The sequence below is a fragment of the Prinia subflava genome, chromosome 16, assembly GCF_021018805.1.
Source record: "Prinia subflava isolate CZ2003 ecotype Zambia chromosome 16, Cam_Psub_1.2, whole genome shotgun sequence".
Taxonomy (NCBI): domain Eukaryota; kingdom Metazoa; phylum Chordata; class Aves; order Passeriformes; family Cisticolidae; genus Prinia; species Prinia subflava.
The window spans coordinates 6,736,841-6,808,929 of record NC_086262.1 but is presented as its reverse complement, the minus strand read 5'-3'; the positions used below and the strand labels follow the sequence as shown (position 1 = coordinate 6,808,929).

General features: G+C 38.4%; 1 protein-coding gene across 1 annotated transcript; it reads left to right on the top strand.

The window, feature by feature from the left end:
• The first annotated feature begins 12,547 nt into the window (after window positions 1-12,547).
• Window positions 12,548-48,110, top strand: GABRA1 (gamma-aminobutyric acid type A receptor subunit alpha1). The gene is made up of 9 exons (XM_063413463.1): window positions 12,548-12,635; window positions 16,312-16,424; window positions 26,035-26,102; window positions 30,155-30,375; window positions 31,950-32,032; window positions 36,473-36,616; window positions 40,707-40,859; window positions 43,402-43,604; window positions 47,802-48,110. Exons 1-9 carry the CDS (start codon window positions 12,562-12,564, stop codon window positions 48,108-48,110), a joined length of 1,368 nt encoding a protein of 455 aa, XP_063269533.1. The 5' UTR covers window positions 12,548-12,561.
• Window positions 48,111-72,089: the final 23,979 nt, after the last annotated feature.

The following is a 72,089-nucleotide window of genomic DNA, read 5'->3' as shown; positions in this document are numbered from 1 at the left end:
TTTAAAGATTATAGTTTTCATTGGTTTAAGACACCTTCCTCCACAGCAGTAAACCTACGTGAACACAAGTTGAAGGGAGCTTGCCTGTTGTGCATTTCTGTGAAGTGCCAGTGCCCATCACTTCCCTGGAAAAACTCCCTTATGTGGTTATAATAATGGAAGAATGCAGCCTATTTTCTAGAAAATTTAAAGAATTTTGTTCTTTAAATTTTGTTCTGTAGTGGTTTGTTTCCTTTATTTTCTGAATTTTAATACAAGTTGAATAGAATTACCTGAAATGCCTGCTCAGTTCTGAATCCTTGCTATTGCTTCATAGTTTTACTACCTACTGTAACAGCTTCCAAACTACAGCATAAAAAACCCTTCCAAGTTATTCCTACTGTATGAGTGACAAAAGAGCATCTGATATTTAATTCTCACTACAATTGCCATCAAACAAGAACGCCTTATAGTCAAGAAGTATTTGCTTCTTACTCATTATCAGGACAGCTCTGTCTGCATCTTTGCCTTTTTGTGTCCAATTCTTTAACAGAAAGTTTTGTGAGGATTGGACATCTCACAAACATATTTCACATTTCTCTACAGTACCTTCAGACTCCTCTCATTGAATTTCAGCTGCAATGGTTGCTATACAGTAGGTGAACAGACACAACCTGATAAGGACTTCCTTGTTACATTGGCTGACTCTTGCCCTCTGAAAGCTTCAACTTTCCAATTTCTTCCTCCTGTAAAAAACTAATGAGGTGCCTTCTGTGCTGCTCCATATTGTCACTCATTCCTCATTGCAGTGGTCTTTAAAAAGTTTTTCTATCAAAGAATTTGCTTTAAGGGTGTTAGCTTGGTATACTGAAATAAATGCATTCATTCACCTTAATTATAAAAACCGTCTCTTTATAACTCACTAAAAATCTATTTGGGTAAAAAATACTCTAAGTTATAATCCTATTTTGGCACACATTTTTCCAAACAGATTTTTTTTCCTTTCATTGTTGAGAGCAGTATTGTTCACTATATAACAGCAGTTATATTTAGTTTACATACTTTTTCTAATTTTGTATAGTATTTTGAATAAATCAAAACTTACAAAAGAAATAAAAGAGGCTGAGAGCTGTAAAACCATATAACCTGTGTTTCTTCACTAAAGACCTCTCAAAACGAGGCTTCTAATCTTGTGCTTTTGGCACTTGCTATTTTATACTGACCTTGTACTAGTAAATTTTTTCCCTAAGTTCACCCACATACAGTAAATAGTCTAGAAGGTACAATTAAAGGAATTTTATTCATAACCCTCCCATGCCATATTACACATGGAAATGCCCACCTGAGCTTTGTGTCAATCCAAGACTGTTTTTCACCAAGTGTTTGCTTTGATTAGGTTTCAAATGTATGAAAAGGAGTTGGTGAGGCGTCTCCTGTTTGCAGCATTTTGCTCTACAAAATCTTGTGGAGGTCAAGAAACATTTTAACGAAATGTTTTACTAATGACAGCGTCATTAGCAGATTTTTTTTGAGAATAGGTTCTTGTACACTAATTTGCTGAGGAGTGAACTTTGCTGTACTTTTTTCTCAGTTTGAATTGTTTAATTAACTCAGTCACAGTATTGAAAAGGCTAGTGCTTCCTATATAAATATTAAAATAGACATTAATGGCTTTCATTTTCTTTTCTTGCAGTAGTTTTTCATTTTAGTGATTTCTCAGACAGTGAGAGAAACCATCTCATCATTGATAAAAAGTTCTGTCAATGGATTGGAGGGGAGATGGCTCTCAAAGCAAAATCCTACACTGAACATCAGAGGAACCTTTTTAAAATGTCGAGTTTCTATTTAAAAAGACATGGGAATATACAGCAGGCAGTCTTGGTGAATTCAGTGTCACTGCTAACAGGCTTAAGAATGGGTATTTGCATAGCATTTGTTGACCAGTTCTACAGAGATATTTATTTTCAGGTGCTGAAGCTGCTGGGGGGGTTGTTTTATTCAAAAAACTGAAGTATTTTCTTTATATTTCTAATGAGATCAATGAAAGATGAGGAAATCCAAACACCTCCATCCTCACAACCCTCACTAGAACTTAGTGAAACAGCTCACAGGGGGATGGCATTCCAAATCACAGAAATCATTTTTAATTAGGTACATAAATGTTGATAGAGAAAAAGCTAGGTAATTTCCCAGCTTTCAAAGATTGCTTTATATTTTATTCCTGATAATACTCTGTACTGTTGAAGCTTAAGGTTCTTTATTCTGCTGTTGGATATATAGCCAGGTCCTCATTTCCTACTGACACCATGACTGGAGATCTCAATTCTGGCTCCTTCCAGTCACCCCACCTGACTCCACATGGTGCTCTCCACAATCCTGCTGGGACAGAGGGAACTGTTAGCCCAAATATTCCTCAAATTTTGATTTCTTTGCTCTTGATTGGCAGCATAAAAAGACAAGAGGCTCAACAACCCTTTTCAGAGAGCCAGTACTGACCTAGGAGGCCCTGCTTCTATGCAGAAACATTTCCTAATTGTCATAAGCAACAGTTTGAATTCTAAACCAAAACCAAGTTAACATTGGGACATGGAATCTCAAAAGAGGTAAAAATGCACACCAATATCCCTGCAAAAACTTGGTAAATATTAGAGTTTATATGACAGCAGCAAGTAAAGACTCTGGATGCTGAATATGGCTCCATAGGAACTTGGCTGCCATTTCATTGCTGATATCAGCTCCCAGTTTGTTTGAACAGGGTGGTGGGCAGGGACCAGATAAAACTGTGACAACCCAACTGAACTCAGCCTGGCTGGGCCAGTTACACGTCCTGGGCAGCCAATCCTTACACCTACAAGAGTTGATAGTATTCAACGATTAAAAAATACTGGTTGCTTTCAAAAATATCACTTGGATCATCCTGGATTACCAGAGCCCTTCAGAAATTGTATTGGTAGAGCCCTCCCTTAGAATAAAGGGCAGAATTAGATTATAAACCAGTTGCAATTCCAACTAATATTTACATTCATAAATAATGTCCAAAAAATATTGATTTTCAATTGTTTGGGGTTTTGACTCTACAGCCCAGTGATTATTTTGTCTGCTTCTGGATGAAAAACAATCATTTCCTAGTATAAGCATCCATGCAAACTATGGCAAGTGCAGATTTGATGTTGCAAAGCTTGGCATATAAATATAACAACTGTGAGGTATTTTTCTGCGAGTTAAATAGATGGAATAGGAATTGTAGCTGAATCACTGTAGTTCAATGAACAAGAAAAAAAATTAAAAGTTCATCAAACAGCTCTCTAGCTAACATTAAAATTTCAGTTCTGCCTGACACCAGGGGCTCTGCAAGGAAATTCAAAGCATATAAATCATTATTTATTATGTAACAGCAAAAAACAAGCAACAAAAACCTGAAAATAAATCAGGAGAAACCCACCTTAGAAGGCAAATGAGTAAAAACAAGGAGCCCTGGGCAGAAGAAAAGTTTCCATCTACCATACTCTGCTCCTCTATTGCCTGGAAATGTCTGCCACTAACACCTGGAGAGTCAATTTTCCAGCACAGCTGTTCTGTGATAATTACACAGGTTTTGCCCATGTAATTTCAGTAGGTATAAAGCTAAACATAAATAATTTTAAAACAGGAGCAAAATGAAGAAGAGTTCTCTTTTGGATAAGGACTATAAAAGAGATAAATGCAAAAGCTAAGCTAAAAATCATATAATTACATCCCTTTGTTACTGATTGCCCCAGTGTATTCCCCCTCTCCATTTGCTATCCCTCACTACACTTGGATTTTTAGCACTAAGCAGGTCATGCAAAAATTAAATTTGAGAATGTGAATATCACTTAAATATTCATGTGGCAGTTTCTGCAGCAGCCTTGGCCCTCCAGAACGGGGCTGTGTGTCCAGGGGAGCTCTGGCAGTGCAGTTGTGCAGGCAGAGCTGCATGCAGGGACAGCAGCAGCCAGGACACATCTGGTGCTCCCAGCTGGAGGAGACATCACCTGAAAAATCTCCCTGTCCCCATCTCCAGGAAGGGAGGAGGAACTGGAGTAGGAGGAATGGGTGAGTCAAACCCTGTGCCTCTAACTGGGGTGGGATTCAGTACTGGCAAGGCAAGGTGGGCATTACCTTTGATTCACAGACCTCTGTGCCTTCAAAACTGTATTTGCAGGAAGGTTCCAGCTTAGCACTGCACCCACTGAAATCTGCAGGCTTTGGGGCTAACTGAGCTTCACACCTTGCACTCTTAGTCCACAAAAAGGCACCAAGAGAGGAGAGAAAGTGAATGTGTCTAAGGCCACCTGAGAAGTCAGCAGGGTATTTGGCTTCCAAAGCAGCAGAACAGGAAAATTCAGCCTAGAGGGACTCATTTAAATTTAGGAATACTTATGATCCATGGCCTTAAGTAGATTCTGAAATGTTTTCCTGAAAAAGGATGGATTTAAACAGGTTTTAAGCATTAATCTGAATATAGCTTGAATTATTCTGACTCCACACCTTTTAGTTCAATGAAACACAAGTATTTATAGAAGGACAGGTGAATTTTTTCTTAATGATTTTTGTTAGATTTTAAAAATATATTATATTGTTTCTTATTTCTGTAAGTATTTCTTTCAGTTTACTCCTATTACTTTCATAGTCACTACTTTTCCTTATCCTCAAATAACCAGTATCAAGGGCTTAGAGTACACTTAACATTGTATGGTTTGATATTTTTTTTTAAGGAAAGTAGTGTAGACCTTCAAGAATTTTGAGTAATCTAGAACTTCTTTCATAGATATTTGTCTTATCCAGCTTTAGGAAAAAATCATCATTGCAGATCAATATTACTAGTTAAGAAAATATGAAGATACAGATGAGTTCATTGGTCCATAGGAACATGGACTGTCATTAATATATCAAACTGCAAGTCATCATTGTAAGACCTGAGTCCTAACAAATATTTTCTTCCATCTGCAGAGCAGGAAGAACAGCAAGCAACAAAATGATTTGCTCATTTTTGAAGTCTAACTGATTGACACACCACGATGCCAGGAGTCCACAGCTTTCTTTCTGTGGGGAGAGTGCCTTGTTGTTCAGGACAGCTGACCTTGCACTGTGAAAGCTCCAGGAGACTGCAGAACTCCGGCCAAGGCTTCAGCTCAGCAGCAGCAGGGAGAGTGCAGGAGATAACCCCACATGGGCTTGTGTTCCACTGCAGATAAATCCAGCTGCTGGAGGAAAAGCCTCCTGACAAAGATCTCATCAACGATCACCACTGGATTTACAAAGTCTTCTGTAATCCCCAGAAGTTCCTAGTTGTGACCTTTGTTCTTCTTTTTTGGTGGTTTTTGTAAATTCCACAATGGGTTTATTTAGAACATAGATTAATATCCCATTCTTCCTTTCTGACATCAGACAAGAAATCCTATTATTATTTCGGAAAGAATTTCTAACTTTTGGCTTTACAAAGTTTTACAAAGTTTAAACTTTGTGGTGATGTTTGGCAACAGCATGGCAAGGCATAATTAATTGTTGCCTCTGTGGATTAGAAAATCTGAGAAACTTGTCAGTTACTGGGTTTTCTGTTTGAAATACTGTACTTAAAGACTTTAAAACTCAAGAGACAATCATCCTCTCTAAGTTTCTGGGCATCAGCTATTTTATATCTTTATTTCATTTTTAATAGATAATGGGTTCAAAGAAGTGCTACTTCCAATTTTCAACACAGTTCTAGAAAGAACAGTCACATGTCTTTGATGGACATTGTAAGTGAGACTGACTCTTTGAAAATAGTTCAACTTGTTTTCATGAATATTCTCAGTTGCATTCCCCTGAAAGTTTCTACTATTTTTTCTCTATCTACTAATTTTTTGAAGAGAAAAGAGACGATGAATAAAACTGATTTTAAAATGAAAGAGGCATAAAGAGAGTGAACTTTTTTATATATCATCACTTGCCTTTTACAAAAATCCACCACTAAGTGACAAGTATATGTCTTATTTTCTTTACTATTTATGTAAATTAAAAGGGGAAAAAAAGTTAAGCCACTGAATTTTGTTATGTCGACTAAAGGGTTAACAACTGTGCTTTGATATATTACTGAAACACATTAAATTAGAAATCAAATCGGAGTCATATATTTTACAAAATATTTCCATTTAATCACACGAGCAGGACTTGTAAATAACAGAGCTCAAAGCTTTGGAGCAGATGGTCTTTCTGTTTTAATTCTTCATCTGATCTGCTGTATGCCAGTAAATCTCTGAGTTTCATTTGCTTTATTCAAATCCCTTGGCTATTCAGGACACATTGTGTCAAAGCATTCTGCTGTGGAATTTCAGTTGATTTCTATATTCCCAAAGAAAAATAAAACATATGTGTATTTTCCCTATACAAAGAAAAATATGATAAAAACCACAAGATTGAAAAAATATATTCTTTCCAGGTGACCTATTTAAATACTATATATATGTATATGTATATATACCAAAGGAATAGGCCAAACTTCAAAAAGTACTTACTAGAAATTTAAAAGCAAAAACTGAAAATCTTCCTCTATGTCAGTTTTAATTCATCATTTAATAAATACATTTTACCAAATTAGGATTCAATTGGTTTAACTTCACTGCTACTAATCACTTGCACTAACATCAGGGTTCAAAGCATTGCACAGAGCTGTGTCAGGCTCGATTTGGCTGACCGTTTATATTTAATATTATTGTTTTCAAAAGATACAGTTCTACATTCCCGTGTTACATGAAAGACAAACTCTTTTTGAAAACTTTATGGAGTCATAAAGCTGGCTTGAACAAAACATGTCTGCCTGACATTTTCCTCTTCCAAATGTGACTGTAAAACTGCAGAGATGCACATCACCCAGTGCTGAGTTACCTGCAGACATATGTTCAAAGGCATCTTTCCTTTCTCATTTGAACAATTTGTTCAAGAATGAAATCATATGACCCTAGGACCCACTGGTACTATGCACATTCCTATATATAGCTTGAGATTGTCAAAGACATTCTCTTAAGTTAGATGCCCGAAATCCACAGATGGACTTATTTGATAAATGCATTACCCTTAGTCGTATTTGGATTAGGTCAGTGGAATTCAGATGGAAAAGGGAAAAAGTAAGAAGTGCAAGACACTTAGCTTTTTTCCTCCAGAAGTGCATTTTTGCTGGTAAATCAATTTGTATTTTCTTTTATATTTTTAAAGCGGTTGTTTTGATAACACAATCCATCATGAAACAACCTATTTGTTTGATTACATCCAAATATTTTTAGCGTTTACTACGGAATGACATGATAACTGCGATAACAGCTTTTGAAAGGAAAAGATAAAATCTGGGTTACATGTGAGCACTGATGGACAGGAATCTCAGCCATGTCCTACTTTCTGAGCAGATGCGAATTAGAGAGAGAATGAGCAACTTCCAATTTTAGGTCAATATTTTCACCCAGTGAGAACTCAGGAAAACATATAATCCTTTGGCACACAGCAATTTTGTCCACGGAGGCAAAAAGGCAAAGAACATCATGTGTAACCCTTGACACTTTAGTAAACTAAAACCAGTTGCCATTGTTTATATACTAATTAAAATAAGTCAAGAAAACTCTAGGGTGTAAGGCTGTGTCTCATGGGCTCTGAAACTGCTTCAGCTTTCCAGTTGCTCAGTTTTAGAGCACAGAGGTACATGAATCCCTGTCCATTCAATCACCCACTGTTCAGCCCATCTTTCTGTCCAGCTACCTATCACAGACACACACAAAGTGCAAATATACTTACAACCTCTTTGTTCATGAGTAATGGAGGAGAAAACGAAATATCAAAGCTATATTGAATATTTAGTTTTGCAAACATATAATATTAACCTAGAAAAAATAGTTGAAGGTCATTTTAAGAATGTAATTAATGCCTGAAGGACAGGGGAAGGAATTTTAGTGGTTTTACAGCCACAAAATATCCCTATACTTTAATAAAAATCCATTGTGTTGTTCTTGTAAATTCAGGTGAGGACCTCAGTTTACTTGTTGCTTAAGCAAAACTCTCTTGTGCTTCAGTGGAAGAACAAAAACAGTAAATTGTGTTAGCTAAGAGCAAATGAAGGTGAAAACATTGCATATTTGAAAAAAATCCCTCTAGCCACTAAGTCTGTGTCTGTGCAATAGTGATTTGAAAAGTCACTACTTATAATTTCACTGGGAAGTGGGTAGGTTTTCCTGTTCCCTAGTTTTCTTGCACTGCTAACAGCCTTGAATCAAAATGAGATGAGCTATATTGGAAATGCCAAGGAACTAAGCAAAAAGTCCATTGCAAGCCCTTAAAATAACCTGTGGCTATTCAGTGCTGATCACAATGACTGGATAACGTGGTGCACTAGGAGACTTGGATAAACAAAATTTCAGTTTTCCTTGTGCTTAGGGAAATCATTGCAGTGTTTAGACTGCTATATCAGGCACTTATCCAAAATGATTGCCACCTTGGAAGTTACTGCCAGCCTCAGCTATGAATGTCATTGGTTTCTTGGGTCAAATCAAAACCTTCTTGTGCTGTTACACAGACAAACAGACCATGCATTTCATGAGGGCGCACAGAATGTGCAATATTTCATTTAAAAATCTGGATAAAGCTTTCAACAGATAGCTTAACTGTAGTATAAGATATACAGGTTATCTCTGACAAGATAGATGGATTTTGATCTCCCTTGGGGTGGCATCACAGGAGGGAAGAGAGACTGAATCAGTGATGGCGTTGAGAGGAGAAGAGGGAAAGCAGACAGTGTTTCAAATCCAGTAGGTGCATATGATGCAAGGATTTTTTTTTTCACCCCACCTACTACAAATGCTGGCAGTGCTTCGTAAGGAAGAGATACTGCTGGGGAAGGAGTTCGTTTTGTGTTTGCAGTAACCAGAGTGAGGCCAGCTGACCCCGCTGTGCTGGTGGCAGCAGTGCCTGTGTCCCTGCAGAGGGCTGGAGCTGGCGCTGGAGCCAAAGGCGCGGTGCCTGTGCCGGGCAGGTGCGCTGCCCTCGGCGCCTCTCCCTCCGCACCTGATGCATCCAACTTTCATCCAACATCCCTCCGCACTGGCGCTGGAGCCCGCCGGGCTCGCCCAGCTCGCTGCCGTGTGAGGGAGGAGGTGTGCCCGGGGTTAAAGTGACGCTCCTGTGGGGCAGGACCCGGTCCCAGCGGGTGGGGCAGGGCAGGGCCGGGCAGGGCAGGGCAGGGCAGGGCCGCCCCCGCCGCGGGGCCGAGCCGGGAGCTCCGCGCTCCGCCGGGGCTGGCAATGTCCCGGCTGCGGTGCCCGGCGGGCCCGAGGGACAGCGGGGCAGCGGGACAGCGGGACAGCAAGACAGTGGGACAGCGGGACAGCGGGACAGCGGGACAGCGGGACAGCGGGCAGGGGCTGGCAGCCCCCGAGCACAGCCCTGGGCGAGCCCCGCTCCGCGCCGGGCAAACGTGGTACCTGCCGACTGAAGGAGTGTGCGAGCGGGGGAGAGCCGCCAGCTCCTGGAGCTGATTTCCTGCGGGTCTCGCTCAAAATGCGTGTTTACCTGCGTTTAATTAGCATTGCACAGCATCTCTGTGCCCGTCTGGTTACTGCCGGCAGGTCCCTATAGGTGCGCACGGTCTATAGGCACACGCGTAGTGCTGCAGCCTCTACACCCCTGGGCAGCCTTCATTCATATTTAAGCCGCGACTAAACATTCGATCGAAGGTTGAACGCTAACGCAGATCGGTTATATTTTTAATGTACGACCCTTAAAATAGACTGTTTTGTAAACTGCAAGTGTCTAAAGATGCTCAGCGCAGCCTCCCCCGGCCGCGCAGCCTCCCCCCCAGTAATAATAATGCTGCAGATTGTAGAAGGATTTGAGTCTGCAGCCAGAGAGAAAGGGATTAGGGCGAGAGCACTGGAAGTTAAATTGTGCTGCATATAAAAAATGGGCGGATTGGTCTCTAGATGAGAGCTTGGTACCACCTTCCTTTCTAAAATAAAATCTCTCTGGCATGAAGTCACAGCCTATTTCACATCCGGTTTACCCTGGGACGTATTACTACTGTCTTGGTAAAGAGAAAGCTTTTGTTGTATAGCGGCGGTCGGAATACTGGGAAGAGAAATTGGGGTGCCGAGCCCGGAGGAGCGGAGCAGCGGCGGCGATGGTCGAGGCGGAGTGAGCGGCGGAGCGGGAGCCGCGCATCCTCCGCGCCGGCGGGCGGGCACCGGCAGGGCAGCGCCGGGCAGCGGCGCCGCGGACCCGCGCCCAGGGCTCCGGTAAGGGCGGCTGCAGCTGCACCCCCGGCCGCACACGCGGGCACACACAGACACACGGACACACGGACAGACACACGGACACAGCCCGCATCCCTCCGGGCGCTCCCGGCTGCGGGCACCGCGTCCCGGCGCGCGGGCGGCTCCTCTCCTCTCCTCTCTTTCCGCAGGTACCGCCGGATCGCGGCGATTTTTTGCTTCTCCCCTCTATCCCTCCAGCTTGAAAATCCGCAGCGATCGATGGGCATTGTCAATTATCTTATTTATTTATTTGATTTTAGCGCGGACTGGTTTCCGCCGCTCCCTCGCAGAAGGGGTTTGGGTTTGGGTTTGGGTTTTTCCCTCCCGCGGGCGCGGTGGGAGGGGTGGCTGCTCCGGGCAGGGGGATGCAAAGTTGAAATGCCGGGAGGAAAACAAGTCTCGATTGAGCCTCAGAGAGGAGCAAATCTCTCACAGTGAGTGAAAATGCATCAAAATGCCCCCCTTTTACCCCAGATTTTGTTTTTAATTCCCCCCCCCCTTTTTTTCCTTTTTTTCTTTTTTTTTTTTTTTTTTCTTCTTTTTTTTTTTTTTTTTTTTTTTTTCCAGTGGGCGCTGCTGAAGCGCTCCCAGAAGCGTGGCTCTTGCTCCCATTTTGAATGGGAGAACCGGCGCTGGTTTCTCAGGCGGTGCGGGTGGGGGAGGCCGGGGACTGCTGGGCTTCAGCGCTCATTCAAAGACTTTGTTAACATTTGCTTTTTCCAGGTGCAAGAAACTTTCCTTCCTCGGGATTTATTGTGTCTGGATGGGTTTATCGAAGCAGGGGGTGGTGTTGGGAGAAGGGGGGCAAGTGTGGAGCTCAACAGATCAAAATAGTTCAGAATAATTCACTTTCCGTTCTTCATCCCGAGGAGCCTTTTGCAAAGGCAGAAGTTGGCAGGACCGGGAGAAGGTGATTTTTGAAGCCACAGATGTTGTCTTTCCCTTTGTAAAGGGGCTGATTACAGGGCAAGTTAAGATGCAGTCCATCCCTGAAGATCTTTATCCACACTTTCCTGCCACATCCAGCTCCTTCCCATCCAGTTAGATTAGCTCAGCCCCATTCAATGCATATCTGCCGATCATTTGGCTATAAATGCATTAATTATATCTCATTGCTTACATGCCACTTTGCAACGGTATTTTATTGATTTAAATTGTCCCTGAGAGTGTGCAGTGAATTGGGGGAGCTTCATTTAAAGCTACAACAACATTTCTATGTACAGTGCTTCATCTTCTCAGGCACATAAAACCCTCTCCAATTCACTGCTGGGAGAAAACACAGGCTTCGTATTTGTTAACCTTATTTATGTAATGAATCCTAAAAATTGACTGTATTCCAGATGCACACACTGAATTGGTATGAAAAGGGACCTGCAGCATCTCCTGGGCAATTGGTCGAATCTGCAACACTGATTCCACAAATACCAGCTAACTTTTTATTTTATTAGAAAGCAGAAGAAACTTTCTGAGTTGTGTTACTTTTTACTCAGAGATAAACTGAGAGTAACTCAGTGGAGTCTGGAGAGAGTACAGGAGCTGTTTGGAGAGGAGGAGAAGGCTGCTAATGCAAAACCATTTCCTAGCAGCATTCAGAGACTGGTAGAGTTTTAGGAGATAGTGTGTAAGTTGTCAGCACATGGTTTCATTATGAATTGTGCCCTTTAGCCCTAAAGTGTGCCTGTGTAGCAGCAGAACATGGAGTTAGAATTTGCTCATTTTAGTCCTTCTTGATGCTGTATTTCAGGGAGAAGGAGGATTGTTGTATCTCCAGAAGAAAGTTGCTTCCATCACATCAAAGCAAAGCAGTGGCTGTGAGGAACTCCTCAGTCACAGATCCACACACTGACACCTTCCCAGAGGCTTGGAAGGGCTCAGGCTGGTTCAAGTCAAACAAAAAAGCAATTACACTTGGTTATCTGGAAATGGCAGTGGAGGTGCCCTGACACATTTTCAACACAGGGGGAAACAGAGTAAGAATTGCCACAGGGTTTGTGGACAGCAGCTTTTATTTGTAATTGGTTTAGCTAAAGTTCAAGAGTAATGCATCAAGGATACACTGTTACCACAAAACAAACCATCCTCATTCTGAGGGTCTGAAAGTAAAAGGTAACCAGGAGAGCAGCCAAGGCCATGCACCCTTGCTGAGAATGCCATCAGCCCTGCTGTTGTGAGGTCATCGCCTGACATCAGATTACTCTGCAGAAGTTTCCAATGTCAGATATTTCTTCCCTTAATACCTGTTTTAATGCAAGGGATATTAATGGTTATTTCTCTTCTAGTTCCAGAGTCCACCATGAAGAGATTCCTGGTGCTTTGTGACTGCTTCTGGGCCTGGAGCCTCCTCCTAAATGCACTGACTGAAAGAAGGTAGGGAGATATTTTTTAATGCACCAACATATTTTAGGAGCCTTTGATTTAGTGTAGCAGCATAAGAAAAATACTGCATGGGCTGCATTACCACTAAGTGTATTGGGGGAAGTTAATCCCTGTTCAAGTCCCAGATAAATCTAAGTGAAGTTTAAAAGAAAACTACAATTTGTTCACATGAAACGTTTTTGTTCAATATGGTGAAGAAAATAAGCAAAAGCTTTCTGAAACAGAATGAAACTAATCTGCCTCTAAAACACATGTGCAATTTTTTTTTTTTTTGTACTCTTATATAATGACTACTCAGAAATACAAGTTTCTTCAGCGGGGAAAAAAGTATAATGAAGGGTTATTTTTAATCTCATTTAAGTGCTTTTAGTAACTTTATGGTGCCTGCAAGCAGAAGCATAATTTAACTTCTTTGTTGGTCAGGACTTTGTGCTAACTTAGTAGTTGTACTGAAAATCTGAAGCAGACCTCCAGGGAGACTGCTTGCATGGAGAAGACTTTCTAAGCTCAAAGCCCATGACAGTTACATTTGAGTATTTGTGGAATATTTGTTGAAATCATAATCTAAAAATAAAGTTAGTATTAAGAACAATTTTTTATCATACAACACATCATCAAACAACTAGTGGCTAAACTAAAGACTGTAAAGCAGTTTGGAGCATGCTTGAAGTACAGTCTGCAGTTCAAAATCCAGTGAAAACATTTAAGAAGACTCTCAGTCAGATGTATTTTTGTATTATAAAAAACATTAATGTACTTGTCAATGATGTTACCTAATGACCAGAAAGCAGTAGAATATTTTTATTGTCAATCAGTGATGATCTCTAAAAGATCTATTTGTGCCTTGATCTCCTCAGAGTCTTCTTATGCATTCACAGCTCTAGAGGAACTCATTTTCTGACTGCCTTGAAGATTTTAAATTTGTGTGCAGTGGTAATGGGCAAAGGTTCATCTGCACAAGCATTTCCCTAAAAAAAAAATTAAGAGTGGGTGATTCATGTAACAGCTGCTGTATGAAATAATGTTTTAAGAAAAAAACCTCTTTATTTTTATAATATAATAAGGCAAGATTTGAAGCATTCCTGAAGTACTTCCTCTGACCTAGCTAGAGAATTTAGTGAAAACATATTTATTCTGTAGATATTTGCCCATATATCTATGCACATACATTTATTGTAGCTGTAATGGGTACACGTCCAATCTTAATGTGAGAATTAAAACGCATTGGACCAGAGTTTAAAAATCCAATGGTGTGTCAGGAATATAATGACCTGTAGATGGAGTCCGTGCACAGTTTTTTATGAGGCTGGGGTTTAATGTGAAAACACAATTGCATGCAGTAATTTTTTCTCAAAATGTACACACCTTACATGAAGTCAATGTTGGGTTTAAAGCCATTCTGTCATTGTTAGTTGCCTTCCTTTCCCTCTGGAGTGCTGTTAATGTTTTATGGTGAAAAACAACTGATAAATTAGATTTAGTGTCTGTGATACAGAGACAGTCTTCCCATGTCACTCTTGTTATCATAAAAAGCCAGAAATAGGGCTATTTTAATAGGTGTGTTTTGAATGAGAAATGACAATCCCTCTGGAGTTACAGTCTACTCCATATGTGCACAAATGTTCAGAATCTTCCTGTTGTGACCATATGCCAGCCCAAGCCAGCGCTCACAGCGCGTTTTACCTTTGCTAAAATGGTGGGAAGAGCAGGTGAGGGCACTGACAAATGTGACTCCTGGCAGGGAGTGGGGCACGTTATCCAAGTGCTCTGCCTCCAGCCCAGCTTCCTGGTGCCTCCTCACAAACATATCAGTTATTTACCATTAACGTTTCTGGAGTGTTTTCGTATCCTTTTTCCACCTTAATACTGATGACCTTCTTCTATCCTTGAGATACGTGTGAAGAGCAGCTTTTCTTCTGACAATGAGTGTTAATATAAAATTTAATCCACTGAAGGCTCTGTGTTGAAATTCTGGGGAAGGTGTATGAGGAATGATGCTTTCAAAGATAAAATACCTGTTAGAGACAGCAGCAGAACTTTTTATTTGGTAACATAGAGGAAGCATAAAAACATTGTCTCTGACTTAAAATTCAATTGTAGGCATGATCAAGAAATATAAATCAACATATTTTTTTATTAAATGAAGTTGTATGATATGGTTAGAGGAAATTCATACTATTTTTTAAAACCTGCTAGGTATTTTGCCTTTTCATTAGAAATAATGATTTATATGCATTAAAACATCACACCCTATGGAAATACACCAAAAATTATTAAAAGTTCTGTGGATGTCAGTCCTGAAACTGATTTAAATTTGTAGAGTTAAATACTCAAACCTGTGCTGCAAAATAAACTTGGAAGCATTTCCAGAGTAACTATGCACAGGGTATCCTTCCTCCCTCTCTCTGTATTTGATCCAAGTGGAATGTGAGCGTGGGATTCACCAAGGATGTCTGATTGATGCAGCACACAGAAAAAGAAAAAAATCATAGGTAGTTCAACAGAACCTGATCATTTCTTATAACCTGATATTCCTCCTGAGAGGGTCTGTAGTGGTTAGAGCAGGAAGGACTGGCAGGGCACCAAAAACCACGTACCCCACACAGAAAACAGGCTGGCCAGTGGAGGAGTCACTTCTGTCCCTAGACCCGATCCTGAGGAAAGTTTTTGGTGTTTCACCAGTTCAGTAGTGTGCAACAAAAGGATGTTTTGAAAAGCAGCACTTTTGCTTTTATCCCTGATGACTCCACGTGTTTGTAATGGAAGTCCTCCCAGCAATGAGTGAAAAACCACGACTGGGTTAGGATTTAAGACAAGTGTAATCTATGATTAAGGGAATCATCTGTGACAGGGTATTAGGTAAAGGTCTCAGATTTAAGAGAAAGGTTGATTCTGGTGTCATCTAGAGCAGACAAACCATTAAGCCTAAGGATTTCATTCTGAATTGTATTGATGGAAGTAAGATTTTGGTAGCTGAGTTCAAAGAGCTTTAATTTTATCCTTCTTCAAGTAGAATTTCAGGACTTTTGACTGAGTTAGAGATAGGGATCTGTAAGGGAAGCTTTATAGACATAAGAGATTTCCATATCAACAGATGGTTTTGTTACGCACTTGAAAGGCAAAGATGGAGACATTCCTCCAAATGTAACTGCTACTGGAAAATGAGAAATAAAAGCAAAATTATATATCAACCTATGAAAATGTATACTCACTCAATCTAGTTCTATATTTTAATAAGAAGATATCTCTATTTTTGTCAGTACTCGTCAGTGTTCCAAATTACTGTATTTTTCTTTGTATTCAAACCGTTTATAGCTATTATGAATTAAACACATTACTCTTTGCTGACAAATGAGCGTTTTCCTGAGGAAAACACATATTAGCACATTATAAACATAAGGAGTAATGAGATAAACATTAAGGAACAGGCATGCTGTTTGCTCACCATTTATAGAGGGGCTCTCAATTTTTATAATTTTAAAATCTTACCGTTTAAGGAGAAAACGTAAACATGCAAGAACTCTACCAAGCACTACAATCTCGTTATATGGAGGAGTTTATCTGAGCACAAACCAGTATAAGTGAGATTAAAGGGATTTGGAAATTACTGTTTTCTAAGGTTGTTGGTGGATTACCCTTTTCCAGTGTTAACTGTTGTGTGTTTCAGCTATGGACAAACCTCATCACAAGATGAGCTCAAGGACAACACCACAGTGTTCACCAGAATATTGGATCGCCTTCTGGATGGCTACGACAACCGCCTGAGACCAGGACTGGGAGGTGTGTTGTGTTATGATTTCCAATGTTACTTGCTAGATAAAAAGCCAGTTAAAACATTATTATTTTTCCCACAAAATACTTGTTTTAATTCTGTTTATATGTATACATAAAGTAATGCTGATATATAGCTTTTTTTCCTCTAAAAGCCATGCCTTCCCTGTCTTATTCATACTTGGTTTTCTCACACCAAAAGAAGAAGAAAATGTTTCACAATTCAAGAAGACCTCTGAATGGGTAGTAAAACTTTGAATGTATAAAGAATAAAAGATAAAAAAAAAATACAACCTGTGACCTGACAAATGACAAGTTGATGAATGAGGCCTAAATAACCGATATATCTATGACTATTTTCATGAGGATTTTTTTTTAAGTGAAAGTATCAATCTGTCCTAGCAGATTGTCTCATAGAAGTTTTTAAGGTGTTTTTTTTTTATACTTAGATATGCAAGGATTTGTTTCTGTAACATTTTTTCTTCCCAGATTCGTAAAAATGTCTTTCTTCTTCTGCTTTTGGTGCTGAATCCAGAGAAAGTAATAGAAGTACATAGCAATTATATGCTATAAAGCAATAGTCTTTATAAAAAATTGTTGCAAAGCCCAGTCTTCATCAACATCTCTGTGTTCACTCTTTGATTTGTTCTACTGGGATATGATCCCAAAATTGTCTCTTAAAAGTTTACTGTTCACAAACATGGAAATTCTAAATGGACAAGCACAAATCTATTCCTCCAGTGCATGGAAAGGTTGGCTTTACTGCTTTCAAATGTCTTTTTTCATTTTGGACTCTTCAGATAAAATAAAACAGAGCAACCCACCCCACAAAGTACAGTTCAGACTCTTTTCCTAGAATCACTCTCAAAGAACTGTAATATGAGGGGGTATTCCATTAAGAATTCTTATATAACCTCCTGTGGATGAAATGGAAGGTAATTAAATGTAAGGTTATTCTGTGGTTTGAGGCCACCATCTTGTTCTTGAATTGTGGGCTCTTCAATAAATTGACTTCACTGATTTTGACGAACGGCTGTTAAAATTCTGTTTAAAAAGTATTAATTATAAAAAAATGTCTTGGTCTGTAAATCTTTGTGTGCAATATCAGGTAATAGACAACGAAACAAGAGTAATTTTTTACTTTTATCTACCAGTATTATTGCCTGCTTTCTTGTGAACCCTTGACCTAGGGGAGATAAATATTCCTTTATTCTTTGTTTAATGGCACTGTAGAGTTCAGTCAGCTACTCTGTCACAGTAAATAAAGCACAGAAGGCAATAAATAAATGAGACACTGTAAACTAAATCTGGTACATGTCTTCAAGAAAAATCTGATCATATGATGATTTCTTATATGAGTTTTATAGCTACTGTGATTTTTTTAACAGATACTAGAAGTGAAAACAAAGGGACATGCAGGGAAAGGATTTTCTCTCACTCTCTGGATTGCAGTTTAGACAACTAAGCACATCAGTATCAACTCTTATGTCTGTGTCTTTATATATATGTTTCTGAATGCAGACTTCAAAGGTGTACTCATGAAAGAATCATCTGGTCCAGTTAAAACTCACTCCTGATAGAAAGGAAGTTATTCTCCTGTCAAAATTAAATAATCTGTATGGCTTTTCAAAGCAACGAGTGATGGGAAATATGGTGTGGAGGAAAGGAATGATTGGAGTAGTTTCTCTAACTAAGGAAAAGTTTAAATAATCTTTGCATCCTTCCTTTTGTGAGTTTTGTTGCCTGTTCTGCCTGTAACCAAGAACCTCAAATATCTAATTTTCCTTCTGCACAGTATACTATACTTTCATGGTGTCAGTTCAGCAAATTTCTCTCGTGTTTGTCAGCTTTGAACGTTAGAAATTAGAGTACCATGGCTTTAAAAAACCAGAAATCCCACATCTGATTAAATCGTGGGCAGTAAATTAACGTTTGAAATCACATATAGTAAGAAGCAGATCTTTTGACTATTGAGTAAGGCATTATTCAAAAGATATAAATTATAGATTCCAAAGCCTAGGGGCAAATACCTAGGCTGATGTTTTCAGTCCTGGTAGCAACTTACAATAAAGCAGGTGTGCTCAGGAATTTAGGAATGCACATCTTCAAAACCTTCTTCCTGAGGTATCTAAATCTGAGTGAAGCACCTCAGGATGACTCAATTTTGACAGTTGATTTAGATTCTTGGTATAATGGGGAAATGTATTCTGAAATGTTCCATGCATAAAAATATCCAGTGAGAAATCTAAATCAACATATAAAATATAGCATGGGTTTTGGAGTTGAAAGCTCAGTAGCCTTCCGTCGTAGCATTGATGGAAACTTGATACTAGAAATATTAAAATGTATGGAAAAGCAGTGGTTTCATTTTTCTTCCAAACATTAGTGATGGCTTCTTGTTAAATATTTTGATCAGAACACAATTTTTAACCACTCTGAAGCAAAAGTTAAGAAATCTACCAATGTAACAATATTTTTAGATATATAGAATTAGCTCTAAAACTCATTCCTTCTGTACTAGCTGTGATGTAGCTATCACAGAATTTGAGAGACCAAAGACCCTCATTATATTATGTTGATAAATTTCATGCTGTTCTGCACACTGTAAATCTGTGTATCACTGTATCACTAGAGCACCCTTCCAATTATCCCAAACTGTCTATTCTGTTCTTTCTGTGCCTTCTGGAAGCAGCAGATGAGGTAAAACAATGCGTGGTGCAGATCCTTTGTCTTACAGAGAAGGGCACATTGCAGAAAACTCTGGTTATCCCAGTACGACCTCTCCTCCTGTAGTGAGGTTTTCAGATCTGTACACCTACAGACACAGAATTGTGTGCATGAACAGAAACAGAAAAGAGACCAATTTCTCTCTTTCTCAGCTATGGAATAAAAGGGAGATGATAGTTTCTTCAGTAAGGTTATTTGTTCTTCCTTCCTTGCCATTATGTGTATGCATGAAGAATTCAGTGATGAAAAGCTATCTTTAGCAACTGAAAAAATGTACAGAATTGTGAAAGGGGGTTGGATCTTGGTCTTGGCTCTACTTATTTAGAGGAGTAAATTCGTCCTTTTTGAAATAAACACCATGATATGTCTCGATGCCAAGTTTGCAAACGTCCTGTTGGTGTGGTGAACAGTTTTGCTGGTTTGGTAGAATTATTCTGGTGTGGCCCATGAGGCACCACCAAGCCAAGGAAAACCTCCTGGAGAAATCTCATTACAAAGATTCCTTGTAGCAGCCATCCTATGCATTCATGGGAAAGCCAGGGTAAAAGGTGGAGCATCAAAATAATGAAAAACTTAGAGGTGCTGAATTTTGAATCACTCTTTGAGCATGCATGGAATAAATGCTAGATTAAAATTAACCCTGCCCTTGCCTTTTGAGGTATTGCTTCAAAAGGAAAACTAAAAATCACATATGCTCCATAAAGCGTATGGGAAAGGAAATTATCATCAGATAACCCAATAAGGCCATAGCGGAAATTAAATGAGAACCTCTGAGCAGTTCGCCATTAAACAAGGGGGGAAGAAAGGATTATTTCTCATTAACCAGAATATAAACACTGGAGCTGGTGACCCACAGGGAAAAATTATAGTGATTGAATATGCTTGTTATTCAAAAAATGGCATCGTTGATAAAATTAATCTGATTCATTTTTAAAAGAGCATGCAACACCATGTTATGCATTAGCACATTTGCACTTCTTATCAATAATTATCGATATAAATTATGTTATTTACTTGTTTTGCCTCCTTCGCATGTGGGCTTAGTCACTTAGACTCTGCTAGGAAATAGCATCTGTTGTACCCATAAACATGAACAAATAATTACATTTAGTTATTTATGCATGGAAAATAGAACTTCCAAAATGAATGTAAAAATGTTGTGAATGATGCTAGAGGACAACCATTGACTCTATGAGAGGACAACCATTTACAGAAAGCAAGGAGGAGGATTTGCAGAGAGTAACATACTGAAGCTGAAAAGAGGAAATCACAGCAGACATAGGGAAAAAAACCCGAGGGAAGTCATTGAGGTAATGGCATAATTTTCTGTGGAAACTACCTGGACTGTAGAACTAGAGGTGATCAAAAATGGCCTAAATAATAAAGATGCTGATCATTGTTCAAATACACAGTCCTGAAAAAAAAAAAAAAAGAAGGATCAAATAGTACTGAGAGGGAGTGAAATAAAGCAAAATTCACTTCAGTGTGTAGTGATCTCTCCTAGCAAAGCACTGTGTCTAGAGTGGGAGTTAAACAAATTGAAGAGCAATGAAAAAGGGTGGAAAAAATAAGTTTCTCTGGTAAATGGATGTGCTATTCCCTTTTGTTCAGGACTGTGTCCATGTGGGGCATAGAGATGGTCCCTGGGCTGCCACCACAGCAGGTTTGAAGTGGCACCAGGGAGGCAGGGAGGACTTGCTTAGGGCAGGTTTTATTTGGTGATGAGATTCATTAACATGAAATCAGGGACAGCTACAGATTTTCTAAGACTTTCACCTTTGCACAGCACATCTCATCTCCCTAAAACTAAAGGATTCCACATCCTCTGGGACCTTTTAAATTAGAATAATGGTAAATGTGGCTTATCCCTTTGAGAGGGATTTTGTAGTAGAGAGGTTAATACAGAACAAATAACAACGGGTTTGATTTGACAGACCAGAATCTTCCTGAATTAAATTTAGTTTTGTTGTTGGGTTGAATGCCCAGTAGATCACCCCAAGCAGATTATCAACTTGAATACTGAACAGAAATATACTTATTTTATACTGTCAGTTAAAGGTATTTGTTGATGTCTCCTGTGTGATGTTATCAAAATTGAGTTGAACTGTCCTTAAATGGAGTATCAGTCAATCTCAGGCAATTCATTACTTCCTCAGACTGGAAGGGATGATGAAATGAACTTCACAGTTATTATGTTAATTAGATTTTAATTTTTATATATACATATATATAACGTATATATATGTATATATATGTATATTTTTTATATATATATATATTTATATATATATATATATATATATAAATAAAACATGGTAAAATTTCCTCTTGGTTATTGATGTCCCAATGGAAATTGTTGGATTTTAACATATTTGAGCTAATATAAAGTTTAGGGAAAATAAGGGTTTTGTTTGCATCCATAATAAAAAGTTAAATGATTCTGCTTGAAATGAAAAGAACTTCACCTTTACACATTATTCTGGAAGTAAAGAAAGACCAGATGCCACACTTAACTTTGTAAAACTGAAGGGATTGATTTTGGTCTTTTTTTTCCACTCTGTAGGCACCAGATTAATGTAACAACAACTGTAAAAAGCCTTAGAAAATCCTAGGAAAATTGATTTAATACAAGAGTAGGGAGGCAGGTAGGATGTGAGCAGCTTTGAGCTGGTAATTGGCATGTGCAAGTCCCAGTAAATTCAGCACAGACTGCAGTGGGTGATCACAGGACAGCTCACTCTTCTCCCTTTTGGTCTCTACTGATGCAGCAGCACAAAATTCCTATGAGTGCATTTGTTGTTGTTCTTCAGTGAAAATATTTCACAGGACACAGCTGGGCTGGTTAGTCTAAGTGTGCACTGTACAGGTATCAAAATTCCTTTCATTCAAAGCCAGAGGAAAAATCTCCTCCATATTAATGACTATAACAGACAGACCTGAGACATACAGGAAGAGCAAGTGCATTACCAAAAAATAGAATTAACTTAAACCACCAAAACATACAATTCAAACAAACCTTGTGCTCAAATAGTGGCAGATCATAAAGGGAAATATTTCATGTGTGGTCTCTCCTGATAAATAGGCTTATTTCCTGCTGTTTAAATAAATCTGTATTTCTTATTTTGTTCTCACTTTATAACCCAGTCACAATTCTAGCAATAATGAGATCCCTGGGAGTTTAAATCAAAATATTTATTGTTACTAATTTCGAGTTTACGCTAGTCTAGCATCATTAGCAAAACACAGTATTTGTAAACAGTAAAATTACAGTAGTTGAGGTTGACTGATGCTTTCATAGCTGTACGTGGATCAGTTGCCCAAAGCTGTTTTCCAGAGGGTCTGGGTGTGGTACTCAGCTGCTTTTTTGCTGCTCAGTAACTCCCTGGGGCCTGTGGTTGCCTTATAATCAAACCAGTAAGTCATTATTCATTTCCTCAGGGTTTTTTACTGAAATCATTACATATTCTACAGATATCCCTACATTACTTACTCCTGGTTCATGAGATAGGTGTCATAGTCAAGAGACAAAGTTAATGCATCCTTAGAACTGCTGGATTTCTCTTCAGCAATCCAGTCAGCTCCCGACCCGAGCCTGTGCTGGTCAATGACTAAGACTTTTCTCTAGTTCTCAGGGATATTGCAAAGGTTTTGAATTCAGCTCAGGATTTGTGGTTCCTGAAAAATGCATTCTGAGCATTTCAAGCACAAGTCAAACCTTCCCATGGTAGTCAAGATGCAAGCTGAACATGGGTAACCTTGATTCCAAATATACAGCTCAACTGTATGAGTAAACACATGTCCTGTGCAGGAGTGACTCACAACTTCTGAAGCACTTAACAAAGCACAGTTGAATCATCTAATTAGTAAAACAGTAAACAAAAATTTCAAAACTTACATATGGCTTTGGAGCTTCTTCTGTGTTTTGATACACACTTTTTCATTGGTCTTGAAAGTGAGGTACACACCAAAGGAAAAAATAATTTGGTGGTCTGTACATTGGTTTATCTGCATTTCAAGGGATTAGGTGCACTGCAAAAGTGTAATCAGTGTGAAGATAAAAGAATCTCTTCCGAGTTCACAATCTGAATTTTCTAATGTTCATGTGATTTATGTGCCACCTAACTTATTTGCATTATACAGAAATAAAAAACATCGCTGATTTTTTCACTCCCTTGGAAATCTTCCTCCTTAGTGCAAAAGTCTTAAGTTTCCATTTTGTGTCCTGAAGTTATTTCCTTAAGCCTCAGCCTCTCTTCTGTGACTACGTCTCCCAAAGCCAGAATTGAGGATAGCACAATATGATGTGCTGCTGGTTCAAAGAGCATATCCTGTGTTTGTGCAAGGCAAACCAGCTGAATTATGTTAAACAGAACCTTGCTCGGAGCTGGGACTCCTAAGGACCAGCCTTTTGTGTTTGAAGAGCTTCCAGAATCTTCTCTCTCCCAAAGTGCCTCAGAAGACAAGAGGACAAGAGGGATGAGGTAGAAGGATGAAAGATCTTTAAAAGCCATTTGAGATCCACTCTTCAGTATGTAAAAGGCTAATAGATTTTAGGGTGGTGTCAGTTTCTCAGTGTTAACAAAAGGTGATTTGGTAGCTGGAGTCCATTCAGCAATGTTTTACTGGACCCTGTGGAATCTCCATGTCCTTTTTCTGCCCACTCTTTCATACCTGCCCCTTGAACTTCTGAGACAGTGATGGGCTGAGGGACAGAACCCTTCTTTCCCAAGACAAGTATCTTCTGACCAACCACATGTCTCCTTCAGAGAGTCACATTCCAGAAAGTCAAATTCTCACCGTGAACTTCTTAAGTCCAGAGACAATTAGATGTCAAGAAAATACTGAAATATCTTTAAGTCAATTGAAAAGTTTGTAAATAACAATGAGAGCACATATTAATTCAACTGGACACCTAAGGAGGAAATTTCACCTATGCAGTGCTTTTCTCAATAGTCACTGTATTTTGTTCACGTGTCAGTCACAGATATAAAGAATAAAAATAATATTAAGCAGTTCAGTGACATCACAATATTTTACTTTCCTTTTTATTATTGTAAATAATAAATTGGAAATGTCATCATTTTAATGAGTCCTGAAGATTACTTTTGATACCACCTAATTTTTGCAGTAATTTATTAACAGAATATGGGTCATCAAGTGCATTCCTAGACTGACAGCAGAATCAGATCTAATATTACTTTTTGATTTTTGCTGTCTCACAAAAATACATATCTTATTGTATTTATACTAGATATTTATAGGAAACTGTTTCCATTTTTGTATATTTAGAAGTTCTTTTTGAATGAAAGTGAAAGTATGAGCATTGTGGAACATTGCTTCTCATTGGAACTTTTGCACAGATAAAGAAATGTATATTGTAACTGGCTGCTTAACTCTGATTCCTTATTCTACTTCCCTTCAGTCTGAATTTTCTTGTCATATAGAACAAATTGTATTTAAACAAGTCCAAAGTCTTTTGAAATCAGATGGTTATATTAAATTCGGGAAGTTTCATTAAATATTTTGCAATATTTAAACAACATCATACAAATAGCTACATATATATTTCTTAGTCTTAGGAAAATTTTTGTCTTCTGCATGTCTGCTTACTATACATGGACTATAGTGTTTTCTTTAGGATTACTTTTAATATTCCAGATGGCTCAGTTTATTTATTTTTTGAAAGTTATTTCAGAAGTGATATCACTCATTCCATGTTTGAAACTTCTGCCCAAGTCCCTGTGCTGGCACACAGTAAATGCACTCAGACTTGCCACCATGACTTTGGAAAGCTGATGGGGTTAGCTGCCCTCAGCACTGGATTCCAGCTGCTGTTGCTCCCTGCAGCTGTATTTAATTCAACAGGGTTATTCTGATATATGCCATCCTGGGTGAAGATTTTGCTGTGTGTGCTCTAGAACATACCAGGATGCTCAGAGGTGACTGATGCTGTGTGTGTAAAGGAGAGGAGAGGAAGGGGGGAAGTTAAGCTTGGGTGCTTCTCAAAGTGCCTCGAAGTCCATCTACAGGAGTCAGATATTTGACTTCTTTCTTGAGATCAACACCAGTTTAGGCATCTCAGCACTTGTGACCACTAAAATCAGTGGATTCTTCTGAAATGTCCAATGTTATTGTGCTGTGGAACAAATGGAGATCCTGGAAATCACAGAGGGCTCCAGCTTTATCATACAGCACATGCATACAATCTGTTATATACATGTTACATATTTCTGAAGTATTGTTTGTACTAATCTATCAGTTGGGCTTGTAGGACTGGAGAGCTCACTTTCAGAAAACATTTACACAGAGGGATTCAGTAGGGAAGTTTAGCTGATGTTTATTTGGAGAAGTTTTAGCTCCTTTTTGTTTATTGAAGTAAAGGGTAATACCACTCATACCAATAAAGTATATTCATGTTTGTATACACCATCATGTATTCTCTCTCTTTTTTTCTGTGTTCTTGGTCTCAATACAAACTACATAACTCACAAGCCCAGGGTTAATTATTAGAGACCTTATTTTAGCTTGCCCAGAAACTGAGTACCCAATGAGATTATAGAGTATTGTGTACAATATTCAGCACTGGTTATTGTGTCAGACAAGAAGATTTATCACTCAAAGAATGAAAAGATTCCCACAACAGTGGAACTGCAGCTGCTGTACTGTTACATCTCAAAAAGTTCTGTGGAAAAACTGTAATGAAAAAACTGTTGCTGACAATATTGACTGTGAAATTACTTCTACAGCAAATTCTCAGGATTGTATTGCAGAGCAATTTCAGAATGGCTAATCAAAGCCAATAATTTCTCTATTTATTGTGAGAATTGGTAGTGGTTAGATCTAATGAAGGCTCTTTATAGATACTCACTGTCCTAATTTCCTGCTTCATCAGAGCGTGTAACTGAAGTGAAGACTGACATCTTCGTCACCAGTTTTGGGCCTGTTTCAGACCATGATATGGTAAGTGATGGCCTATATTCCTACAGCAGTCATTTTCTCTTGTCTTTTTAATTTGAGGATGAAAGATCTGTGCAATAACTTATTTACCCTTTTAAGGCTGGTCTTTCTTTAAGCCCTTGATCTGAAAATGCCAGCAGCTTTTATGTGCTGCCATTCCTGCTGCTGTGACTGCATTTAAGTGTCCAGAAATTAGAAGCCTCAGTGACTTTAATAACGTGTTTTAACAGACTTTATATTTGCTACATAATATATTATGAAATGCATTATGGTTTGGATCCATATTCTTCTGAGAGTGATTGCTTAGGTCCTCGCTGGCACATCACTGATCCAATTTGCCAAGAAAGATCATCATCTTAAAATGCAATTAACACTTATGCCTATGGTGTGACATCTGTACAGTCTAACCTGTATTTTTATATTAAAAGCTACTGATCAATGGAAAGTGACTTTCCTAGATCTTGGCTGCTAAAAAGAGAAGATTAATGAGAGAATTGGTGTCACTTCTTTATGGAATGAATATTAAAATCAAATTGCCAGATAACTGCAGGGAGTGGAGATGTTCAGAAGACTGAATGAAGATGTTGTGAGCCCTGGTCTTAAGAGATACTAAGAGTTGTGTAGAAATATGGATAAGGTACTTAAAATTTTGCATATAAATGAGGTTGGCACAAGTATGTTGCTATTGAGAGGGGTAAAGCCTGGTCTGCAGCCTCCAGTATCTGCTGGGTGCTGTATTAGGATGAATGCTAGAAACAGCGTCATTAATTTAAATGAAGAAATCAAAGCAGTTCAGACTTGTAGCTGGCTACATTTAGGTAAATACATTTACCAAAAGAAAGATTAAATAATAATAAAAAAAGAAACTAATAAGTAGAGGAAAGGAAAGGAAACAATTTGCATTTCTGACTACAAAATTGTCAACTGCCTAATTTGAACTAAAAATGTAGACAGGCCTTAAACACCCGATTCTTACAAGTTTCTGACTTCTCAAAACAATGTTAAGGAATGGAAAACCAGGAAAATTAACTTTTACAAGACAATTTCTAAGTGAACTTTCTGAAAAGACACCATTTTTTGATTGCTTGCACAAGAACTTACAAAACTACAGTCAAATTTATAATTGCAACCAATGCCATGAGACCCATACCATGTTGACTCTAGTTTTTCAGTTAGTTAAATAGGAGAAAGAATTCATCATCCTCTTATTAAAATGTGTGACCAAGAAACACAGAGGCAGGTGTTCATATATTTTGAAAACTAAAGAATTCACAGAAAAGTATTTAGTGTAAAACTCCTACTCACCTCCCATAAAAAGTAATGTGTGTGCAGCCTACTCATGTTAAACCTTTTCTTGAGGTGTGAAATGAGAGAGAGAAAAATGGAAGAGTTGGGCAGAATACAGAGTTTATATTAATTCACTGTGCTCTTTGCAGGTTTTCAGGCATGTTCATGTGGTGAATTGAACTGAACAGATATTTGGCTATTCTCATACAAACTGTCATTTCTGTGAATTTTTTTGGTGTCTATTATTTGGAATAAGAAGCATTTCAAAATTAACTTTTTCATAAAAACAGATTTTTTTTCCTAATAAACCTTCACTCCCAGTTTTTCTGTACCAAAAGCTTTTCAGGAATGATTATCTGTCTTACTATCTTCCTGTACAGAACCTGATGTAGACCACAGAGTGGTCTGCCCTCTGAATAAACAATCTCCAGGGAGGTTAGGAAAGTAAATTAGAGAACATTTAAGTCAAAGTGCTATAAATATTCAATACCATATAATTTATTCAAAATGCAGATAGGAATCTTCTTTTTTTAACCTGCACACTGCGGAATGAAGAGTCTCAGCTGTGGAGAATTTATTCCAAATTCCACCTCACTCCTATATCTGCACATAGGCCACTGCTATTGTTCACAGTCTGGAGCAAATCCTCCTGCTCCCGTGTTCTGTGCCCCCCTGCTGTAGGAGAGGGCTCTGATCAGAGTATCTGATGGCTCTGCTCTAAAGATCAGCTGTCTGTCAGGATTCATTTGAGGAGAATTATGTACATGCTTAAGAGGGTAGTGAAAGCTGAAGAGCTGAGATATCTTGGCCAAAATTAATTCACTCCATATGGTACGATGACCTGGGATAAGGAAAGATTCAGTCTGTGCCAGGCATGACCTGTCAGCTACTTTTTAATTGAATTTTATCTTACGCTGTCAGGACCCTTATCAAATCCTTCTGACTCCTTGTCCTTTCCCAGCAAATGAACTTTGTGTTTGTATGAAGTGAAAAACCAGACTCTCTTCTCTCAACCTGTACCACCTCCCACTCACCCCCTTTGCAGCTGGAAGAGAAAAAGGGAATGGCTTACATGAAATTATGTCACTTTCTAGGCATGTCTTTTACCTTTCCCATGTGTGTAGGAGGAAATTTTCTTTGGTCCTAGTAAAGCATTGAGGAAATCCAAAATTTTAATGATGGATACTGTCTTTTACACCTCCTTCTCTCCTACTCTGCTGCACAGGTGGGACAAGATTTTGTCACAATTCAACCTAAGGCCTTGACCCAGCAAAATTCTGAAGCAAGTAATTGGTTACAAGTGCAAACTTTCACTGAAGCTGAATAAACTCAGGCTTCAGCAGTTCACTGAGCAAGTGATTAAAAAAAATGGAAATACAACTAAGTATGCAGCCAAATGATTCACAGGTCTGGGATATAAATAAAATAAAATTAAATTAAAAAATCCAGCAAACTAACCCAAAATTAGAACACCCCACGTAACTACATTTCCATGTCAACAAAAATTTATTCAGGCATTTCATACCCTGAAAGCAGGAAAAACACACATCAGTAAGAGTCACCACTCTTTCTTGCTAATAGTTGCACAAGGAATAAACAGCTCAAAAATGCTTATGTTGTAGGGAGTGTTGTTAAAAAGGAAAAACACAAATCTAAAGGAATTTTCTGGGGAGACATTTTGCATGCTCCTTCCCAAATGTTTCTCTTTTGTAACATGTTTGTCAGGACAGCTCTTTTCCTAATACCTCTGTGTGCCTTCACACACAGGAGTTCTCTCTGTTTCAGGGTTTGGCATCTCCATTTGCAGATCTCAGCAAAGGTTCCATTTCTCAGCCAAAAGAGTCTCATTCAGAGTAATTCAGAACCACATTTGGATAATTGCTTTTGATGTTTATCACACTATCAAAGATGGAAGGGGCAGGATAATTCCATATTGCACTGTCCATGTGAGGATGGAATTTTTCTCTAGGAAAACCTGTACTATACTGCACTCACAGTTTTTCACATTTTCAACCCACATAGACCTCTATTTTATGTATAATTTTCCAACATATCTTTCTTACTTTCACCCTCTCCCTCTTGCTTCCTGTTGCTTTGTCACAAATAATTCTTTCATTTTATAGGGAGTGTTGGTTTTTTAGTTTTCCCCATGTCCACTGAGTCAGCCACTGCCTCTCTGCCCCACTGGCCCAGTCCCTGTGGAATCAGACTGTGACAAACCCTTGGCCCAAAGGTGTCAGCCTGTGCTCTTTGTAGTCAAATCATTTAGCCCAATGAACCAGCCCACATCTCATCAATCAGACCACACAGGTTCAGTGAATTGTGAACTTTCTGCAGGTTGATTACATGTTTATGCTAACGAGACATTTAGAACAAAAGGCTGTAGTGAGACCCTGTCTCACAAGGCTTATTTCACTCTGACACACATCTCCTGTGCCATGCACACTGGCCATCTATTTGCAGCTTCAAATTACAGTTCAGGTGGGAAAAGGGTGAATTATATTGTTTCTATTTTATTATATCTACTCGTGGGCAACTTTTGAAATACTTCCTGATATTTATTCTGTTGAAAACAGTAATGATGTTGTGACTGTTTAATAACCAGCTTCAGCTACATTGTAAGTAATACAGAAAAGAAACATTCTGATAATGGCTAATTTCATTAATAGTCATCTTGCTTCTAGGGAATGGTAAGAACATAATTTTCAAGTTCTTATATTGCAACATGTGACATCATCAGTGTTTCCCTTTCTTCTGAATTAATGTAGGAATACACTATAGATGTATTTTTCCGCCAAAGCTGGAAAGATGAGAGGTTAAAATTCAAAGGACCTATGACTGTTCTCCGGTTAAATAACTTAATGGCCAGCAAAATTTGGACGCCTGATACCTTTTTCCACAATGGAAAGAAGTCAGTGGCTCATAACATGACAATGCCAAATAAACTATTACGAATTACAGAGGATGGGACGTTGCTATACACAATGAGGTGAGCCCTAAAATATTACATCCTTCATTTAGTTTTACAGTTTAACTTGTGAAAGCATATATATTCCAGATATGAAACTGGTTCCTTTTTGAGCATAATTTGATTCCTGCTTAATAATCATTTTCAACATAGGTGTTGGGATGATGGGCAAACTGAGCTGTTTGCAGTGTTTATTTTTCCTGTCCTGCTGTGCTACCTCTACACTCCCTGGATACACCATAATGCTTGATTTTAAAAAGCTTCTGACAGTATTAGGAATCCATCAGTTTGCAGAGGATCTTAATTTGGCTTTGCTTTCAAGGATGTCATCAGCAAGTGCAATAAAGCCTGAAAGTTTAATATAATCTGTACTCCTAAATTGTGTGCAAGGGTCTTTAATCTTTGGATCCTATAGAAAGCAGATTCTAAGAACTAATGGATACACACAGAATTCATTGACCATTCTTAATATTTCTTGTGCTTGGGATTATAAACCATGACAGCATAAAAATAGACATTTCATTTTCCATTGATTAAAGCATTTGGAAAGTTAGGAGAAAAATTATTTTTGTGCTGCCAGCATTCATTGGAAATTTATTATTCTCTTCATGGATAACTGAACTTTAGCTGTCCAGTTGTTAGAGGAGTTAAATAAATCCTTTTGAAATAATGATGATATACAGTCATACGAACATTCTGGATTAAAAAACTACAAATTAAAAAATGAAAAAAGGGTATATTGTCTCTATAGAGCTGCACATCCCCCCTTTATGGATTCCATGGAACCAAAACAAGGTATAAAGGGATTCTGTTGACTTCGTGTTAAGATTGATAACTTAGTACATAGCTGAACACTGAGTTTTCTTTAAAAACTTTTCAAGATGTTTTAAAAATCAGTACAAGTGTTTGGAGAAAACAAATTCTCCAGGCATTTGGGATGTTCAAATTATTGTGCAAATCTTTCAGGACTGGCTAGACTGAATTGTCTTGCCTGGTAGCTGCACAAGTCCAGGTCAATTTTTCTTGTTTTTCTAAATGCTCAGCTGTTAGAGATTTAATCCACAGGAACACTATCTTGGCAGCACATTGTTCACGTGTGTCTCTTCTTTTGTTCATAACAATTTCTATTTCCTCACCTTTGCAAGTGCCTTAATGCAATCTTCAGCCTACTCTTCAAGTATTACTGTTCATTCTCTGCTGATGTGTGGTATGGGACTGTTTCTAGTTCATTTAATCTCTTTTATTGAGAAACATGTTTGCACTCAAGCTGATAGCAATGAAATGATTTCAGCAGATGTCTGAGCATCCAGAGTGGGCCAATTTAATGATGGCAGCAAGGAAGAAATTGCAGGTGCTAATAGATTTTAATCCTCACATCAAACTGGAAGCCTGAGCATGCCTCTGATGTACCATGAGGAAGGGCAGAGGGGCAGAGCAGTTGCACCCTCAGCCAGACAATTCAGGTCCAGTTGTAACTGCTAATTAATCACATAACAGATATTGTGCTGTACTTATGCTATGTCTTAATAGAATTCTATTTGCTATTTCTATGAAACTAGAATAAATGTGTCCTTTTGCTCATTAATCCATTATAGATTGACTGTGAGAGCAGAATGTCCAATGCATTTAGAAGACTTTCCTATGGATGCACATGCTTGCCCCTTGAAATTTGGAAGCTGTAAGTTTATTTTAAATTGAGGCTTCTCCCATTTTTAGGCCACCTTAAAGGAGTATTTTGCAACTGAGAAAACCTCAAGGTTTTAATCTTGTGTATCTTTCGTGTCGTTGTCAGGGTTGTATCTTTATTCTTTTATATATATACATATATATATATATATATGACCTCTTCTATGTGTCTTAAATATCCTAAAATGTGATGCCTGGACATTCACAAAAGATGAAAATGACGGTGCTCTAAATATCTAGGCAAGTAGTTTGTCACATAGAAAATGTTGTTAATCTTAGGGTTGCTTTGTTTTGTTAAAACCCAGAATCAGTCCTAAAGAAAAGCAATACGTGCCATGGATAACTGAATTGCTTTGGGTGGAAACAATTTCGCTACTGCAGTCTTGGTATGTTTAGATCAGCATTTTCCCTAGGATTAGAAGATACTCATGGAACACTTCTGGAAGTGAAAAGTCTCATAAATCTCCAAATAAAGTCCTACACTTGCAGCATACATAGCCTTAGATGAGAGAACATAACAGACAAAGTAATGTAATTGAAATCAGTGCAATAACTGATAAAGCTATTGGTAAGTTGAGAATTTTCCCCAAAACTTCAATTTGAATAGCAACCAACCTGATATTTAACTAAACATAATATTTTTAGAAATATAATATAAAGAAAGAAAGAGAAGATGTAATTTATTCTAGTTCATTTAACACAAAAAAAAGAAGTAAAAATATATGGAAGATGTTATAGTGTACAAACTATTTCCTCAATGGCTAGTTTTTTCTAACAGAATGGGTCGTTTCTCTGATAATGGTTACTTAGTGGCTTGATCAATTTTAGAAGTCAACAAAGAGAAACCCCAATTCATTATTCACATGGTACCCGACAGAGATAATTTCCTTCGGGCTCAACAGTTCCATGTTTGCCATGAGACAGCACTGATGTTTTGTCTTTAAAGAGCTGCTAATCTCCTAGATAAGGCTTGGAGAACAAAAAGCTCATACAACCTTGAAGTACAGCTGACAAGAACAGTTTACTCCTTGAATGTTAAGTTTTCTTAGAGAACACTTCCAATAAATCTTTCCAAATATCTTGTGAAGCAGAGTGGAAGCTTTACTCCAGTTTATAACAGGACAGATACTGCAGTGGGTTCTTGATGAATAAGAGATCTGTGCACCCGAGATCCCAGTGAGGTCAGGAGTGGCTGCAGGATGGAATTTCTTTGGATGTGCTCATTAAAGGGTCCCTGCAGGCATCGTGCTGGAACTGCAAGGCAGGGAGAAGGCTAATCCTGAAAAAAACCCTGCTAATGACAATTTAAACCAGGAACAGTTTGCCAACAAATTTTACTGACTAGACTGAATTTTATAGACTCGACAAGACACCGATCACCACATCTGTGCATCACTGAACCATGGCCCAAACACCAGACCTTCCCCAGTATGAACAATATTTCCCATTCTTTTCCTACCCTGAGTTCTTTCTGGCTCACTGTGCCCCAGATTAATGTACTCTTCATTCACAAAGTGCATGGCTTTCCAGACTACTGAGGACTTTGCCTCAGTTAAATGACTAAGATTTGCAGAAATTACTAAATAAAAGGGATAGATAATGTGGGTTTTCATGGAAGTCCAGAGCCACACCAGAGGGCAAAAAACAAGACCGCAGAAAAACATGCAAGTGTATCTGCATCTAAATTGCTTTTTTTATCCTTTAAAAATATTTCATGATGTGTGTAATTTCCTTAATTGAACAAAAAATCACTGATATTTCTGATAGAAAGGCCATTTCTTACACCACTCAAAGGCAATCACCAACATTCAAATCTCAGAGTACAGCTGTGGACTGTCATGTTTTACAGAGGGGTTTGTTTGTTTGTTTGTTTGTTGGTTTTTTTTGTTTTTGGTTTTTTTTTTTTTTTTTTTGTCATTTGAACACTAATGTTCTATAGTAGCTGTCCCAAACTTCATTCACCCACTAAATTCAGGCCAGCTCCTAATCTGAGATCCTCACAGGAAGGAGTTCCTTCTGTAACATGGTTTTATTGCAAACAACGCATGAAGAATTCACTGTTGAAAACAGCCCTTAAATCTGGATCTCTCCCTTCCTTCTCATCAGATCATATGCCATAATTATCAAGCTACAGATTTCTCTCAATATTTCGTTATTGATATAAATAGAAATGTCTCCAACAGGAGAAATGGCTGGACCCAAGCAAGTTATGAAAGTGGGACTCACTGCTATACATAAAAAAAGAACAGATCTTATAATTAATTGCCACTTTTTAAGTGAGAATCATATTTAAATACATTTGGGACATTTTTGTCAAACTAAAGCAATTAATTATAATCATCTTAATGGACTGGAAAATTTACTAGAAAATGCATTTAATTGTCACAAAAGCCATGCTTAAAGTGCAGACTACAATCTAACACTCAGCTCCCCAAGGTAGTGTTTGCCTAGCTCCATTTGTTTTAGATTAAATTGGATAAGAGGTTTTTTATGTCCTCCACTGTTACTCATCACTTGTTGGAGGTGGATTCCTAAAAGCCTCACAGTGAAGGAGCTGCACATCTCCTGTGGACTCTGCCCATACTGTAGGGACCAATAAATGTTTGACCCAGCTGCAAGGCTAAAGTGATTTGCCCAAGAGCAGCTTAAACTAGAGGTTATTCCAGTGTAAATTCAATGTGACAAATGCTAAAGAAATTCTGGAACAACAAAACGCCATATGCTGGCAAAACAAAATCAGAAAGGCAGATGCTCTCCTCAGCTCTTACCATGAGCATCTGATTGTCAGTTTAAAAGTGAGGCCACTCTGGAAACCAGCAGAGGTGGGAGCAGATGCTGCATTGCTGCTTTTGCCACACGAGTTGGAAGCTGAGAGGGGCAGCTGAATCGAGCACCAAATCTGGCAGCTCATTTCTAGCACTGCCCAGTGCACCCCCTTCCCTCTAAAGCAATCCAGTCATTCTCAGTAGCTCAGAAAAGCACTCCTCTCTCTTCCAAGCTATTCTCATATTCCAGAACAAATGCTTGAAAAGTAATTTTATTACTGTCTTTATGTAACTAGATTAGCATGTCAATTTCTGTGTTTACTGTGGCCATTATTTTTAAAGTCAGAATTATTAAGATGTAGATTTGCTTTTGCCTTTGACTCCAAAAACGTACTCCGAGATATGTTACAATGTTTAGTGTAGCCTGAGGACAAAAGCACCCTTTAGCTTCAATAATGCAGAATCAAATGCCATGCAATTAATTTACCAGCACATCCTATCCGACCAACTCTTCAATTACTAGCTGTTATCTCTTACACTGATAAGGTAAAATTGCTAACTCACAAATGAGGTCAAGTGAATCAGAGTCCTCCCTTTCCCTTCCTGCTTGTCAGTCTGAAAAAATGGAAGTTCTCATCCTGTAGGTAGAATCCTACTGTCATTTTGGATGTCCTAAGATCTCCCAGGCTGCCTTTGGTGGGTGCAAGCTCGATGCAGGTTGTGGCCACCCCTTCCTTCCATTCATGCCTTGGACACTCTTTAGGTGTAAAGGATGACACGAGATGCCTCTGTGTGGTCAGTGAGCTCCCACCCAGCTCTGAGTGAGAGCTGCCAGATCCAGGCTGCACAAAATGACTGCAGAATTTTACTAAGGAATTAGGATTAGAAGTATTTATGTGTAGCTCGATTCTGGCAAGAACATAAATAGCAGCACAAAGCCCCTCAATGGCACGTGTAGATGCTGCTGAATTATCTGTGTAACACACCAGACTGCTGGGGCTTGGAGAGCCCACAGTACTTTTCTTTTGCCTTGCTCCAAACTCCAGTCTTCAGTGTGAGGACTATTCAGAAATAACCACAGGGGGAAAAAAAAAGTAATTGTGATTTAAACTCACTCTCTCCTAGGCAGCCTCAGAAATATCTGCTAGGCCCATTTTACAGCAAGGACAGTGTGATGGGGGCATGAGCAAATGGGAGCTGGAGCCAGGCTGAGGATGAGAAGATCACTGAAGCCACTCTAAGAAGGACTTAGAGAGGCCCAGACAACATCACACTATGAAAAATTGAAAAGTGGGGGGCTTATCCTTTTTTTATAATAGCTAAACATTAGAAAAAGTGTTGGTGTTCTTGCATGCTCATGAAATTCCACTTCTCACTCTCACTTCTTTACATAGGCAGAAAATGTATGAGAAAAATATTTTCATGCTATAGAGGACCAACCTTAATCCAGCCCTACAGCAGATATCTAGCTCTTTTGTCAATTGTAAATCCATTAATTTTGTCAATTAAATCAATTGTACTCCCTATAGACAAATCCCAGTAAGATGTGTGTTTCCACAGATAAAGAGAATTAAATATTCAAACTGCTGCTCAAAACATTGTTCTGACAAAGCCATAAGGCAACAGAAAGTGCAAGGCTTAAATGCAGTGTATTTCTTTTACATTAGATGCTTACACCAGAGCAGAGGTTGTGTATGAGTGGACGAGGGAGCCAGCCAGGTCCGTGGTTGTGGCTGAAGACGGCTCCCGACTGAACCAGTACGACCTGCTTGGACAAACTGTGGACTCTGGGATTGTGCAGTCCAGTACAGGTCTGTGAAAAGCTTTTTGGAACTGTGATATTTAACTGTCAGGACGTAATTCAGAGCAGGATTAAAAAATACAAAGATGTGAGGGGTAAATTATAAGATATGTACTTCAGATTGGGAAAACATGACTCTGAAAAGATAAAACATCCTGTGATTATTTTCCTACTTCAACTGGTGGTAAAAGTATTTGAACAATTAAAAAGCTTCCTACAGTGTCAGATCTAGCCAGAAAAAACAATAATTTATGTAAACACGAAGCACTCCTCATGTTCTCATATTATCTGCTTACTATATAGGCTGATAAAAACAGCATAACAATGTGAATCCTCAAAGATCATATTTCTGGAGGAAGTGAAGTTCCTAAAAGCAAGTATATTGTCTCTGAAGGAAGTATTTAGAGAATGAAAAACCTGTCATCAAACTCAAAACCATCTGAACCCTCCAAACATGATTTCCTTTAATGCTGGCACCAGCTTTAACTCCAAAAGTTTAATGAGATGCAGAACTTCAGCTGATATTTATAGTATGATATACCCATAACCTTGAAGCTGCCTACAGCCCCTTTTTAACTTTGCAGTGCTTGTTTCAAGATGTAAATTTTTAAAAGTTTATTTTCTAATAATTCAGGTGATCTAAATGCAAAAAACACCTGAGCACTGGGCATGAACAAGAACTCTGTTGACCAAATTTTTGGTCAAAGGACCAAAAGCAGCACTGCTTTAGATGAAGTTGTATTGCCTTGGATACACCCAACATTGTGACTTAGAGACAAGTCCACTTATAACTGCATAAAGCAAATTCCCTAATGTGTTGTTGTTAAAGTCAATGAACATCTAAGGGAAAGTGAGTCACTTTAAGGCGAACTGTAATTTGTGTCTGAATTTTTTATTTAGCTTGTTAAAATATATTCATATGCTCTATTAAGCCAAGAAAAGCTCTCACAGACAAGTTTCTAGGTTACTGCTTGGAAGCTTCTGTTCAGCTGATATAAAAGTCAGTGGGATGGCAATAACAGGAACTTTGTAAAGGAACAGCATCAACACAACTGCTCCCATTGCTGAGCACAGAGGTGTGCAACAAGCAGGTGAAAAGGGGAGAACTCTTGACCTTCCCACAGATGGAAATGTTGCTTTTCTGCAGCCAGTAATTCATCCAAACTGCCCTTTGCTGGAAAGTCAATGGGATTTGAGGGGAACTGCAGGGATCTCAGCTCCTGGTTCTCCCAGAGAGACCTGGGCAGCCTTTGCTCCCTGCTGGCTGCACTGGCTCCAAGGGCAGCAGGATGATCAGAAAAGACTCATGAGGGAACATAACTAACCCAAACAGAAATGCAGACATGGTTCATTAGATAGCAATGTGAGGAGCATGCTATAAACTGTTAAGAAGGGCTGAGAAGAAATTTTCAAACAGAACTGAAACGTAAGTTTACAATTTCTTCATGCATTTCCATGGAGAAGCAAACTGTTTTGGCCATGCTATTTCAAAGCTTTGAATTCTGCCTCATTTTTCTACCTGAGGAAACTCTTTACCATTGCTATCTATAAAGTTAAATACAGTATAATTAATACATAAAATATGCTGAGATGAAGATAATGTGTTCTAGATGTTGAAAAACAGTTATGAAGAACTAAATGGAATAGTTACCAAAACTAAAAACAATCCCATGACAGAATCTTTTTAGTAATTACAAATTTATAATCCTCTTTAAGTAATACCTGATAAGAACACACAGTTGTATAAGAAACATATTTATTGCTTGCAAATTCAATGTCTCAAAGGAAAATTCTTCATTAATTGCCTTGGAAAGAAAAATGCTTTGCTCTCCCCACACTAAAGGTGAGGATCAGGAGTGGTTAATAATCCCTCTTCTCCCTCTTGAGGTGGGTGGGCAGGTAGCCTCAACAGCATCTTCCAGCATGTCTTTGTCCAATGATCACCTCTGGTTTAATATATTTAATACGTCATGAAAGTTATGAAATTCCTCCCTGCTCTCAGAGTCATGGACAGTGACTCATCTTACAAAAAGACGAAAGGAATCGAAGTCAATCTTCCCTTAAGAGTTCTCAACACACCTTTATTAGGCCAAAGAAAAGAAAGTTCTTTTGCAGCTGATTCTGTGGCTCATTAGAGCAATCTACAACATCTTGGGCAAATTCAAGATGATATTCATAGTTGTGTGGAATGTGTATTGCAATGCTTTCAGAGTGGAATCACAGAGGAATTGGAAAGCTGAGAGTGATCAGCAGCTGTCATAAATGTGGCAATGCTACTCAATTAAAGAAAGCCATAAAATATGGAAAGGTGAAGGTGCAGTAAATAACTGGAGTGCTTTCATGTCCTGCAGTCATTTCAATCAATCAATCAATCAATCAATCTTATCAAACATCTACTATCTTTTAATAAGTGACTGCCCAGTAAGTGCAGTGCATTGCTACTGTAGAAGAACTCAAGGACGTGGTTTTGCCTTGTAACTGGAGTGCAGAGCATTATTCCAGAGCTCTGCTTTGCCTGAGTCACTCCTCCCAGCACTGCCTTTATCTGACTCCCAGCTCAGACCTGCTGCAGTGCTTAACAGATGAGAGTAATCCCTGTCTTTTTAATTGCCTTTATGCTTTGGATCTTGTTCCCATTTTCCAGAGGTTAAAAATACTTTGATAATTTAGGCAGCTAAATAAAGCTTCAGAGTACAGTGGTGTGTTCACTCTGTATTCTTAGCTTGCCATCTACAATCACTGAATTAATTCTGACATACCGTTGTGCACATTCTATATCTGATTGCATTAAAATAGTTTCCCATGTCATATTTTAAGTAGATAAAATTAAATTATTGGCTCTCCTAGCTAAGACTGGCACCTTTTGTAAGATCATAATCTCTGGTAGAGAGGACAAGGAGGTTGTTTCAGTGAAAGTTAAAGAAAGGTGAGCAAAATTCAAGTAATAATTCCCACTATACTAGACACTCCTATTTTTAAAATAAAAAATTCTTGTATATCCTTTGCTTTACCTCTCAATTTAAAATTTATTCTCTTTTCTCCCTTTGCTACTGTCTTTTATACTGAAAGAGTATTGTCACATCCTATAAATAAGCTTTCCTTGGGGTTAGAAATTGAGCAAGATTGCTCAAATGAATGTTCTTCTGGACTCTGCATTACAGAAATGGGCATTTGACATGCTCTGTGCATAAGCAGTCAATGTCTAGACACAGTTTTTCAATCAAGCTTAAGCTTTTCCTGTGCAAGAGCAGTATTCTCTTTCCAGCTGCCTACATTTTAAAATAGAGCTACAGTCATTTCACATGTCATCTCTGATCTAGACAGAAGTTTCCATTCAGTTACGTGTCTACTTCCTTCATTCCTAAGATGTTTATTGCATAAGAAGAATCAGTCTACTCAAAAAAAAAAAAAAAAAAAACAACCCAAAAAACAATAGGTTTTTCAGTCTTTGGAGAATATATTGTTTTCCAAAATCCATTTTAAATTATATAAATAATAATCTGAAAATGAGCATTATTTGCTCTGCTGGCAAGAAAGGTTTATGGAATGACATTAGTGTATTAGAATATTAAATATATTTGTATTTATTTTTAAAATTATAAATAAAAATATTTATATATTAAAACCAATTAATTTTCATTGCATTTGGAGTACCCAGATCATACAATTTTGTAGCTCTAAAAGCATTAGTGCTAATGAAAATATTGTGTGTTATTCTTGAAATAATCATTTGTTTCAGGAAAGAATAATAATTTGCTAAGGCACTAAATTAGCAGAACAGGGACACTTCAGAGTACATAAAGCACTGACAGAAGTAATGCAAACACCATCACCTCAGCAATTACATCTTAAGCTTGGCCTCAGCAGAGATGAAAATATGTAAATATTTTAATTAGCATTTCCCAGAAAGATCTAGTTTTGTATTATTAGGGAAAATTTTAAAAACCCACCAGGTTTACTAAGTGTTTTCTTCAGAGCTGATTTTGATTTGAGGACTTCTGTTTTATAATAGCTATGAATGTAATGAAAAAATACTTCCTATAAAGACCTCTGATGTGTGTATTTATAAAAGCTTTAATGTTCTTTTTCCCTGGTTTCAGGGGAATATGTGGTTATGACTACACATTTCCATTTGAAGAGGAAGATTGGTTACTTTGTCATCCAGACCTACCTGCCGTGCATCATGACAGTGATCCTGTCACAGGTGTCCTTCTGGCTCAACAGAGAATCTGTCCCAGCAAGAACTGTCTTTGGTAAGCAGGACCTGTAAACCTCCTGGCAAGCATGAGGCAATTGGGTTTCAGAAATGTTATGAAATCATGTTCAGAAATGGTAAAAGCAGTTATGTGTAACATGGTGTGTAAGAACACTGTGAGCCTGGACACGTTGCAGCACACAAGAGAGAGCAAATTTCATTTTGAAGATATAGGTCCAAAGCTTTTAAACTGATTTTGAACTGATTGTAAAAAGAGACATGAAAATACCTCAAGCCATCCTTTACCATCTGAATTTGCCAGAACAATCAGGTTATGAATAAAACATCTCTGACAACGGCAATAACGTTAATCATGGGATTATCAAAAAGGCTTTAATCAATGGGTATCCATCATTTGACATCATTAGGCCCTCTGAAAATTTTTATTTTATTTTTTTTCCCTTAATCCCTTTTACAGGCTACTGTTGAGATCAGCAACAATTTATTGTGCTTACAGCAGTGAATAAATGCACTCAAGGAATGCAGTGACAAGGCCATCTAAAAGACTCTCAAGTTTATACAGCTGGTCCCTAGAGTTTAACCACTGCTTGCAAATGCTTATCTTAAAAACCTTATATTCTTTCATATTCTTTGGCGATATTAACCCAAGTCAAGTGAATACTAGGGAGAAAAAAAAAAAAAAAAAAAAAAGTGCAATGAATTTTCATCTAGGAAAGCTAGAAGCTGAGATTTCTGCTAGTGCCCTTGGTGAGATCCAGCTGGGACTGCTGAACACGTTTGGCAGGAGGTAGAGGCACCCCCAGCCAAGCTGGCTTTGACACTCCTTTTGCTGCCTCAAGGCACTGCAAGGGCAGAATGCTTTGGGCCTGCTGGCTTTGCCAAAGAGAATTAACCCATTTATGCTGGACGTGGCAGAGCCAGAGAGTCACTGCTGAGAAATGCAGCCTCTGAAGCCCTTGTTGAACAAGATCTATTTTCATGGATCTTTTCTTGCACCCTTCACAGCTGTGCTTTAGTTTCCCAATTTCTCTGGAAATCAGTCACAACTTGCATAGCCTTAGACCTCGTGAGCCAAGCAGTGGCTTTCTGCTGCTATACAGATGTGCATTTACAGAACAGTGGTTTAGATTACAGTATAATCAAATTTGATTTACATAATACTGTTTAGCAACTAAAATTAATTCTGAATTTTTAACATCATCTTTGCTGAGAACTACTCTACTGAGGAATTTTATGGTCAAAGCTTTTGAAATTCTAACTCCTTTTGCACATACCAATTAAAAAGAAATGTCTGCTCATCAGTTTGAAAAGCTGTACTTCACTGTCACTAGATGGAGAACAGAATTTCCTGTCTTAATGGATAATATCGAATATTGCACAACTTTCGAACTGCTATCTTCACGGGCTCAAGAACCCGCAAATTTCTCATTTTCCTTTTAGAAAACAGTTATTTAGGAAATACTCTTGTGTTTACTCCATCATTTTGTATCAAGATAGCTTTTCATTTCAAAATGGCAGTGAAACGCTTTCAGAACATCTTGCATGAATGCATATACACACAGGAGCACAACTTTCATCTTTTAGCCCACTTAGTACCAGAGATAATAAAAGTTATAAATCTTTGTTTTGCTACTGTGTAAGAAAAACATAAGCTCGGTAGTAATAAGTCAAATAAAACATTTGGTTGCATCTCAGGAAAGAAAAATTGCTTCCTCATTAGGCACTAATAATTCAAGCTCTTCACACTACCACGTAAATATGTTGTTCATTAATTGACCTATTTTAGACCACTGTTCATTTGCACTAACACTCAGAGCAGCGAAGATGAGCTCAGCAGACACATTCAAGACATGACAGTGCAGTTGTCAAGGTAACTTGTGGGCATGTGATTTGATGAAATGCCTTGCGTGCACTCGGAGGTTCATTTCCCAAGCAGAGTGAGTTCAGTACAGCTCTGCTTGCTCTCCAGGGCCAGGTAACAGGAAAGGTTCAGCAGTGAGAAGCTCTGATATCAGAAATGCAAATTACATCGTCATTCTTGCATAAAATCTTTGCTATGTTCAGGGTGTCGGTGAATAAAGGGACAGAAATCTGTAAAAACATCGATTCAAAAAAATGAAATAACACACAAATCTTGGTGCCCTTGAATATACCTTTGAAGTATAATAGCCCAAATAAGCAGAAACAAGTTTTTTAGTTTTTTAAGTATCTCAGAACTGCTGCAATAAAGAACTAAAGATGTTAAATTTTTACATCTGTAGTGCAATTTGCAGGGCATGAGTAAAGAACACCAACATCCTTCAAATAACAGGAAGAGTAAAGTAGTTCACAAATCATATTTCCATTCCGACTTAAAAATAGTATTTTCTACTACAAAACCAGCAAAGAATAAAAGCATAAAAAATGTTTTGAAAATCAAGCAGCTCCCACAGAACTTGAAACCTGATACCCCTATTTAGAAACTGAACTCAGGTGGGGAAGTTTGTAAGAACCAGGGGCATAGAAAAGGCTTCCCCACCTATAGCAGCTGGGAAATGAAGCACAAAAACTGGCCTGAAGACACAAACTCTGCTTTTCAGGAGTGACAACGGTGCTGACCATGACTACCCTGAGCATCAGCGCCAGGAACTCCCTGCCCAAGGTGGCCTACGCCACGGCCATGGACTGGTTCATCGCCGTGTGCTACGCCTTCGTCTTCTCGGCGCTCATCGAGTTCGCCACCGTCAACTACTTCACCAAGAGGGGCTACGCCTGGGACGGCAAGAGCGTCGTTCCCGAGAAGGTAACACTGCCCACAGCCACCCAAAACACCCGCCCTGCCACCTGGCCACTCTGGGGAGGGGTGAGCACGTTAAAGGTCTGGTCACTCTGGTCATACTCCGGTCACTCTATGGGAGTGATTTAGTACATTAAAATCTGGTCACTCTGGTCACTCTATGGGAGTGATTTAGTACATTAAAATCTGGTCACTCTAGTCATACTCTGGTCACACTGACATACTTTGGTCACTCTACGGGAGGGGTTTAGCACATTAAAATCTGGTCACTCTGGTCATACTCTGGTCACACTGACATACTTTGGTCACTCTACGGGAGGGGTTTAGCACATTAAAATCTGGTCACTCTGGTCATACTCTGGTCACACTGACATACTTTGGTCACTCTACGGGAGGGGTTTAGCACATTAAAATCTGGTCACTCTGGTCATACTCTGGTCACTCTATGGGAGTGGTTTAGCACATTAAAATCTGGTCACTCTGGTCATTGTCTGGTCACTCTATGGGAGGGGGTTAGCATGTTAAAGGTCTGGTCACTCTGGTCATTCTCTGCTCACTCTATGGGAGTGGTTTAGTACATTAAAATCTGGTCACTCTGGTCATACTCTGGTCATACTCTGGTCATACTCTGGTCACACTGCCATACTCTGGTCACTCTGTGGGAGGGGTTTAGCACGTTAAAGGTCTGGTCACTCTGGTCATTCTCTGTTCACTCTGCTCATACTCTGGTCACTCTGGTCATTCTCTGTTCACTCTGCTCATACTCTGGTCACTCTGGTCATAGTTTGGTCACTCTATGGGAGGGGTTGAGCACATTGAAAGCTGGTCACTCTGTGCTCTGGTCACACTGCTATGCCCAGTCATTCTGTAGGAGAGGGTTTAGCACATTAAACGTTCTTATTATGTAGAGCAGTTATTACTCCAAGAAGTTTCCTCCTCTGTCCACATACAGCATTTCCATGCCACAATTACTTAGACACGTAATATGTAAATTCTACTTCTGACATACTAGGTGATAATGCTATTAACAGGGAAATATTCTACTGAGGTTTTGACTTCTGCAACTGAGCAGAAAAAAAGATGCATGTGTACTATTTTAAAGGAAGACAATTAATTATTTCAGTTTGAACAAGAGAAAATGTGAATGTCTCAGTGTTAATGTAGGAAAGAAAAAGCTTGTGGCTGCAGGATTTGACAGTTCCCAAGGTATAGTGCTCCCCAACATGAAATTCAGCAGGACTGCTCTATCATCATTACCAAATAAATCATCACAGGAGTTCTTTTTTTCCTTTCTTAGCTATAGGAAAAATGTGTTTGTTTAGAAAGAGGAATTGAGAGCTGTGCTGGACTGTGCAATCCTGATTGTCCCTAAATGCACTAGAGGAAACTCACACTGATTCCTTTAGGTCTGGGATCAGACTTGGTGACTTGGTCTGTAAACCAAGGGTGCATCAAGAAATTGTTGAGGACATTTAGGGGCTGAAAGAGAAGTTTCCTGTTTCCTGTGAGTTACCATGTCAGCTGCTTCTGTGATAAAGAGAATTCAGGTGTGAATTAACTTGCTGAACTTCTTATCATGAACATTCACAGACTAGAGATTCAACAGAACAGGTATTTGGAGGAGCAGATGTAACTCACTGGTATGCAAAGATATATTTTTAATTCAGGATTACATGCATATATGTTATTAAGTATATTAGTTGCCTAAGTCAGTGAAAGAGCCTTCCAATTTAAATTAGGGCATTTATACAATGGCAGCTACTATAAAATTATTGCGGAACAAATGAGAGAAGTAACAAAACAAACTTAACAGTAATGAACTGCACAACTGCTGCTGAGTGTTAAGTTTTCAGTAATTGATGATACTTTCACTGAAAATAATTTTTTTGATTCTTTGTTTTCCTGTTTTCGTGACATTTGTCATAAAAATTAACTGCATTGATAAAACTTTAAATATTTATCTTTAAATATCTTTATGTATCTTTAAATATTAAATATTGCCTTGCTAATTTATCCTCCCTTGTAATGTAGTTACTATAATGAGCTGTTTCATTTGTTACAAAGAAAATTACATTCTAAAAAAAACCCCAGCACCGATAAATATTGTTTAAAACACTGGAAGATTTATGGCGTTGTGCTTGCAGGTAAGGGGCTTTATGTGTCATTTGCTGGTACCTGGTTGTGTGAGTTTTCTGCAGGGAGGAAAAACGAGCAAGGCATGCTCACAATGATCAGAGCATCACAGCTTAATCAAATTTAGAGCTCTAATTAGCTGTCATATTGCTTTTTCATGAAGTTGAATTTGACATGAAATATTAAGACCCAGGCTGGTGTCAGGGTTTTCTGTGGATCAGATTTCTAGTGACATTTAAATCTATTTGAAAGGGTTTCCTCTGAGACTTCAGTGAAGCTGCTCTTTGTCTGCTGGATTTATTGCTGCTCACCAGAGTATCTGAATGAGAAGCAAACAGGACTGCCTTCACACTCAGCAACCTTGTTAGCAGCCTCCCTTCCTGGGAGGGGAAAAAATGGACAGACAAAAAACCCCAAAACCAAACAAAACGCAAAAAGCCAAAACCAAACAACAAAAAAGAACAAAACTAACAACAAAAACAAACAAACAAAAACCCTGTCATGGCTTTTTTGTTGGAATATTTTTTGAACTTGTTTGTTCCAAAGATTTGAAACATTTTCTTGGCCTGAATCTAAGAATTTTGTTGCCATGAAGTAAAGAAATCTAGCTGAGTCATTAGGTGAACCCCTTTCCTTACTAAGTAGCATAATTTCACCATTTGAGCCTACATTGCTTTCCAGCATGGGGCTCTAAGCTGTTCCTCCAAGCATCTCCCCACTTGCCCTCAGGCTTTTTCAGCTTTGTTTCCTGTACCCGTGTGTGCAGCAGAAGTCTGCCCACTCCCTGAAATGTTCACTCCTTGAACAAGAATTTTTTATCAAAACTCCATTATTAGGGGGTCAAAGTGGCCTTTAACCTATAGTTGATCTGTCATTAAAAGTCCTGTGACCACATTAAAATATTGCCTCCCTGGGACAGCTGCTCCTTGGAAACAGAGAATTGTGTTTGCTGTCTTGTGAAATGACATAATAGATCAAATTCCAGATATTTTCTCTTCAGCCATATCTTCCCCCATCCCAAGAGGATAAAAGGGACAACATTTGCCTTTTCTTTTAGTGGCAAATACTGCCTGAAGCTTTTTCTAATCCTGTTGGAATTGGTTTTCACTATATGTTTTGTTGTTGGGTTTTTTTCCTCATAATTGGAGGAATTCTTACACCTTTTTAACGACCCACTACAATCTCTCTTCTGTATTTATCCTTGGGCAGTGACTGAAGAAAGGGTTTGGTCTGCCAGAGACTGGGACAGTTGAATTCTAACTGGTATACCCAGATGTCAAAATTTAATTTTTTCCTACAACTAGATCCCAAAAATAGAATACTAGAAAATATAAGGACCTAGGGATAAAGCAAGTTTAAATAAGCTCAATAAGTCCTCCTCCCCTAAAAGATATTCAATATATTCTTGCTTTAGCAATATAAGTAGGTGGATGAAAAAGTCATACAGACATTAAAGTCTTTGCATATGGAATGCCATTTCAGCCATTATGATCCAATTTCAAGATTCAAACAAGAAAATTAAGTTCCTAATCCATAATGCATGTGCCTTTGGTGTAAATCTTTAGAGAGTAGAATACTGACAGCTTTGCATCTTATTGAATAAACCACAACTTTAGTGCATGGTTACATGATAATTTAGTGTGTATAAATTATGTTAAAACTCTTCATATCACAATATTTGTCTCAGTGCTGGAAGGCTACATTAAGAATTCAGCATCTTGTAAGTTTTTATCCTGACCAAGGGAAGCAGTTGTTTGTGGGAATATCAAACTGTGAGTGGTTGATCACTGCTGATTATCTTTAGAGGTGATTTTGCCAGGGAGCCTAGCTGTCATTATTTCTATCTGTCGTCTAATTTGGTTTAACTAATACAAGTAATACAAATGGATGATTTTGTCTTTTTGTCACCTAAATATTTTGCATGAGTTTTATATCCAGAACTAACTTCTCTCTTACAGCTTATTACACTTTGTGGTAGGAATTCAATTATTTGCAAAATGTTACGATGCTTTTTCATAATTTCCTCTGTTGAGAAGGTACTGAGAATGAAATATTTTCTTCTTCCTTCAGCCAAAGAAAGTGAAGGATCCTCTCATCAAGAAAAACAACACATACACAGCTGCAGCTACGAGCTACACCCCTAATATTGCAAGGGACCCTGGGCTGGCAACCATTGCTAAAAGTGCAACAATTGAGCCCAAAGAAGTTAAGCCAGAAACAAAACCTGCAGAACCCAAGAAAACTTTTAACAGCGTCAGTAAAATTGATCGGCTATCGAGAATAGCCTTCCCACTGCTTTTTGGAATCTTTAATTTAGTCTATTGGGCTACCTATTTAAACAGGGAGCCCCAGCTGAAAGTGCAAACTCCACATCAATAACCTCATTTATTCCTTTAGTTCTGTTTCGTTTTTTGCTCTGGGAATTGCTTCCCTTTTTCACATACAGTAATTCCCATTTGCTTCATTGCCTCTGTCTTAAAGAAAATAAAGGTTTCTTTAGTTAGCAAAAGGTAAAATATATCTGTATATTTAGAAAAAAAAACTGTGTGTGAGAGAGAGAACATTATAAACTATATACTTTGGAAAAGTGATTTTGGAAATAGAAAAGAGTTGTAGAGTAATGGGAGGGAGGAAAAAGAAAAAAAAAGAAACCATTTGTAGCAAGCTTAGTACTGAATATTCCCCAAAGATAGTGTATATGTACATGAAAAAGATATTTTTATTCAGAAGATTGTTAGGGAGGGGGGAGATATTCTTTATGACATTCCTGATGCACATCTTAGACTGTATCATTTATTCAGCCACTGTTTATATCTTTTCAAGGATGTAGAGCTTTCCATTTGCCGAATCCCATAAGATATGTTATTTTCCTAATCCCTTTTCTCTTCTGTGTTCCAAACTACCTGACTTATAATATTAAATAGTCTTTAATGAGAAAGGAAATCTACTCACTCTAGGTACAGTTTGTCACTGTATAGCACATAAGTTCTAATGGTAACAAATGCTTTAATCTGCTCTCTTACTGCAAGCATTAAGTTGTCACTAGGCTAGATTTAAAACCAGTTGCACAACCAAGTGCAGATCCCAAATTTCTACTGTCACCCGTGTAATCCAAACAATTCCTGGATGCTTTAAAGATAGCTTTTACTCATCACTATGTTTTAGAGAGTTGAAACAAAAAAAAAAACAAACAAAATTTTTGCAAGCTCTAGATATGTTGAATGTATTCTTTTATAAAATGATACATTAAAAGAAGCTTTAGACTGAGATTTATGAATAGCAGAAAGATAAAATATAGTATTTAAATAATATCTGTAAATATGCAGCATGAGATTGTACATTTTTTTACTTTTTTAAAGTTGTGTTCTTAAAACATTGTGTAGGATTCACCTCTTAGCTCTTAATATGTTGTTAAATGCTCAATAAAACATATTTAGAGCCTGAATTAAAGGAAAAAAATAAATCAGCGGTACTGGAAAGCCTACAAAAATAAATAAGCAGAAAGTGCTTGGAATTTATTCCATTTGTAAAGTGGTTAAGTGTACAGCAGCTTGCAATTTGACAATGTCATCCAATGTATACTATTAGATTAATGACTGGTCTGCTCAGGTCATGCATAAACACTAAAGTATGGGACTATATTTGGTAGGTAAAAATGGTGAAATATTTGTTAAGACAGAAGTTCATCTGTATATTACTGCTATATTTGCTGAAACATAACTGTTACAATAAGCGATGTAATATATGTAGCATTAAATACAAAGAAGTCATACATAAAAGAATGTACAGGAAAATAGATTTTATTGAGTAAACTTACTACATTTCATTTTTACTGTAGCAATATATTTGTAGGAACAATATGTAAGGGCTTTAAATACAAGATGTCCATTTTGCAGGTATTGTGCTCCCTTTAAAAAAATTCTAGTCAGTATCATTACTGCTAACTCTTAGAAATAAACTTTCAGATAAAGTTTTTTCAAAGAGATGGGAAGAATGGTGGATATTTGCAAGAATCAATTAAAAAATGTAATTTATGCTACTGAATGGATTTTAAAACAGTGCTACATGAGCCTCTAGAGAAACAGCTACTGAGAGTCAAGTTTAATAGGCAGTGATTTCTAAACTCTTAATAAATCAAAAAGTTGACAGTCTCCATCTACAAAAGGAAATATTTAATGTTTGATTTAGAAATTTTTTGGTTTTTTTTTAAATAATGCTTCATTGTCTAACATTTAGTCCTGTCTCAACTTGATAAGTTATCTGATTGGATCTTATTTAAAAGGGGATGTTTCATCTCTGGTATCATGTGTAGATATATGTATAGAAAAAAATAAACTATGGCTCTTTAACTTCTGTGTACTTGTTTATCTTGTTATTTTTGGCGTTACACTAGTGTGTTCATTTAGGGCATTTTATCTTTCTAGCAATTCATAGCTACCTTTTGGTCTGCATTTTGCACATTAGATGTGAATATTACTTAACTAGTCTGCTTTTTGCTATGCAATGATTGCATTATATCACCTCTTAGTTAGTCTATGCCAATAGTATTATACTGTATAAACTTGACTGCACAGTTTATCAAAGACAAGGTATTCTCTATGTAGCTTTTTTACAACGCTTTGCTAAACCATGTAATAATAGTAAGTCTTCCTTGAAAATAATGATACACTCTTATAGAGGACAGTTTCTGTTTACTCCTGAGATAATTTTAAAAAAGATGACATTGAATGTTTATTGCACCTCAGTGCAGTGATGTGGCAATAAAACCTAAATCTAATAGAGGTTGTTTATGGCAGAAGCATGTATTGCTTTACAGAGTTTAGCAAAAGCTCTTTATTTTATGTCAGACTGTAATTCTATTATAATAATAAAGCTAAAAATGTTCAATAATGCAAGTGAATGTTTTACTTTGGTTTTCTTTAGTTACTGCCTTTTATGACACATTGCTTCATTAGCTGCTATTCATTCAAAAACTTCATTTCCTTGGATTTGTTAATGAATGCATTTTTAATAGATGTGATTTTCTGTCCAGTGTTTTCCAGGGACAAATATAACAGGAATGTTTCCCAAATCTGATTTGACATTCAGGAAAGATAGTTCCCTCTGTACTGTGTACATCCAGTAAGGCAATTAATTGCATCAGATGAAAAATTGTAGAGGTTTTGTACCACAACATTGACAAATACAAGGTAGGAACAAAATGAAATGCATTTTCTCCCAGATAAAATGGCAGATAAACCAGAGATTGAGAGTAAAAATATGATTGTTTAAGCTAGAGATTTAACTGGTTAATAACCACGTAGATCTAAAAAAGACTGTTAGAAAAGAACCTCAGGCTGGGTAAAACAACATTTCACTTATTTAAATAGTTGTAGGGGTAGATTTCAAACAAGCATATGTATACTTTGAAAGTTTTAGTTTTCAACTCCTCTTTCTTTCCCAAATGAAAAAAAAGGAGAGAGGAAAAGTCATTCCAGTGCATTCAGCCCTCAAACTGTATTGGAAATGATTCTGGAAAGCAAGAATCTGTAGGGATTCTGTAGGATTCTGTTGTGTTCTTCTGTAGGGAGAGACATGCACAGACCTACAGCTTTAGGGGATCCAAAGGGCTGATATAAGTGTATATTTATATATAACAATATTCATAGAGTTCTTAAACATGAGTCCTACAGAAGAATTCTTCAAAATGGAAGGGAAGACTGGAAGGACCCAGATTCTATTAATTTATTATGCTTTCCTCTGTTTTGAATGAGGATAATGCAGTCTGAATCCCTGTTCCTTGCCTCCTACAAGTGACTCCACGGAGATGAATCCCTCTGAAAACCCACACGGGCTTTTCTGGAGGAGGATGGTGAAGAAGGTGTTAGAACACCCACCCCTGTGTTCACATGCCAGATGCAGAGCATACATGGGGATTCTCACATCTTTATCACTGCACAGACATTTTTAGGCAGAATTTTACTCAAGTAAAAATGAGTCTAAGTGTCTAGAGGCAACAAGATTTGACTCAGAGAAAGAAAAAATATAACGCTGTACAGTTTGACAGTGTGGAAGAACAGCCTCATCAGGTGACAGCTTCGCAGCCACCAGCCAGTCCAGTGTGACACCCCGACACAGGAATTCTGTGTTTGTTCTGATATTACATCAACAGAAGATCCTTCAGTATTCCTTGAATTGTCCCTAGAAGCTTCTGCAGGATTTTCTTAGTGATCAAGAACCTTTTTTACACCTCCAATGACTTTTCTGATGAAATTCTTTCTCTTGGACTCGTATGACCTGAAAAACCTGATTTTCTTTCTATCTTCTTCTATTTTTCATCAATATGATAAATAATAACAACTTATGAAACACCCTAATGTCTGGAAAATGAGGCACACATGCTTCAAGGAGCAAGTAATAAGCTAACTTCTTTCAGCCTGTGCTTTGTATTTGAATGACTGTCCAACAAAATTAGTGTGACTGGGCAAAGTCAGACTTTTTCTCATGAGCTGTAAAAATATCAGTCATACTTTAAAATAGAAAAATGCTAGATCTCCTCAGACTTTCTATAGCAGATCCACTGAAGAAAAAGTCCTTGTGCTATGCATAAACATGACATAGCTTAAATAAAAATGTGTTTACAGTCTTAGCACATGAATTTTGCAAGTGAAGTGTATGATCAGCTTGTCAAGCTGTTGCTGTCATGTTCCATCTGATTACAAACTACGTCAAACACAACAAGAGAGGTAAAAGCCCTGGAATGACAAGTTCCTATGGGCTCATTCTCTCTGGCCATAGGCCCATCCAAACTGGCAGGATGACTTCACAGATGCTGATAAATTTATTTTATTAAACTGCTTTAAGGCATTTGAAGATGCTCTGAGTGGATTTTGCACTTGCAGCTGCTACAGGCATCTCACCCAAAGACTAGAGATACTTGCCCCAAAAACCCACAGATCAACCAACAAAGGGCACAGATTTGCTGAATGTGCTGTCAAGGGAGCAAAGATGTGTGAGCTGAACTCTTTTTCAGCCAAGGACACTTGAACAGATACAATTAATTTCTTTTCAAGTGTCCTTATATATGCAGTATTTGATCAGCCTCGAGTGGTACAAGCTTAAGGATCTAAACCATCCCCAAGAAGTTGAATTTGTTTAGCAGTGAATTGCTGTTGGCTGCCCAGTACACTACCTGTGCTACACTCTGATTTTACATGTATTGTCTGATTGGCACCAGATCCCTGCAGTGCCTCATAGGAAAAAATAATTCAGCTGCCATAGAATTAATGAAAGTTACATAAAGACCTCACACACTTGGAGATCCTATTCCATTACTGCCCTTAGCAGCAGAACCACACTTTAAAGAAATGGTTTGTAAGCTTCTAGGATGGCTCTGTTGTAGTGATATTTATCAATGTAACAAGTTTACTGCAAGGATATGAAAAATTCCAGAAAAAAAATTAAAGAAAATCTTTTATGGTTATCTAAAGCCTAATATAAAACATAGTGAAACTACAATAGAAAGATCCTTTTCCTAAATTAAATTATCTTTTTATAAAAGCAGTAAAATGGACTTCAGCCAAGAATCTTTCATTTTTTTTGAATCAGAGAAAAAGACAATGGAGGTCATAGAAAACTGCCAGGTATTATATAGGTTATATAGACAAATTAAAGACACAAGGTATTTGTTGTGTTCCTATATCAAGCCTTAGTAGTGGCAGTAGGAATAACTATTAGATATTCAAATAACTCAGTTCTGTGAGATACTTTTACCACATTATTCTAAACTGACAGAATTTATCTTTCAATACAATTTTTATTTTTCCTAAACACCATCCTTGGTTAATTGAAAAGTAAAAGACATAAAAAGCAAGAATATTAATTTTGTTACAGCCTTAGGTTTGAAAGGAATAAGTAAGCTTCAAGAGATGTAACCATGTACCTAAAGAAAAGCAGTTTTATCTGGCTACTGCAAGAAATAAATGGAAAGAAGTTTATAAATAAACATGATTCATTTATTTATAAATGTCTAGAGATAAGAAATAATAATAATTCTCTGATGTAACAAAAGCTGACGTATTTATTACTAAACATAATGTACTTAACAACAAGAGTTGTAAGACAGCAGGCTGTTTTACTACTGCCTCTTAATGGGAATTACATGAATAATGAGTCTCAGGAGGCACTTACCAGTGATAAAGGTAAATATTGGCTCTAAAAAATGTCAGACAAGCTATTATATCTCTGTATTGCAAGCAAGCTACACAGATTATTAGCTATTATGTTGTTTTATTATATCTAGCATTTAATAGCTGGGAATGTATATTTAAAAGATAAAACTACTGATAATATCTGAAAGCACAGTCAGTGCAAAAGCAAATAATCATCAGTTTCTTTTCACACCATGGCTGTGGCTGGATGGCGTGCAAGAATAAAGGAAAACAAGCTTGCATCAAGGTCAGTGCAGTGGAGGATCTTGAACAGAAACCAGCACAGAACAAACAGAACTGCAACGAATCACAATAAAATCTCAGATGGAAAATATAACTTGTGTCTACTACTATTAGTTGCTATATAGGAACAGAGGAGAACTTGCCTGAGCTCTCAGCTCTGGTACCTGACCCATTACAGAGTGCACTTTGCATAGTTAAAATGGACACCCTGTTGTCATCAGTGCATGCAGAGGAAAATAACACAAAGAAACTTTGCCTGTACCACACCAGAGGGAATAATGGAAAGTGAGGAAGGTGTAGTCAGAGTTGGAGAAGCTTAACAAAGGCTGAAGGAGGCTGGCAAGCAGCAAACGTGCATCTGCATGAAGGCAGGAGGAGATGTCACAGTTTCCTCAGTGCCAGCATTCCCAAACCACCTGGGCAGTGCTCCCCTGCCCACTGCTCTGCCCCTGACCCAGCCCCCTGCAGGAGTGACCTGGCACAGAGCAGGACTGTGCCTCCCACAGATTCCTGGGGAAAATCCCAGCCTTGGTGTGGGGCTGTCTCTGTGGTCCCCTCTGAAGGAACATTGTCACACCACTGAACAATAAGGCTGGAAAGGACACAAAGTTGTCCTTGGGCACTCTTTGCTCCAAAAAGGGGCAAATGGTTCTCACAGGAAATAACATTCCTTATCTCTGAATAATTCTTATTTAAAGGTATTAATAGTATTAATTTGATGATTTCCACAGTTAAACCAAAGTGTTTCAGGAAGGCCAAGAAACCATTAACATTGGATTTTTGCCAACAGTTTTTTGTCCAAGAAACTCAGACTTCTGCAGGCAAAAAAACAGGCAGATCAGACCAAAACCTGTAAGCTGCAATTACTGGTAACTCAGGATGTTTGAGATTTAGGACACTGTTCATCTGAACATAACTTTCAGCCTGCTTCTGCACAGTCAAGAGAAAAATATTTACCATGGTCACAATACCATATTATAGGTGACTTAACCCAAAGGCTTAATTATGGTTTAACTCAAATTACCATGTTTTTTTCTGGGTGAACATGAATAAGTCACTTTTTCAATAATGTAAAATGGTAATAATAATGCTGAGCTGCTTATAGATGCTCATGTTTCCCTCTTTAAACAAAAGACACTTAAGAGCAAAAACTGTTTGCAGTTCACCGGATTTGAAAAAATCATGCAAGGATCTACTCACTCTGCTCTCCAAGGCTTCTTCAATGACCTTTATATTCTGCTGAGAAAAAATGTCAGGTATCAGCTAGGCACTACTGCTATTAGCTGTAAGAGCAGCCAGGATCTGCAGTGGGCAATTGGGACTTCTCAGCAGTGAACGCTGTACAAAGAGCTCTGAGGCAGGTAATTAGAAAAAGGCAGGAAAAGCTGGACACCTCACCACAGTGATGGCAAAAGTTCATGTACATTAGAAGGCTCAGCACTGGAATGTGCTATTAATACCCCAAATTCTAGCCCATAGTAGGCAATAGCGTACGAGCACATTGTGTCTAAGCCAGTTTTAAAAGAGAATTCCAAATTAAACAGAAATACATTTTGTGGAAACCTTTTTACCCCAGCATGTTCCTAGTGAAAAACAAAGACATTAAGATTTTTGAGATAGAGGGTTCTCACACAGTTTATGGAATTCTTACCAGAAGCCTAAAATGTCTTGACAACACCAGTGGGTTTTCAGGTTGCAGAGTAGATACGTTCCCTTTCTTGCAGTGAATTTCTTCATGAAGAAGAAAGTTTCCTAAGTTTGAATGGTCTCTCTGTGGTGACTGATTCCCAGCTGTAATATATTCCAAAAGAACTGTCTTGACTCACTCTACCCATCAGTTCTACTCCACAGTTGTGACAGCTGATGTTCCAGAAATCACCAGCCTGACTTGCATTTCTTTTGCCACTCATGTAACTGCTAGCCAGTGCAGAGCAACAGAGGTCAAGGGACAGAGCTGTAAAAATATGCCAAGATGAGGAAAATCAATTCTGGAGCCCAAAAGGCAAAACTACTGATGCAGAAGATTGCTAAATACAACCAGTTGCCTTATGGCTCTTGAATCTTCCAGCGAGGACTCTGTGAGACTTCTGTTCAATAAATATGAAACACAGCCTTAGGGCAAGTCAGGAAAAATAAGATTTTTCTTTTTTCATTGCTCCTAATTACTGTTTGCTTGTTGGGGGGGGGGGGGGGGGGGTGGAGAGGAGAATGGTAGAATGTTTATCTCTATAAAATACATTAAAAGTATTTCTATGGCTAACATAACAGAAAGAGTGCAAAACCTGCTGGCCCTTAGAGAAATTTGCATCAGCTCTGGGACTCTGCCAAGTGCACAAAGTCATTGAGGAAAAAATAACTATATCTTAAATATGTGTATTTAGAGCTTAAAATGTGATATGATGAGGAGGAACTCTCAACCCTAATGAAACAGTTCTAAACCTCTAATCAAATTATTAAAATGCTGTTAATTTACTTTTTTAATTTACACACACATATATAAAATTTCTCCCCAAGTTCTAGTGATTCTTCTATTTGCCATAGCTTTAGAGTTAATTTGCACTTAAACTTTGATGTCTAGACACCTGCAACACAACAGGATTCATGCACAGAATACCACATAATACATGATTTCCTGAGAAGGATGAACAGAACCACAGAACCACAGTTCCTCCTGAACTTTGTGGAAGCCAAGGGAAAATTTGGGGGTTGACACTCACTTCAAGCTTTCCTTTTCACTTAAAGTCATATGTACAACATAACCACGGTTTTAAATGAGCCAGAGCAAGCTTCTCATGAGTGATGTCCATCTCAGTAACTCCCCAAACTTTGTTCCAATTTCCCATGGAGATAAATGGTGAGCTACTCGAATGTGTGAATGACATTGATGCACATAACCTGGAATTGTGATTGTGTCTCTGTGATACTGGAGACAGGGACACGACATTAACACACCGAGTTTGTGCAGGAACAACAACTCTTTATTTCTAGGCATCTCCTTTTATGGGGCTGTCAAATTTCCTGTGCTCACAGACAGGGCTGGTCAGGGGTGTCAGCTCTGCCCAGCTCACTGGGCAGTGATATGGGTGCTTCAAAGGGATTCAAAGGCTGAGGTCCTCTGTTTGGGTTTGAATCTGACCCATTGTTATTGTCTCTGTGGATTTGTTTACTCAGGCTAGGCTGGTTGAGCTGGTGTCTGTTAAGTTAAATTATCTGTGCAGCTATAGACCAGCCATGTCTGTCACATGATTCTAAGTGGATATTTCAGTAGGTATACAGAGGCAGAACTCTTCCCTCATTTCCCACCTTTTCTTCTTCCTTTCTCCACAAATTTTTATTGTATGGGCATAGTTTGCTTTACAGTTCTGAAGTTTTCTTCTCTGTGTATACCCAGACAGAGTTCTCATGAACCAGGAAAGTTGGGGTGGCCAAATGTGATGACTGGACACAGGGTGGCCAGATCTCTCTCTAACACAGGTAACTACTGAAATGTGGGTCCTAACCCAGTTTGGGGTCTTAGCCCATGTAGGCTGAAATGTACTGAATTTCACTCTTGACAGATCCTGTTAAAATAATAAATCGTGGAAATTCTGTTCTCAGTGGTATTAACAGAACATTTGAGCTAGAATTTCCTTGCAGATTCCCTCAATTTTGCTAAACCTTCAGTTGGTGCTTTTGTTTCACTCTTGCTTTTGCCAAGACTTATTAGGGAAGGAAACAGGGAAGAGACTGAGGAAAAAAGTGAGATGACAGGTTGTTTCATGCCACAAGGGACTGTGGGATTAAGAAACACAACAAGCTTGTGGAAAGATTTTGTGGCTGCAGGCAACCTATGTCAGAATTAGAGAGCAGGAGTCCTGGGACAGCAGTGCCCCAAAGCTGTGACTTGTAACAACTGTATATGGCCTAAATACAAAAAAAAAAAAATCCCCATTTTGTCATCTCCAATCTAGTCAAAGGAGACATAAGACACAGAAAGGAATAACTAAGTAGTTGCTGCATTCCAGTCCATTCTGACACTCTTATCCTGAACTAATACAACCTTTGTATGTGATAAAAAATTAACTTCTGGACAAAAAGTGTATTGTTACTTTCTGTAAGATACTGAATCACCAAACTGGATCTTTTTCACGAACACAAACTCCCTTTTGTTTTTTGGATTCCTTAAATATAATTTTCCTCCATATGATAAATTGTATTTGGACTCAAACAATGGAGAAATGAGTTTGATCCTAGTGAGCATTAAACAAAAACTGGAATTTACTTGGGTTAGATGATACTTAATGAGCAGGTACTCAGCAGGTATAATATCAACCTTTGTGTAGTCCAATCTTAATGAATCAGTAATGGATAAGAAACCTGAATTAGGAAGATGAATGTACAATTGTTCTGGTCTAAACTGTGTACAATCAAACCATACCATGTGCAAGACTGAGCTATCAGTATAAGGAATATCCTGGTAAATACTCAAACATAAAATTTTACTGCCTGTGCTAAGGTTCTTTTTCTTTAAAAGACACAAATATGCTTTCTTTTGAGCAATATATTTTTGCTCTAAAAAGGATTTTGATGAGATGATGTTGGTACTTTATTTCTAAGTTAATAGGTGATGTAAGATGCTATGAAAAAAATGTGGGTCTATATATGGGTCTTACTAAAATGTAAGGTTGATAATGTAGCAATACTATTATATAGTGTTATCAAATGATTCATAAGAAATAGCAGACCAATAAAATCCTGCTCAGCTTCCATGAGTTAATAAAGTATATTATAAATGCTAGGTATATTCTACTATATAAAACATTCTCATATCTGCAAGTCTGTCTTGTCTTTTATACTGAATAGTATAAAAATGTATTCTGTACAAAAGACAAAAAGAAAGAGGAAGAAAAAAGCAGCAAAGATGATGGATTTCAGAGATTCAGCTGGAAATCATTAAGAAGTAAAAAAGCCCTATATGCAATACAAGGAAGATTCAAAGAAGTTACAGCAGAAAAAAATAACAGGGAATAAGCTTCCATCCACCATTAAGGAGATTTAAGACTATTAATGTACATTCCAGTACTTTAGTGGTATTTGTATTTCTACATTTTTGATTCATGTTAAGAAAGCAAGACCTAAGAAGTGATTTGACTTAGGACCCTCTCCAGCTACATTACAAAATTTTGCTAGTATAGTAATTGAGCCAATATAAATATAATTAAAATGGGATTTAATTTCTGATTGATTTGAAGACATCCAAAAGAAAAAGAACAAGAAAAACATTCCTGCACCCTAATCAATATAATTTCCATGATCATTTCCTACCTGACAAAAATATCCAATGAGAAATTTCAGCTCTAATTAGAAATACCAGTTTGAATCACCTGGGTCTAGACACATGTTCACAGTTAACAGTTAGGAGTGTTTTATCTGTGAGCTTTTTGCACCTCAGCATTGAACAGAGATTTGAAAAATTTGAAACAGTTTGCAGCTTGTATGGTGCTGAGTCATGTGTGGAAAAAAGTGTGTGCCAGAATCAGGCTGGGATAAAAGAAAAAGATTTTTAATGAAGTAATACGTTCAATTTTAAAGAAATAGAGGATTCCAGGGAGATCCAGTTGCCCTATTGACAGTATGGGTGCCAGTTTTTAGACAAAACTCTATCATCATAATCTCATGAGGTGATTAAAGACAAAACCTCAATTAATAAGGATTGTTATAATGTGATTTGAAGTGGATTATGGTATCACTTTACTTCCTGGGCTTAGCAGATAAAAATAGCAGATGAGTGCAGGATCCTATTACCTAGCAATAACATAAAAACCTACAAGCCCAAACTGGAAAAATAAAACAGAAAAGCAAGCAGTAAAATTACTGACATGAGCTCTAGGTTTATGCTGCTGCAAACTGACGAGGGTAGGGACTTGGGAGCTGCTGCTGAAAATTTACAAATTCCAACACAATACAATGCAGTCATGAAGCAGGAAAATGAAAAGTGGGATCACAGCTCCAAAGAGACTGAAGTGGAAAATAAATAAAAAGAATTGGTGCTGGTATCTACTTTTTTTTCATCTACAGTAATAAGATGTCAAATACAGAAATTCTGTTCAATTCTGGATGAGAAAACTGAGACAAAAAATGAGAAGTTACCTCACAGTGACTGAGCAACGCACATGACTTAATATTGATCAGAATTAAAGTATAATAAATAGAAAATTAAAAACTGTCTCTGATGAATAGGAGAGATTAAATATGTGATATGAACAAGGAATCTGTGCAGTAGTTTGGACAACTATTCATAAAATGACATGCTACCTGTTCCATTAAGAAGCAGTAATCAAGTGAGTTGACTAAACCAATTAATATTATGCAGCAAAGTCAAATTAATTGCCCTACTGGGATACCCTCTGTAAAGGTAGAATTATTATTTGTCAGAAAAGCCAAATTCCCAGTCTGAAGTGAGGAAATGAACGTGCTTCATCACCAAATCCTACTGACATGTCAAGTGCAAGCCTCTAGGGCTAATTCTCCATCACAGCACACACTGATGAGAGGCACATGAGCAGACCAGTCTGGGAGTCCTCTCTGTGGCATCTTGATGGATGACCAGTTCAAAGAGATATTTGTAAATGCTTATTTGGCCCCCCATGAGTTTCAATCAGCACAACAGACAGCTCAGAGTCCCAGACAATACTGTGGCTTCCTTGAAAAAGGCAATTTTATATAAATGAGAGCTCTCTGGGAAATGACTGTTAGCAAAGGAAGAGAAAGGTTGATAAGGCAGCCAGACACACAGATAAGAGCAGATGAATATCAGAAAGAGAAGCAGATGAATATCAGAAAGAGAAACAGTTCTTCTAAGTTTTGCCCAGTGTCATTTCTATACTATGCTGTATTTCCACCCCACTCATGATATAAAAATGATATCCTAGACTCTTCCTCCCCTTCCTCCCCAACCCCCCTGCCTCATCCACCCCGTCCCAGTCACTGATTTCCATGTCCTTTCAGACACTCAGAGATGCTGACACAACAGATTGGAGGCTCTCTTTGCAGCTCAGCTGGAACCATCATTCAAAGATTTGAGAGAGATTGCATATAACCTCTTTATAAAATTAATCTCTGTCCCCGACAGACCTTGCCACTCAAATACAAATCAGTCTCTCCTGAATTCCCATGATAATCAAAGTGCTGTAGCCCTTGTTATAAATAGATTTAAGTGATCTCAGCTCACGTGTTCCATCACTCTGCCACACAATCTTACTATCACAAAAGGATTATCATAAATGACCTGGAAAATTCTGTTAACCTACAATGGCTCCAGAACAGTTATAGTGCAGGACACCTTAAAGTAGCTATTTCTGTCCTTTACACTTATTCATAAAACAAAAATCTGTACGTGGGAGAATTCTTTCATATACTTTTCTTTCTCTAGATCTTACTTAACTTACAGAAAACCCTCTGAAAACAACAGACACAGTCTTAAAAAACTCCAAAACCCCAAAAGAAAAAACCCCAAAACTGAAACACATCTTTCTTTATTTTTACTTTAAGATACAAGAAGTCAAAGTTAGTTCTAAGGCATTTTGTTCAACATATAATGAATCCATGCTCTTTGCACAGATACTCAAATTAGCCTGTGATTGACAGCTGTCAAACTGATTCATAATCAGGATTCTTTATAGTAGATATTCAAGGAGACTAAAAAAAAAGTCATAGACAATTGAATTTTGTTAGTAATCAGACCAGTGTTAGCTCAATGAGATTTTGATGTTGCACAAGCTTCTTTATTCATTTTGAAGACAGGCATTTAAAGACATAGCTTTTCCATAGAAGAGACATCTAGTGAGGTTTATAGATGAATGAAGTCATCCAGGAATGAAAAATAAAATTAGTTCACCCACACAGAATATCTACACTTCATGAATATCTGTGTAATAGCTTAAACTAATGAACAAACATATGCTAAGAAAACAAATATATGCAAATATGCAGCAAGCATACATGTACTATAATTTTACAAACTATAAAAAGGGAACTTAATACTGGAAATGAACATTTCTAAAATTAAGAATGTCTTCCTCTTCCTCTACTTATGATAATGTAATATTTTGTTTATTTAAACAAAGGAAAGTTAGCAGGAACGGGCACCTGTTCTTCTTGAATTTTTCATAGTTGATGCCTGAGATTATTCATTCTCCCTGCCTTTATCATTATTCACATCATAAACAGGGGCCATTACGTTGTTCCAGGTACTATACACACAGCTAAAGAAATTAGCGTGGCTTTACTGACTTTTCAAAGCAACTTGAAAGCTAGTTTTTCTCACCAGCTCTTTGAAACACACAAAAAAAGCACTCTTGTGTTTAAGGATCAGTGTAGCTGGAAATCGCCAAATGCATTTTCACACCTTCTCTCATTCCCTGCCTTCAACAAGAGTCTCACTGGAACAATAATGTTTAAATTGATATATTCTAGGAATTCTGTGCACTGTATTTAACCACCAGTGACTAGTCCAGGCTTGGTACTCACAGGAAACAAAAGCAGCCATGAAGTGACAATTACAGAAAAGATCACATCATTTTGGACCGAGAACAATGGCCCTAATTACCACTCTCTTTGCTTAAAAATAACCTCCATGTTTCCCCTCTTGCATGTGTTCTCATGTGAACCAAAAAAAGAAACTAAGTATTCTAGAGGGTGACAACTAGACAGTCTGGGAATGGCCTGGTCTTACCATGCTCATTTCATTGTGCTCCTAATTGTAGCATCAGCAGTCATAATTAAATTGTCACCAAGAAATTAAAAATGTTCCTACTCTGCAACATAAATAAAGCTCTGTTTATTCAACCAGGAGAAGGATTTGTGACACAAAATACCCTTCTACACTAATTTAATGAGCTCATTTTCTGAGGAGGATTAACTGATAAGATGTTTAGATGGAACTTAATTATTCTTCATGAGATAAAGTAATAAATTAGGGTATACTGTGTGGATTAGTAAATAAGCAATTTATTTTTCTATAATTAAGACCCAAGTTCAAGCACCAAGTAAGACAGTGTGAGAAAGGACGCTCAATTTTAGAATTTCAAAGGTTATTAAACCTTAACAAAATACAAAAAAAAGACTGAATAAGGAAAAGTCACAGCACTGGGAGCACGGAACTAAACCACCATGTACTCACCCACAAAATGGCAGCTCTGCCTTTTACACCCTGGTGTTGCAGCCGGTGAGCCTGGCTCCTCCCCAAGCCTGCCAATCAACTCTTTCTCACCACCCATTGGTGGAGAGGCTGCTTTCTTGCAATTTGATTGGAGGTGAGGTGTTGCCATGCCACGCCCCCTAGAACCAAGCCTTCCCTCCTCCCCAGAGCCCCGTGCCAGGGGCACAGGTACGGCTGCAGTACAGGTACAGGACAGGTACGGGACAGGTACAGGACAGGTACAGGACAGGCACAGGACAGGTACAGGACAGGTACAGGACAGGTACAGGACAGGCACGGGACAGGCACAGGACAGGTACAGGACAGGCACAGGACAGGTATGGGACAGGTACAGGACAGGTACAGGACAGGCACGGGACAGGCACAGGACAGGTACAGGACAGGCACAGGACAGGCACGGGACAGGCACAGGACAGGTACAGGACAGGCACAGGACAGGTTCAGGACAGGCACAGGACAGGTACAGGACAGGCACAGGACAGGGACAGGACAGGCACAGGACAGGTACAGGACAGGCACAGGACAGGGACAGGACAGGCACAGGACAGGTACAGGACAGGCACAGGACAGGTTCAGGACAGGCACAGGACAGGTACAGGACAGGTTCAGGACAGGGACAGGACAGGTACAGGACAGGTACAGGACAGGCACAGGACAGGTAGAGGACAGGCACAGGACAGGTTCAGGACAGGCACAGGACAGGTACAGGACAGGCACAGGACAGGGACAGGACAGGTACAGGACAGGTACAGGACAGGTACAGGACAGGCACAGGACAGGCACAGGACAGGTTCAGGACAGGCACAGGACAGGTACGGGACAGGCACAGGACAGGTACAGGACAGGTTCAGGACAGGCACAGGACAGGTACGGGACAGGCACAGGACAGGTACAGGACAGGTTCAGGACAGGCACGGACAGGTACAGGACAGGTACAGGACAGGTACAGGACAGGTTCAGGACAGGTACAGGACAGGCACAGGACAGGTTCAGGACAGGTACAGGACAGGCACAGGACAGGTACAGGACAGGCACGGGACAGGTACAGGACAGGTACAGGACAGGTACAGGACAGGTACAGGACAGGTACAGGACAGGTAGAAGACAGGCACAGGACAGGCACAGGACAGGTTCAGGACAGGCACAGGACAGGTACAGGACAGGTACAAGACAGGTACTGCCTCAGGGCAGGAGCCCGGGATCCCGAGCCCACGTTTCCCTGTCCTGCTGGGAGCCGGCCCTCACTGCCCCGTTCCCGCTGCTCTTTCAGCACTGCTCCGAGCTTTCACTGCGCTGCAGCCCCACACCACAGCCTGCCCGCGTCCTGCAGTTCCAGCCACAGCTCCGGAGCTTCTCATACATCTTGTGCACCATCCCGGGATTCTTGCTCATTCCTGTCAGCCCAGCTGGATGCTCCTCAGAGTCCTGCTGGGGCACCAGGATTGGCTGTCCCACAGTTTTGTGAAGTAAAGCCTCTCCTCCATCCCATCCCTGCCCGTCCCAGCCAGGCTGCCATTACCACCTGCTCCCTGAGCCTGCGCCACAGCGCCCCCTGCAGCTGTGGAGGAATCACTGCACCCTCCCTGCCCGACCGGGAGCCAGCAGTGCCCCCGCTGGCCGTGCCCGGAACTGCGCCCAAGGGAAAGTGCCTGAGGCCCAGAGGAGGTCGCTGGGTTTGTGGTTCTGATTGGTGTCAGTGCTGGAGTAGTTGTTTGTTTGCCTTATTATACATGCTAGAAAACACTGTTATTCCTGTTCTTATATCTTTGCCTGAAAGACCCTTAATTTCAAAATTTTAATAATTTGGAGGGAAGGGGGTTTTCCATTTTCCATTCGAAGGGAGGCTGCATAGCAGACACCTGTCTTTCAATTTAAACCAAGACAATCACCTAACAAAAACTGCCAATTTTTCTATTTGGTTTCATTTGAATTGAAACGGGTCCATAATTTAAAGCCTTCTGCTCCATATCATCAATCAGATGATATCAGAAATTATAGACCTGGATCTGTTGAGCAAATCTTTAACCCCATTCAGGACTTAAAGCAAACAGAAAGGCCTTCAGCATCCAAACTATCTTCATTGTGCTCTTGCCAGAGAAGCAGAGAGACTATGCGGAGCAGGCAGACCTAAAGTCAGCCAATAATACAAGTTGATAACCTCTAGAAACTCACTTTGTTCTTCTGCATTAGCATTTGCAATCAAGCTGTTAGCTGCAATTTCTGAAAACAACTGCATAAATAATGACTGATCATGTAAATCAGGGCATCTATTAGAACATCTCATAGAACTCTAATTTAGAGGGCGCATATACTCTCTAAAAATATCATAGGGTTCAGTCTACCCACGGCAGGAAGATGGGAAAGGTCGTAACTTTCCAGTGCCTTGAGCCATTAGAGTTTGAGGATCTGCAGCACTGTGTATGTCCTCCTCCTTTAGGGTGCAACAAGAGCCATGTCAAAGAGAACACCCACCGCCTTTTGACTTTCAGAAAGACCACACAATTTATTCCAAGTGTTTTCTTGAATTGTCAGGCTTTTACCTTCAGATTCCTTCCTTTCTGTTATTTTTCTCAATAAACTCAATGTTGCTAACAACAAAGCAACCAACGGGGTGCAATGATTAACCTACTAACACACACAAATGGACAAAGAACATTAGCTACAAACGGTTCAAAGACAGAAGATATATTTGACTTCTACCTTTTTCACCAAAGCCTCAATATCTAAATGACCACAAAACATAAATGCTGCTTCCCTGGTATTTTCCTGCTCTGTCTTTATTGCTTCTCCGGGTTTAATCACCCTTGGTTTTTTTGCTCCCTACAAGGGGATGTGGTATCCTATAAACAGGAACTCAGGTTTCCAATCTGTTTGATTCTTCCAGGAGATGGCACAAAACCAGCCATCAGACATCTTCTGTCCATATTAGAAAAACTGCCGGGCAACTTATTAACAGCACAGGGGCAGAGAAGGAGACAAATGACTCCAGCCTGGTTTCACACTGCTCCCTTCCCTTCCACAAAGAAATCTTAGATGTTGTTAGGTATTTAGCTTAAACCAATGAGAATATTCTAGTCATATTTGGATGTGTCCAACTGCAATTTTTTTTCCTATCAATGTATTATTCCTTTCCTACAAGACAAACATTTATCTTCTGATGAAATACATCTCCCCTACCACAAAATTTCATTTCAACAGATGCTATTTTACAGATGTCTGCTGCTCCTTCGCCCTAAAGCTTCAATACTCTTTCCTCAGAGTTAACTTCAGACACTCAGAAGACCCCAATGTTTATACTTGGACACATTGTTTTGTTTTTACTGCTGCATACTTGCCAACAGGAACAACAATAAAGAGAGTACAGTCTGGTAACCATGTGAAAAATACATTATGATGACATTACTTTTTTTCTGGCTACCATCTTACCCTATTCAGTCTATAATTTACCCCAACCCCTGAGCCACCACTTCTCAGAGAAAGTCTTTCATTCTTTTAAAATTTAACACATTGAGTTATTAGCTATCTAAACATAATGAAATGCTTATTGCTTTTTTTCTAACAGTCACCTAAAGAAGAATCCAGGTGATTCTGTATTGGTGAACTTTTCTATCTTTTCATTTGTCACCTGCATTTATGGTTCCACTAAAAACAAAACAGAACTTCATCTACAGTAACAAATGGTGTAACAGTTTCAGTGCAGTGATAACACAACTTTATAAAATTTATACAGCTTCCATGCTTGGCAATGCTCTCAGTCTCATGGTGGGATTCTTGGAGGTTTCCTGTGCAGGATTTCAATGATCCTTGTGGGTTGCAGACTGTGATTCCTGGCAAAAATGTGTGATTTCCCCAGAGATAAAACTCAGAACAAGTTGCATTGCAGTAATTGTCATACGAACTACTTAAAAATTATCTTTTACTCCATTAGGAAATGGGAGAGACAAGGAAAGGAGCTGTTTCAATCCAATTCATAAATAATCTGTCATTATCTATTCTGCTCAAGCCTAAATAGTGTCACCATGCCAGTTTATTTTGACATTGTCGCTTAAGGCAACCAAACAAATTATTGACCTCTTCATCAAGCATCTCAGTGTAAACTTTCATTAATTGCTTCTGTTTCTTTCTGGGAGTGAAGAAATTGCTGAACTGCAGTGGCAGATGAGAGGAAGCTGTGAGAGGCTGCTCCCAAAGTCGTGAGTGTTCACCTGAAAGCCCTCAGAGGGGATGAACTGTGCTTGGGCACACTTGCATTTGTACCTCGTTTGAAACATGAACAACTACTACAGCATTCAACTCAAGGTCAACTCAAGGTCAAAAGAGAAAAACTTAGATAATGCTTCTAGATCTCAAAAAAAAAAAAAAAAAGCGCAGCTGAGGCAGAGCTTCCCATATCTCACTCACTGAACTAAAACAAGGGGGCTCAAAAAGCTTTTGCCAAAACAAGATTTTGTTCACAGGAAAAAAGTTCAGAAAGCATGCACAGAATTTTTTTGCTGCTGCTGGTTTTAGAGAAGTTTTTGTTAATATACACAAGAATTTTCAGTACTACTTTTCTTTAAAAAAAGGAATTACATCCCCTTGAATGATTTAGAAAGGCCGTGAGGAAAAATGTGAAACTCAACTTGGTGGAAGAGGACACAAAGCAACAGCCTCCCCTTGGAGGCCAGTGTACTTTTGTGAAAAGGTGAGGAGTTGGAAGTGTCATCAAGAAATACCCTCGGTTTCCCTTTTATCATAATGTAAAGCCTACTCTTCCCTGGGAGATGCTCTTAGATATTATTTTTCTGGTCATTTTCCTTTTTTAACCTCTTTTTGTCCCAGCCCCGTTTTTTCTCTGCAGAAGGAATTGCTTTCCTTCCACTTGTACTTAGCTGCATGTCATGGAGCCAAGTTATCACTGATAAGTGAATTGAAATAAATGCAGTTCAGTCTGCAATTCACTAAGGCTTGTGAGCTTGGGAGCCAACACTGTGCCCACTGAACATTAAGTTTCACAAAGGATTCACAAAACCATGGCAGGCTCAGAAGTGGAAAACTGAAAGGTCTGAGGCTGAGTAGGCGGAGGTCAGTGAACAAAAGGAAGAAACCTCAACCAGTACATGGAACTTGTTTGAGTATCAAATAGCTACAGAGGAGACAAATTGAAGAAAAATGAAGAACTGGAATATCTCTATTACCTTCGCCACATTTTTAGGACAGCACTGTGTATATATATATTGTCTTAAATATATCTGTCTTTTTTAATGATGGGATCTCAAAGAAATATTAAACAATATTTCTGTAGTTCCATTCTTTGGTGAGGAGGAGAAATCAGAAAAATTAATTTGGTAAATTTGGAAAAGGCTGAGACATATTCAAGGCTGTCTCTTGTGGTCTTTCCCTGTCCAAAAGCCCTGAAATAAGTAATTGATGCTCATAGTTTCATGAGTTTAATATGGAAAGTAGAATAATATGAAATAGACTCCATCCGAGGAAGCTGAGCAATCAGGGACCCATTTGAAATTGCTTTTTATTCTCTGCTGATACTGAGTCTGTTCCCTGCAAATTCCAATGCAGGAGAAGTTTCATTGACTTAGAAACCTTACTTAGCTTTATCTCTTGAATTAATAGCTGGAATCTGATTTTTCCCCGAAAGGAACTTTTCAAAACATGATTTATTGTCATTTCTACTCAGGATGGAGGGAGCTCACTGTGTCTCCTTTCCAGCTTGCTCAAGGACACCAGCTTGCAAAGGTCACGTTGACCCTCACAGTTACTATCTGCACACTCTCTGATGGGCAGAAGAGAGTGAGAGTTAGCACATGGTGGGGACAGATGAACTGGAAAACAGTGAGAAATAGTCTGAGAGAAGGATAAGGAACTTTCAAAAAAGCACTTTACCTAACATTTTGATTTATAACTGCTTTAATTTTCCAATTGTTTCCTTTGCAAATAATTTTCTGAATTAAAAACAACCATCCCGAAAAGCAGTGATGTCAGAGAACATGACAAAAGCCTTGCTGGTTTCCTGGTTTCAGCTGTTAAGTGTCATCCCCCAGATGTGAGAGGGGGATGTTAGGGTATAAAATAAGGGAAGAAAAGTATTATTTTAAAAATGTGTTTGCCAATAGTTAATAAGTCACTTGAGTAGGTAACTTTGCTTAATTGGAGCTTGTCAGGAGTGGAGAAAGATCCTCTCAGACATCTGTGGTTTTTGCTACTTTTACCATTCTCCAACCAGATGTGCCCTTTTACAAAATATTTTTGAGTTTCACATAATTTCTTTTAAGTGATTTTGTCTGGTGATATTACAAATACAAAGCAGAAAGAAGCTTCTTGTTCCTAAGAAGTTCCCTTAGAGAACTATGTACTGGAGAAGAGATCCAGCATTTCAGCATGGCAATCCTATGGAATTCAGCAGCTTATAAACATCACCAGCAAAATGCCTTTGTAGCTTTAGTCATTTTGAGCAAATGTAGATAGTTCATCATTGCAGAAAGACCAAAGCAGCCAAGGTTCCAAACCATGCAGGGTTTTATCTAATACTTAACATTTTATTTAAATAATTCATCTTCTTTAGTATAAAATACTGCTAGGTGCTTTTACTCCCCCACAGAGAACTGAGTGGGTTTCCCCTTCCTCTCCCCATTTCATGGGCCTTTTTTCAACTAGAAAGTTCATAAATGGGGATCAAATTGTGATTCTATTGAAGTCAGCTACAAATTATCATTGACTTTGAGTGGATTTCAAGCTTCAAAGATGATTACATGCATATATGTAATGTTATCCCTGAATTTCCTGTGTCTCTATAGGACTAGGAAGAAAGTATAAACAGGTAGCCTGATCTCCACATTTCTCAGATGGTCCTTCTTCAAAGATTCTTATATCTTTGAATTTTTAACTTTGAAGTGCTTAGATTCAAGGAAGCAAATATGGTTATTCTCTGGGAGACTTTAACCATCTTAAGATTTTTTTTTCTTGAAGTGTTCTACTTATAGCAGTAAACTAATTATATGCAATTAGAACACAGCAAAAGTCTCAGAAAATGAGAAGCTGATAGAAAGCTACAAAATCATAATGAAATGAAAGCATAACTATTTTTGAATACAGTTCCATTTTTCAGTCTTAATCTTTTAAACCCTGCATTGTATGAAACAATTATATAATTTAACTTTGCCAAGTGAACATAAATGAATATATAAGTATATTCTAAATTAATTAACTGATAACTTTGTGTTTGCTTTTCATTAATATTTTAGTAAATAGCCTAATATGAGAAAAACTGCAGGAGCTGCAATGTTAATATCAAAGTTACAAAATACTAACAAAAATGTGCTCATGAAAGCAAAGTCATATATATGAACATCTATTAAAACAACTTTTTTGTATTTTTCCCATTTAAAGAGAAACATCTATATTTAAGTATCTGGGGTTAGATCAGTTAGGCTGGAAAGTAGGCAGAAATCAAATGACTTCAGCATGTTTGTGTAATTTTTTAGAAAACCACTATTTTTGTTCTTTTAAGATAAATTCTACCACAGTTTCATCTGAACTCAGCTGAGGTACTAAATAATGGTACACATACTGTGTAAGTCACCCAAATGACCTAGTTAAGTGACCAATATTGAAATCCTGAAAATCACATAAGGGTATTAATCCACAAGCCAAAATTCAGCTTTCTTAACCCCCAAAGCCTCATGTTTCCTGTGCAAACACAAATATTGTTTGCTTCCATTAAAAAATTACAAAATACTTCACAAACATTCACACAAGAGGAAAAAAAAATCTATTTGTATAATTTCATTGATTTCAAAGAAGCAAAACTCATTTACTCACTCCTGTCTCTACCCCATCACTCTGTATCAAATAATGATAGGAATGGTACAGGAGAGGAGGAAATGGCACAGTAACACTCATTAGTTTGGCTGGTCATGGTTGTTTTCAACATTGCATTCACAGCTAATACTATTCCTTAAAATTTCTACAACATATAAGTATAGAAACACAATTTTTATATTCCCATTAAGGAAGAACCTTGGGAAACAAAACAAAGACCCTGCTGTTGGCAGAGAATGTCTGTGCTGCTGCTCGCTCCTTGATGCAAAGGCTGGTATTGAAAAATGAAAACAGTAGCCTGGGGGCTGGGAACGTCATCTGTCTTCATTAACCACCATCTCCAGTGCTATGGACTCAGAGATAGCCTGAGGGGAAACAATGTGCCACGGAAAAATCTCCTCCAAATAAATCACATTTTTAAAGAAACAAGTCAAGCACTCAAACAAATGGCAGCCAGCTGCTGGTGTTAAAAAAAGAAATCCAGCCTTTGCTTTTTATGTATACTTTCCTAAGGTTTTCAGCTTGTAATGGGAAATTATTGCCATTTGGAAGGAAAAAGCAACCAGCAACAATCCTATTTGGCACTGTCTTACATTACACTACAGATCAGACTTTCTGGGGACAGGCATATACTTTAATATTCTCATCCTAAATTTAGACAGGATAGGTGTATGTGATAAAAGGACCTGCCTTCATAAAAACTAAGCAATAACATTGTTTCTCTTAGAAGTCTCCCCGTTCTATTTGGTAAAACCTTCTCCTGGCTGATATAAATCTGGGTACAGTGACTGCTTTTTTGCCATCTCAGTATTAGGTGTCTAGCCCCACTGAACTGCCAAATGGAATTCCAAATGTTTCTGCCTGCTCATGCCACTGATCAAACCTTTAGGTCCCTTTAGATCAGTTCACTGA

Excerpts from the sequence above, each read along its gene's own strand:
- GABRA1 (XM_063413463.1), top strand. The coding sequence starts at position 12,562 with ATGAAGAGATTCCTGGTGCTTTGTGACTGCTTCTGGGCCTGGAGCCTC. Across the intron at positions 40,860-43,401 it reads CCCAGCAAGAACTGTCTTTG|GAGTGACAACGGTGCTGACC; the intron begins GTAAGCAGGACC and ends TCTGCTTTTCAG. Across the intron at positions 43,605-47,801 it reads AGAGCGTCGTTCCCGAGAAG|CCAAAGAAAGTGAAGGATCC; the intron begins GTAACACTGCCC and ends TTCTTCCTTCAG.